Genomic DNA, 67,915 nt, shown 5'->3' on the forward strand with positions numbered 1-67,915 from the left:
TGCCTGACCGTCTGCCGTGGGTGAGTGGACACAGCCAGATCCGCACTGCGCCCTGCCTGCCCGTCTGCCATGGGTGATAGGACACAGCCAGATCCACAGTGCGCCCTGCCTGCCCGTCTGTCGTGGGTCAGTGGACATAGTCAGAGCCACACAGCACCCTCTCTGCCCGTCTCCTGTGGGTGAGAAGACACAGCCAGATCCACACTGCGATTTGCCTGCCCGTCTCCCGTGGGTGAGTGGACACAGCCAGATCCGCACTGCGCCCTGCCTGACCGTCTGCCGTGGGTGAGTGAACACAACCAGATCCACACTGCGCCCTGCCTGCCCGTCAGCCGTGGGTCAGTGGACATAGCCAGATCCACACAGCACCCTCTGTGCCCGTCTCCCGTTGTGAGTGGACACAGCCAGATCCGCACTGCGCCTTGACTGCCCGTCTCCCGTGGGTGAGTGGACACAGCCAGATCCGCACTGCGCCCTGACTGACCGTCTGCCGTGGGTGATTGGCACAGCCAGTTCCGCAATGCGCCCTGCCAGCCCGTCTGCCGTGGGTCAGTTGATATAGCCAGATCCACACAGCACCCTCTCTGCCCGTCTCCCATGGGTGAGTGGACACATCCAGATCCACACTGCGCCTTGCCTCCCCGTCTCCCGTGGGTGATTGGACACAGCCTGATCCGCACTGCGCCCTGCGTGCCCGTCTCCCGTGGGTGAGTGGACACAGCCAGATCCGCACTGCGCCCTGCCTGCCCGTCTGCCGTGGGTGATTGGCACAGCCAGTTCCGCAATGCGCCCTGCCGGCCCGTCTGCCGTGGGTCAGTTGATATAGCCAGATCCACACAGCACCCTCTCTGCCCGTCTCCCGTGGGTGAGTGGACACATCCAGATCCACACTGCGCCTTGCCTGCCCGTCTCCCGTGGGTGATTGGACACAGCCTGATCCGCACTGCGCCCTTCCTACCCGTATGCCGTGGGTCATTGGACATTGCCAAATCCACACAGCACCCTCTCTACCCGTCTCCCGTGGGTGGGTGGACACAGCCAGATCCACACTGCGCCCTGCCTGCCTGTCTGCCGTGGGTCAGTGTACATAGCCAGATCCACACAGCTCCCTCTCTGCCCGTCTCCCGTGGGTGGGTGGACACAGCCAGATCCACACAGTGCCTTGCCTACCCGTCTCCACTGGGTGAGTGGACACAGCCAGATCCACACTGCGCCTTGCCTGCCCATCTCCCATGGGTGAGTGGACACAGCCAGATCCGCACTGGGCCCTGCCTGCCCGTCTGCCTTGGGTCAGTGGACATAGCCATATCCACACATCACCCTCTTTGCCCGTCTTGCATGGGTGAGAGGACACAGCCAGATCCACACTGTGCCTTGCCTGCCCGTCTGCCGTGGGTGAGTGGACACAGCCAGATCCGCACTGCGCCCTGCCTGACCGTTTCCCGTGGGTGAGTGGACACAGCCAGATCCGCACTGCGCCCTGCCTGCCCGTCTCCCGTGGGTGAGTGGACACAGCCAGATCCACACTGCGCCTTGCCTGCCCGTCTCCCGTGGGTGAGTGGACACAGCCAGATCCGCACTGCGCCCAGCCTGCCCGTCTCCCGTGGGTGAATGGACACAGCCAGATCCACACTGCTCCTTGCCTGCCCGTCTCCCGTGGCTGAGTGGACACAGCCATATCCGCACTTCACCCTGCCTGCCCGTCTGCTGTGGGTCAGTGTACATAGCCAGATCCACACAGCACCCTCTCTCCCCTTCTCCCGTGGGTGAATGAACACAGCCAGATCCGCACTGCGCCCTGCCTGCCCGCTGCCGTGGGTGATTGGACACAACCAGATCCGTACTGCGCCCTGCCTGCCCGTCTGCCGTGGGTCAGTTGACATAGCCAGATCCACACTGCGCCTTGCCTACCCGTCTCCCGTGGGTGAGGGGACACAGCGAGATCCGCACTGCACCCTGCCTGTCCGTCTGCCGTGGGTGAGTGGACACAGCCAGATCCGCACTGCGCCCTGCCTGCCCGTATGCCGTGGGTGATTGGACACAACCAGATCCGCACTGCGCCCTGCCTGCCCATGTGCTGTTGGTCAGTGTACATAGCCAGATCCACACAGCACCCTCTCTGCCCTTTTCCCGTGGGGGAGTGGACACAACCAGATCCACAGCAACTTGCCTGCCCGTCTCCCGTGGCTGAGTGGACACAGCCATATCAGCACTGCACCCTGCCTGCCCATCTCCCGTGGGTGAGTGGACACAGACAGATCCGAACTGCGCCCTGCCTGCCCATCTCCAGTGGGTGAGTAGACACAGCCAGATCCGCACTGCGCCCTGCCTGACCGTTTCCCGTGGATGAGTGGACACAGCCTGATCCGCACTGCGCCCTGCCTGACCGTCTGCCGTGGGTGATTGGACACAGCCAGATCCATACTGCGCCCTGCCTGCCTGTCTGCCGTGGGTCAGTGGACATAGCCAGATCCACACAGCACCCTCTCTGCCCGTCTCCCATGGGTGATTGGACACAGCCACATCAACACTGCGCCTTGCCTACCCGTCTCCCGTGGGTGAGTGGACACAGCCAGATCCGCACTGCGCCCTGCCTAACCGTCTGCCGTGGGTGAGTGGACACAGCTAGATCCGCACTGCGCCCTGCCTGCCCGTCTGCCGTTGGTGATTGGACATAGCCAGATCCGCACTGCGCCCTGCCTGCCCGTCTGCCTTGGGTCAGTGGACATAGCCATATCCACACAGCACCCTCTTTGCCCGTCTTGCATGGGTGAGAGGACACAGCCAGATCCACACTGTGCCTTGCCTGCCCGTCTCCCGTGGGTGAGTGGACACAGCCAGATCCGCACTGCGCCCTGCCTGACCGTTTCCCGTAGGTGAGTGGACACAGCCAGATCCGCACTGCGCCCTGCCTGCCCGTCTCCCGTGGGTGAGTGGACACAGCCAGATCCGCACTGCACCCTGCCTGACCGTTTCCCGTGGGTGAGTGTACACAGCCAGATCCGCACTAAGCCCTGCCTGTCCGTCTGCCGTGGGTGAGTGGACACAGCCAGTTCCGCACTGCGCCCTGCCTGCCCGTCTCCCGTGGGTGAGTGGACACAGCCAGATCCACACTGCGACTTGCCTGCCCGTCTCCCGTGGGTGAGTGGACACAGCCAGATCCGCACTAAGCCCTGCCTGCCCGTCTGCCATCGGTGAGTGGACACAGCCTGATCCACACAGCACCCTCTCTGCCCGTCTCCCGTGGTTGAGTGGACACAGGCATATCCACACAGCGCCTTGCCTACCCGACTCCCGTGGTTGAGTGGAGACAGCCAGATCCGCACTGCGCCCTGCCTGCCCGTCTGCCGTGGGTGAGTGGACACAGCCAGATCCGCACTGCGCCCTGTCTGCACGTCTGCCGTGGGTCATTGGACACAGCCAGATCCACACTGCGCCCTTCCTGCCCGTCTGCCGTGGGTCAGTGGACATAGCCAGATCCACACAGCACCCTCTCTGCCCGTCTCCCTTGGGTGACTGGACAGAGCCAGATCCGCACTGCGCCTTGACTGCTCGTCTGCCATGTGTCAGTGGACATAGCCAGATCCACACAGCACACTCTCTGCCCGTCTGCAGTGGGTAAGTGGACACAGCCAGATCCACACTGTGCTTTGTCTGCCCGTCTCCCATGGGTGAGTGGACACAGCCAGATCCGCACTGCACCCTGCCTGCCCGTCTCCCGTGGGTGAGTGGACACAGCCAGATCCGCACTGCGCCCTGCCTGCCCGTCTCCCGTGGGTGAGTGGACATAGCCAGATCCGCACTGCACCTGCCTGCCCGTCTGTCGTGGGTGATTGGACACAGCCAGATCCGCACTGCGCCCTGCCTGAACGTCTGCCGTGGGTCAGTGGACACAGCCAAGTCCACACAGCACCCTCTCTGCCCCTCTCCCGTGGGTGAGTGGACACAGCCAGATCCACACTGCGCCTTGCCTGCCTGTCTCCCGTGGGTGAGTGGACACAGCCAGATCCGCACTGCGCCCTGCCTGCCCATCTGCCGTGGGTCAGTGGACATAGCCAGATCCACACACACCCTCTCTGCCTGTCTCCCGTGGGTGAGTGGACACAGCCAGATACACACGGGGCCTTGCCTACCCGTCTCTCGTGGGTGAGTGGACACAGCCAGATCCGCACTGCGCCCTGCCTGCTCATCTGACGTGGGTGAGTGGACACAGCCAGATCCGCACTGCGCCCTACCTGCCCGTCTCCCGTGGGTGAGTGGATACAGCCAGATCCGCAGTGCGCCCTGCCTGACCGTCTCCCGTGGGTGTGTGGACAGAGCCAGATCCCCACTGCGCCCTGACTGACCATCTGCCGTGGGTGAGTGGACACAGCCAGATTCGCACTGCGCCTTGACTGCCCGTCTGCCGTGGGTGATTGGACACAGCCAGAACCGCACTGTGCCCTGCCTGCCCGTCTACCGTGGGTCAGTGGACATAGCCAGATAAAAATAGCACGCTCTCTGCCCATCTCCCGTGGGTGAGTGGACACATCCAGATCCACACTTCGACTTGCCTGCTCGTCTCCCGTAGGTGCGTGGAAACAGCCAGATCCGCACTGCGTCCTGCCTGCCCGTCTCCCGTTTGTGAGTGGACACAGCCAGATCCGCACTGCGCCCTGCCTGCCCGTCTGCCGTGGGTCAGTGGACATAGCCAGATCCACAAAGCACCCTCTCTGCCCGTCTCCCGTGGGTGAGTGGATATAGCCAGATCCACACTACGCCTTGCCTATGCGTCTCCCGTGGGTGAGTGGACACAGCCAGATCCGCACTGCGCCCTGCCTGACCGTCTGCCGTGGGTGATGGGACACTGCCAGATCCGCACTGCGCCCTGACTGCCTGTCTGCCATTGGTCTGTGGACATAGCCAGATCCACACAGCACCCTCTCTGCCCGTCTCCCGTGGGTGAGTGGACACAGCCAGACCGCACTTCGCCCTGCCTGACCGTCTGCCGTGGGTGAGTAGACACAGCCAGATCTGCACTGCGCCCTGCCTGACCGTCTGCCGTGGGTGAGTGAACACAACCAGATCCACACTGCGCCCTGCCTGCCCGTCAGCCGTGGGTCAGTGGACATAGCCAGATCCACACAGCACCCTCTGTGCCCGTCTCCCGTGGTGAGTGGACACAGCCAGATCCGCACTGCGCCTTGACTGCCCGTCTCCCGTGGGTGAGTGGACACAGCCAGATCCGCACTGCGCCCTGGCTGACCGTCTGTCGTGGGTGAGTGGACACAGCCAGATCCGCACTGCGCCTTGACTGCCCGTCTGCCATGTCTCAGTGGACATAGCCAGATCCGCACTGCGCCCTGCCTGCCCGTCTGCCGTGGGTGAGTGGACACAGCCAGATCCGCACTGCGCCCTGCCTGCCCGTCTCCCATGGGTGAGTGGACATAGCCAGATCCGCACTGCGCCCTGCCTGCCCGTCTCCCGTGGGTGAGTGGACACAGCCAGATCCGCACTGCGCCCTGCATGACCGTCTGCCGTGGGTGAGTGGACACAGCCAGATCCGCACTGCGCCCTGCTTGCCCGTCTGCCGTGGGTGAGTGGACACAGCCAGATTCGCACTGCGCCTTGACTGCCCGTCTGCCATGTCTCAGTGGACATAGCCAGATCCGCACTGCGCCCTGCCTGCCCGTCTGCCGTGGGTGAGTGGACACAGCCAGATCCGCACTGCGCCCTGCCGGCCCGTCTACCGTGGGTGAGTGGACATAGCCAGATCCGCACTGCGCCTGCCTGCCCGTCTGCCGTGGGTGATTGGACACAGCCAGATCCGAACTGCGCCATGCCTGACCGTCTGCCGTGGGTGAGTGGACACAGCTAGATCCGCACTGCGCCCTGCCTGCCCGTCTGCCGTTGGTGATTGGACACAGCCAGATCCCCACTGCGCCCTGCCTGCCCGTCTGCCGTGGGTCAGTGGACATAGCCAGATCCAAACAGCACACTCTCTGCCCGTCTCCCATGGGTGAGTGGACACAGCCAGATCCGCACTACGCCCTGCCTGCCCAACTCCCGTGCATAAGTGGACACAGCCAGATCCGCACTGCGCCCTGCCTGCCCGTCTCCCGTGGGTGAGTGGACACAGCCAGATCCGCACTGCGCCCTGCCTGCCCGTCTGCCGTGGGTGATTGGCACAGCCAGTTCCGCAATGCGCCCTGCCGGCCCGTCTGCCGTGGGTCAGGTGATATAGCCAGATCCACACAGCACCCTCTCTGCCCGTCTCCCATGTGTGAGTGGACACATCCAGATCCACACTGCGCATTGCCTGCCCGTCTCCCGTGGGTGATTGGACACAGCCTGATCCGCACTGCGCCCTGCCTGCCCGTATGCCATGAGTCAGTGGACATTGCCAAATCCACACAGCACCCTCTCTGCCCGTCTCCCGTGGGTGAGTGGACACAGCCAGATTCACACTGTGCCTTGCCTGCCCGCCTCCCCTGGATGAGTGGACACAGCGAGATCCGCACTGCGCCCTGCCTGCCCATCGGCCGTGGGTGAGTGGACACAGCCAGATCCGCACTGCGCCCTGCCTGACCGTTTCCCGTGGGTGAGTGGACACAGCCAGATCCGCACTGCGCCCTGCCTGCACGTCTCCCGTGGTTGAGTGGACACAGCCAGATCCGCACTGCGCCCTGCCTGACCGTTTCCCGTGGGTGAGTGGACACAGCCAGATCCGCACTACGCCCTGCCTGTCCGTCTGCCGTGGGTGAGTGGACACAGCCAGTTCCGCACTGCGCCTTGCCTGCCCGTCTCCCGTGGGTGAGTGTCCACAACCAGATCCGTACTGCGCCCTGCCTGCTCATCTGCCGTGGGTGAGTGGACACAGCCAGATCCGCACTGCGCCCTGCCTGCCCGTCTCCCGTGGGTGAGTGGATACAGCCAGATCCGCAGTGCGCCCTGCCTGACCGTCTCCCGTGGGTGTGAGGACACAGCCAGATCCCCACTGCGCCCTGACTGACCGTCTGCCGTGGGTGAGTGGACACAGCCAGATTCGCACTGCGCCCTGCCTGCCAGTCTGCCGTCGGTGATTGGACACAGCCAGATCCGCACTGCGCCCTGACTGCCGGTCTGCCGAGGGTCAGTGGACATAGCCAGATCCAAACAGCACCCTCTCTGCCCGTCTCCCGTTGGTGAGTGGATACAGCCAGATCCACACTGCGCCTTGCCTGCCCATCTCCCGTGGGTGAGTGGACACAGCCAGATCCGCACTGCGCCCTGCCTGCCCGTATACCGTGGGTGAGTGGACACAGCCAGATCCGCACTGTACCTTGCCTGCCCGTCTCCCGTGGGTGAGTGGACACAGCCAGATCCGCACTGCGCCCTGCCTGCCCGTCTGCCGTGGGTCAGTAGACATAGCCAGATACACACAGCACCATCTCTGCCTGTCTCCCGTGGGTGAGTGGACACAGCCAGATCCACACTGTGCCTTTCCTGCCCGTCTCCCGTGGGTGAGTGGACACAGCCAGATCCGCACTGCGCCTTACCTGCCCGTCTGCCATGGGTGAGTGGACACAGCCAGAACAGCACTGCGCCCTGCCTGCCCGTCTGCCGTGGGTCAGTGGACATAGCCAGATCCACACACACCCTCTCTGCCTGTCTCCCGTGGGTGAGTGGACACAGCCAGATCCGCACTGCGCCCTGCCTGCTCATCTGACGTGGGTGAGTGGACACAGCCAGATCCGCACTGCGCCCTGCCTGCCCGTCTCCCGTGGGTGAGTGGATACAGCCAGATCCGCAGTGCGCCCTGCCTGACCGTCTCCCGTGGGTGTGTGGACACAGCCAGATCCCCACTGCGCCCTGACTGACCGTCTGCCGTGGGTGAGTGGACACAGCCAGATTCGCACTGCGCCCTGCCTGCCCGTCTGCCGTGGGTGATTGGACACAGCCAGAACCGCACTGTGCCCTGCCTGCCCGTCTGCCGTGGGTCAGTGGACATAGCCAGATAAAAATAGCACGCTCTCTGCCCATCTCCCGTGGGTGAGTGGACACATCCAGATCCACACTTCGACTTGCCTGCTCGTCTCCCGTAGGTGCGTGGACACAGCCAGATCCGCACTGCGCCCTGCCTGCCCGTCTCCCGTTTGTGAGTGGACACAGCCAGATCCGCACTGCGCCCTGCCTGCCCGTCTGCCGTGGGTCAGTGGACATAGCCAGATCCACAAAGCACCCTCTCTGCCCGTCTCCAGTGGGTGAGTGGACATAGCCAGATCCACACTACGCCTTGCCTATGCGTCTCCCGTGGGTGAGTGGACACAGCCAGATCCGCACTGCGCCCTGCCTGACCGTCTGCCGTGGGTGATGGGACACTGCCAGATCCGCACTGCGCCCTGACTGCCTGTCTGCCGTTGGTCTGTGGACATAGCCAGATCCACACAGCACCCTCTCTGCCCGTCTCCCGTGGGTGAGTGGACACAGCCAGACCGCACTTCGCCCTGCCTGACCGTCTGCCGTGGGTGAGTGGACACAGCCAGATCCGCACTGCGCCCTGCCTGCCCGTCTGCCGTGGGTGATTGGACACAGCCAGATCCACAGTGCGCCCTGCCTGCCCGTCTGTCGTGGGTCAGTGGACATAGCCAGAGCCACACAGCACCCTCTCTGCCCGTCTCCCGTGGGTGAGTTGACACAGCCAGATCCACACTGCGCCCTGCCTGCCCGTCTCCGGTGGGTGAGTGGACACAGCCAGATCCGCACTGCGCCCTGCCTGCCCGTCTGCCGTGGGTCAGTGGACATAGCCAGATCCACACAGCACCCTCTCTGCCCTTCCCCCGTGGGGGAGTGGACACAACCAGATCCACACTGCAACTTGCCTGCCCGTCTCCCGTGGCTGAGTGGACACAGCCATATCCGCACTGCACCCTGCCTGCCCATCTCCCGTGGGTGAGTGGACACAGCCAGATCCGCACTGCGCCCTGCCTGCCCGTCTCCCATGGGTGAGTGGACATAGCCAGATCCGCACTGCGCCCTGCCTGCCCGTCTCCCGTGGGTGAGTGGACACAGCCAGATCCGCACTGCGCCCTGCATGACCGTCTGCCGTGGGTGAGTGGACACAGCCAGATCCGCACTGCGCCCTGCTTGCCCGTCTGCCGTGGGTGAGTGGACACAGCCAGATTCGCACTGCGCCTTGACTGCCCGTCTGCCATGTCTCAGTGGACATAGCCAGATCCGCACTGCGCCCTGCCTGTCCATCTGCCGTGGGTGAGTGGACACAGCCAGATCCGCACTGCGCCCTGCCTGCCCGTCTACCGTCGGTGAGTGGACATAGCCAGATCCGCACTGCCCCTGCCTGCCCGTCTGCCGTGGGTGATTGGACACAGCCAGATCCGAACTGCGCCATGCCTGACCGTCTGCCGTGGGTGAGTGGACACACCTAGATCCGCACTGCGCCCTGCCTGCCCGTCTGCCGTTGGTGATTGGACACAGCCAGATCCCCACTGCGCCCTGCCTGCCCTTCTGCCGTGGGTCAGTGGACATAGCCAGATCCAAACAGCACACTCTCTGCCCGTCTCCCATGGGTGAGTGGACACAGCCAGATCCGCACTACGCCCTGCCTGCCCAACTCCCGTGGATGAGTGGACACAGCCAGATCCGCACTGCGCCCTGCCTGCCCGTCTCCCGTGGGTGAGTGGACACAGCCAGATCCGCACTGCGCCCTGCCTGCCCGTCTGCCGTGGGTGATTGGCACAGCCAGTTCCGCAATGCGCCCTGCCGGCCCGTCTGCCGTGGGTCAGTTGATATAGCCAGATCCACACAGCACCCTCTCTGCCCGTCTCCCATGGGTGAGTGGACACATCCAGATCCACACTGCGCCTTGCCAGCCCGTCTCCCGTGGGTGATTGGACACAGCCTGATCCGCACTGCGCCCTGCCTGCCCGTATGCCATGGGTCAGTGGACATTGCCAAATCCACACAGCACCCTCTCTGCCCGTCTCCCGTGGGTGAGTGGACAGAGCCAGATCCACACTGTGCCCTGCCTGCCTGTCTGCCGTGGGTCAGTGTACATAGCCAGATCCACAAAGCTCCCTCTCTGCCCGTCTCCCGTGGGTGAGTGGACACAGCCAGATCCACACAGTGCCTTGCCTACCCGTCTCCAGTGGGTGAGTGGACACAGCCAGATCCACACTGCGCCTTGCCTGCCCGTCTCCCATGGGTGAGTGGACACAGCCAGATCCGCACTGGGCCCTGCCTGCCCGTCTGCCTTGGGTCAGTGGACATAGCCATATCCACACAGCACCCTCTCTGCCCGTCTTGCATGGGTGAGAGGACACAGCCAGATCCACACTGTGCCTTGCCTGCCCGTCTCCCGTGGGTGAGTGGACACAGCCAGATCCGCACTGCGCCCTGCCTGACCCTTTCCCGTGGGTGAGTGGACACAGCCAGATCCGCACTGCGCCCTGCCTGCACGTCTCCCGTGGGTGAGTGGACACAGCCAGATCCGCACTGCGCCCTGCCTGACCGTTTCCCGTGGGTGAGTGGACACAGCCAGATCCGCACTATGCCCTGCCTGTCCGTCTGCCGTGGGTGAGTGGACACAGCCAGTTCCGCACTGCGCCTTGCCTGCCCGTCTCCCGTGGGTGAGTGGACACAACCAGATCCGTACTGCGCCCTGCCTGCTTATCTGCCGTGGGTGAGTGGACACAGCCAGATCCGCACTGCGCCCTGCCTGCCCGTCTCCCGTGGGTGAGTGGATACAGCCAGATCCGCAGTGCGCCCTGCCTGACCGTCTCCCGTGGGTGTGTGGACACAGCCAGATCCCCACTGCGCCCTGACTGACCGTCTGCCGTGGGTGAGTGGACACAGCCATATTCGCACTGCGCCCTGCCTGCCAGTCTGCCGTCGGTGATTGGACACAGCCAGATCCGCACTGCGCCCTGACTGCCGGTCTGCCGAGGGTCAGTGGACATAGCCAGATCCAAACAGCACCCTCTGCCCGTCTCCCGTTGGTGAGTGGATACAGCCAGATCCACACTGCGCCTTGCCTGCCCATCTCCCGTGGGTGAGTGGACACAGCCAGATCCGCACTGCGCCCTGCCTGCCCGTATACCGTGGGTGAGTGGACACAGCCACATCCGCACTGTACCTTGCCTGCCCGTCTCCCGTGGGTGAGTGGACACAGCCAGATCCGCACTGCGCCCTGCCTGACCGTCTGCCGTGGGTGAGTGGACACAGCCAGATCCGCACAGCGCCCTGCCTGCCCGTCTGCCGTGGGTCAGTGGACATAGCCAGATCCACACAGCACCCTCTCTGCCCGTCTCCCGTGGGAGAGTGGACACAGCCAGATCCACACTGCGCCTTGTCTGCCCGCCTCCCGTGGGTGAGTGGACACAGCCAGATCCGCACTGAGCCCTGCCTACCCGTCTCCCGTGGGTGAGTGGACACAGCCAGATCCACACTGCGCCCTGCCTGCCCGTCTCCGGTGGGTGAGTGGACACAGCCAGATCCGCACTGCGCCCTGCCTGCCCGTCTGCCGTGGGTCAGTGGACATAGCCAGATCCACACAGCACCCTCTCTGCCCTTCCCCCGTGGGGGAGTGGACACAACCAGATCCACACTGCAACTTGCCTGCCCGTCTCCCGTGGCTGAGTGGACACAGCCATATCCGCACTGCACCCTGCCTGCCCATCTCCCGTGGGTGAGTGGACACAGACAGATCCGCACTGCGCCCTGCCTGCCCGTCTCCCGTGGGTGAGTAGACACAGCCAGATCCGCACTGCGCCCTGCCTGACCGTTTCCCGTGGGTGAGTGGACACAGCCTGATCCGCACTGCGCCCTGCCTGACCGTCTGCCGTGGGTGATTGGACACAGCCAGATCCATACTGCGCCCTGCATGCCCGTCTGCCGTGGGTCAGTGGACATAGCCAGATCCACACAGCACCCTCTCTGCCCGTCTCCCATGGGTGATTGGACACAGCCACATCAACACTGCGCCTTGCCTACCCGTCTCCCGTGGGTGAGTGGACACAGCCAGATCCGCACTGCGCCCTGCCTGACCGTCTGCCATGGGTGAGTGGACACAGCTAGATCCGCACTGCGCCCTGCCTGCCCGTCTGCCGTTGGTGATTGGACACAGCCAGATCCCCACTGCGCCCTGCCTGCCCGTCTGCCGTGGGTCAGTGGATATAGCCAGATCCAAACAGCACACTCTCTGCCCGACTCCCATGGGTGAGTCGACACAGCCAGATCCGCACTACGCCCTGCCTGACCGTCTCCCGTGGGTGAGTGGACACAGCGAGATCCGCACTGCACCCTGACTGCCCGTCTCCCGTGGGTGAGTGGACACAGCCAGATCCGCACTGCGCCCTGCCTGCCCATCTGCCGTGGGTGATTGGCACAGCCAGTTCCGCAATGCGCCCTGCGGGCCCGTCTGCCGTGGGTCAGTTGATATAGCCAGATCCACACAGCACCCTCTCTGCCCGTCTCCCATGGGTGAGTGGACACATCCAGATCCACACTGCGCCTTGCCTGCCCGTCTCCCGTGGGTGAGTGGACACAGCCAGATCCGCACTGCGCCCTGCCTGCCCGTATGCCGTGGGTCAGTGGACATTGCCAAATCCACACAGCTCCCTCTCTGCCCGTCTCCCGTGGGTGAGTGGACACAGCCAGATCCACACTGTGCCTTGCCTGCCCGTCTCCCGTGGGTGAGTGGACACAGCCAATCCGCACTGCGCCCTGCCTGACCGTCTGCCGTGGGTGGGTGGACACAGCCTGATCTGCACTTCGCCCTGCCTGCCTGTCTGCCGTGGGTCAGTGGACATAGCCAGATCCACACAGCGCCCTCTCTGCCCGTCTTCCGTGGGTGATTGGATACAGCCTGATCCACATTGCGCCTTGCCTACCCGTCTCCCGTTGGTGAGTGGACACACCCAGATCCGCACTGCGCCCTGCCTGACCGTCTGCCGTGGGTGAGTGGACACAGCCAGATCCGCACTGCGCCCTGCCTGACCGTCTGCCGAGGGTGATTGGACACAGCCAGATCCGCACTGCGCCCTGCCTGCCCGTCTGCCGTGGGTCAGTGGACATAGCCAGATCCACACAGCACCCTCTCTGCCCGTCTCCCGTGGGTGAGTGGACAAAGCCAGATCCACACTGCGCCCTGCCTGCCCGTCTCCCGTGTGTGAGTGGACACAGCCAGATCCACACTGCGCCCTGCTTGCCTGTCTCCCGGGGGTGAGTGGACACAGCCAGATCCGCACTACGCCCTTCCTGCCCGTCTACCGTGGGTGAGTGGACACAGCCAGATCTGCACTGCGCCCTGCCTGACCGTCTGCCGTGGGTGAGTGTACACAGCCAGATCTGCACTGCGCCCTGACTGCCCGTCTGCCGTGGGTCAGTGGACATAGCCATATCCACACAGCACACTCTCTTCCCGTCTCCCGTGGGTGAGTGGAAACAGCCAGATCCGCACTGCGCCTTGCCTGCTTGTCTCCCGTGGGTGAGTGGAGACAGCCAGATCCGCACTGCTCCCTGCCTGCTCATCTGCCGTGAGTGAGTGGACACAGCCAGATCCGCACTGCGCCCTGCCTGCCCGTCTCTCATGGGTGAGTGGATACAGCCAGATCCGCAGTGCGCCCTGCCTGCTCGTCTCCCGTGGGTGAGTGGACAGAGCCAGATCCACACTGCGACTTGCCTGCCCATCTCCTGTGGGTGAGTGGACACACCCAGATCTGCACTGCGCCCTGCCTACCGGTCTGCGGTGTGTCAGTGGACATAGCCAGATCCACACAGCGCCCTCTATGCCCGTCTCCCGTGGGTGAGTGGACACAGCCAGATCTGCACTGAGCCTTGCCTGCCCGTCTCCCATGGGTAGTGGACACAGCCAGATCTGCACTGCACACTGCCTGCCCGTCTCCCGTGGATGAGTGGACACAGCCAGATCCGCACTGCGCCCAGCCTGCCTGTCTCCCGTGGGTGAATGGACACAGCCAGATCCACACTGCTCCTTGCCTGCCCGTCTCCCGTGGCTGAGTGGACACAGCCATATCCGCACTTCACCCTGCCTGCCCGTCTGCTGTGGGTCAGTGTACATAGCCAGATCCACACAGCACCCTCTCTGCCCTTCTCCCGTGGGTGAATGAACACAGCCAGATCCGCACTTCGCCCTGCCTGCCCGCTGCCGTGAGTGATTGGACACAACCAGATCCGTACTGCGCCCTGCCTGCCCGTCTGCCGTGGGTCAGTTGACATAGCCAGATGCACACAGCACCCTCTCTGCCCGTCTCCCGTGGTGAGTGGACACAGCCAGATCCACACTGCGCCTTGCCTACCCGTCTCCCGTGGGTGAGTGGACACAGCGAGATCCGCACTGCGCCCTGCCTGTCCGTCTGCCGTGGGTGAGTGGACACAGCCAGATCCGCACTGCGCCCTGCCTGCCCGTATGCCGTGGGTGATTGGACACAACCAGATCCGCACTGCGCCCTGCCTGCCCGTCTGCCGTGGGTCGGTGGACATAGCCAGATACACACAGCACCCTCTCTGCCCGTCTCCCGTGGGTGAGTAAACACAGCCAGATACACACTCCGCTTTTCCTACCCGTCCCCCGTGGGTGAGTGGACACAGTCAGATCCACACTGCGCCCTTCCTGACCGTCTGCCGTGGGTGAGTGGACACAGCCATATCCGCAATGCGCCCTGCCTGCCCGTCTGCCATGGGTCAGTGGACATAGCCAGTTCCACACAGCACCCTCTCTCCCTGTCTCCCGTGGGTGAGTGGACACAGCCCGATCCACACTGCGCCTTGCATACCCGTCTCCCGTGGGTGAGTGGACACAGCCAGATCCACAATGCGCCCTGCTTTCCCATTGGCCGTGGGTCATTGGATATAGCCAGATCCACACAGCACCCTCTCTGCCCGTCTCCAGTGGGTGAGTGGACACAGCCAGATCCACACTGCGCCTTGCCTGCCCGTCTCCCGTGGGTGAGTGGACACAGCCAGATCCACACTGCGCCTTGCCTGCCAGTCTCCCGTGGGTGAGTGGACACAGCCAGATCCGCACTGCGCCCTGCCTGCCCGTCTCTTGTGGGTGAGTGGACACAGCCAGATCCGCACTGCGCCCTGCCTGACTGTCTGCCGTGGGTCAGTGGACACAGGCAGATCCGCACTGCGCCTTGCCTGCCCGTCTCCCGTGGGTGAGTGGACACTGCCAGATCCGCACTGCGCCCTGACTGCCCGTCTGCCGTGGGTGATTGGACACAGCCATATCCGCACTGCACCCTGCCTGCCCGTCTACCGTGGGTCAGTGGACATAGCCAGATCCGCACTGCGCCCTGCCTGCCCGTCTCCCGTGGCTGAGTGGACACAGCCATATCCGCACTTCACCCTGCCTGCCCGTCTGCTGTGGGTCAGTGTACATAGCCAGATCCACACAGCACCCTCTCTGCCCTTCTCCCGTGGGTGAATGAACACAGCCAGATCCGCACTGCGCCCTGCCTGCCCGCTGCCGTGGGTGATTGGACACAACCAGATCCGTACTGCGCCCTGCCTGCCCGTCTGCCGTGGGTCAGTTGACATAGCCAGATGCACACAGCACCCTCTCTGCCCGTCTCCCGTGGTGAGTGGACACAGCCAGATCCACACTGCGCCTTGCCTACCCGTCTCCCGTGGGTGAGTGGACACAGCGAGATCCGCACTGCGCCCTGCCTGTCCGTCTGCCGTGGGTGAGTGGACACAGCCAGATCCGCACTGCGCCCTGCCTGCCCGTATGCCGTGGGTGATTGGACACAACCAGATCCGCACTGCGCCCTGCCTGCCCGTCTGCCGTGGGTCAGTGGACATAGCCAGATCCACACAGCACCCTCTCTGCCCGTCTCCCGTGGGTGAGTAAACACAGCCAGATACACACTCCGCTTTTCCTACCCGTCCCCCGTGGGTGAGTGGACACAGCCAGATCCACACTGCGCCCTTCCTGACCGTCTGCCGTGGGTGAGTGGACACAGCCATATCCGCAATGCGCCCTGCCTGCCCGTCTGCCATGGGTCAGTGGACATAGCCAGTTCCACACAGCACCCTCTCTGCCTGTCTCCCGTGGGTGAGTGGACACAGCCAGATCCACACTGCGCCTTGCATACCCGTCTCCCGTGGGTGAGTGGACACAGCCAGATCCACAATGCGCCCTGCTTTCCCATTTGCCGTGGGTCATTGGATATAGCCAGATCCACACAGCACCCTCTCTGCCCGTCTCCAGTGGGTGAGTGGACACAGCCAGATCCACACTGCGCCTTGCCTGCCCGTCTCCCGTGGGTGACTGGACACAGCCAGATCCACACTGCTCCTTGCCTGCCCGTCTCCCGTGGCTGAGTGGACACAGCCATATCCGCACTTCACCCTGCCTGCCCGTCTGCTGTGGGTCAGTGTACATAGCCAGATCCACACAGCACCCTCTCTGCCCTTCTCCCGTGGGTGAATGAACACAGCCAGATCCGCACTGCGCCCTGCCTGCCCGCTGCCGTGGGTGATTGGACACAACCAGATCCGTACTGCGCCCTGCCTGCCCGTCTGCCGTGGGTAAGTTGACATAGCCAGATGCACACAGCACCCTCTCTGCCCGTCTCCCGTGGTGAGTGGACACAGCCAGATCCACACTGCGCCTTGCCTACCCGTCTCCCGTGGGTGAGTGGACACAGCGAGATCCGCACTGCGCCCTGCATGTCCGTCTGCCGTGGGTGAGTGGACACAGCCAGATCCGCACTGCGCCCTGCCTGCCCGTATGCCGTGGGTGATTGGACACAACCAGATCCGCACTGCGCCCTGCCTGCCCGTCTGCCGTGGGTCAGTGGACATAGCCAGATCCACACAGCACCCTCTCTGCCCGTCTCCCGTGGGTGAGTAAACACAGCCAGATACACACTCCGCTTTTCCTACCCGTCCCCCGTGGGTGAGTGGACACAGCCAGATCCACACTGCGCCCTTCCTGACCGTCTGCCGTGGGTGAGTGGACACAGCCATATCCGCAATGCGCCCTGCCTGCCCGTCTGCCATGGGTCAGTGGACATAGCCAGTTCCACACAGCACCCTCTCTGCCTGTCTCCCGTGGGTGAGTGGACACAGCCAGATCCACACTGCGCCTTGCATACCCGTCTCCCGTGGGTGAGTGGACACAGCCAGATCCACAATGCGCCCTGCTTTCCCATTGGCCGTGGGTCATTGGATATAGCCAGATCCACACAGCACCCTCTCTGCCCGTCTCCATTGGGTGAGTGGACACAGCCAGATCCACACTGCGCCTTGCCTGCCCGTTTCCCGTGGGTGAGTGGACACAGCCAGATCCACACTGCGCCTTGCCTGCCCGACTCCCGTGGGTGAGTGGACACAGCCAGATCCGCACTGCGCCCTGCCTGCCCGTCTCTTGTGGGTGAGTGGACACAGCCAGATCCGCACTGCGCCCTGCCTGACTGTCTGCCGTGGGTCAGTGGACACAGGCAGATCCGCACTGCGCCTTGCCTGCCCGTCTCCCGTGGGTGAGTGGACACTGCCAGATCCGCACTGCGCCCTGCCTGCCCGTCTCTTGTGGGTGATTGGACACAGCCATATCCGCACTGCACCCTGCCTGCCCGTCTACCGTGGGTCAGTGGACATAGCCAGATCCGCACTGCGCCCTGCCTGCCCGTCTCCCGTGGCTGAGTGGACACAGCCATATCCGCACTTCACCCTGCCTGCCCGTCTGCTGTGGGTCAGTGTACATAGCCAGATCCACACAGCACCCTCTCTGCCCTTCTCCCGTGGGTGAATGAACACAGCCAGATCCGCACTGCGCCCTGCCTGCCCGCTGCCGTGGGTGATTGGACACAACCAGATCCGTACTGCGCCCTCCCTGCCCGTCTGCCGTGGGTCAGTTGACATAGCCAGATGCACACAGCACCCTCCTTGCCCGTGTCCCGTGGGTGAGTGGACACAGCCAGATCCGCTCTGCGCCCTCCCTGCCCGTCTCCCGTGGGTGAGTGGACACAGCCAGATCCGCAATGCGCCCTGCCTGCCCGTCTCCCGTGGGTGAGTGGACACAGCTAGATCCGCACTGCGTCCTGCCAGACCGTCTGCCGTGGGTGAGTGGACACAGCCAGATCCGCACTGCGCCCTGCCTGCCCGTCTGCCGTGGAGCAGTGGACATACCCAGATCCACACAGCACCCTCCTTGCCCGTGTCCCGTGGGTGAGTGGACACAGCCAGATCCTCACTGTGCCTTGCCTGCCCGCCTCCCGTGGATGATGGACCCAGCCAGATCCGCACTGCGCCCTGCCTGCCCATCTGCCGTGGGTGAGTGGACACAGCCAGATCCACACAGCACCCTCTCTGCCCGTCTCCCGTGGGTTAGTGGACACAGCCAGATCCACACTGCGCCTTGCCTACCCGTCTCCCGTGTGTGAGTGGACACAGCCAGATCCGAACTGCGCCCTGCCTGCCCGTCTGCCGTGGGTCAGTGGACATAGCCAGATCCACACAGCACCCTCTCAGCCCGTGTCCCTGGGTGAGTTGACACAGCCAGATCCACACTGCGCCTTGCCTGCCAGTCTCCCGTGGGTGAGTGGACACAGCCAGATCCGCACTGCGCCCTGCCTGCCCGTCTCTTGTGGGTGAGTTGACACAGCCAGATCCACACTGCGCCCTGCCTGACTGTCTGCCGTGGGTCAGTGGACACAGGCAGATCCGCACTGCGCCTTGCCTGCCCGTCTCCCGTGGGTGAGTGGACACTGCCAGATCCGCACTGCGCCCTGACTGCCCGTCTGCCGTGGGTGATTGGACACAGCCATATCCGCACTGCACCCTGCCTGCCCGTCTACCGTGGGTCAGTGGACATAGCCAGATCCACACAGCAGCCTCTCTGCCCGTCTCCCGTGGGTGAGTGGACACAGCCAGATCCGCACTGCGCCTTGCCTGCCCGTCTCCCGTGGGTGAGTGGACACTGCCAGATCCGCACTGCGCCCTGACTGCCCGTCTCCCGTGGGTGAGTGGACACAGCCAGATCCACAGTGCGCATTGCCTGCCCTTCTCCCGTGGGTGAGTGGACATAGCCAGATCCACACTGCGCCTTGCCTACCCGTCTCCCGTGGGTGAGTGGACACTGCCAGATCCGCACTGCGAACTGCCTGACCGTCTGCCGTGGGTGAGTGGACACAGCCAGATTGGCACTGCGCCCTGCCTGCCCGTCTGCTGTGGGTGATTGGACACAGCCAGATCCGCACTGCGCCCTGCCTGACCGTCTGCCGTGGGTGAGTGGACACAGCCAGATCCGCACTGTGCCCTGCATTCCCGTCTGCCGTGGGTCAGTGGACATAGCCGGATCCACACAGCACCCTCTCTGCCCGTCTCCCGTGGGTCAGTGGACATAGCCAGATCCACAGAGCACCCTCTCTGCCCGTCTCCCGTGGGTGAGTGGACACAGCCAGATCCACACTGCGCCTTGCCTACCCGTCTCCCGTGGGTGAGTGGACACAGCCAGATCTGCACGGCACCCTGCCTGACCGTCTGCCGTGGGTGAGTGGACACAGCCAGATCCGCACTGCGCCTTGCCTGCCCGTCTCTCGTGGGTGAGTGCACACAGCCTGATCCACACTGCGCTCTGCCTGCCCGTCTGCCGTGGGTGATTGTTCATAGCCAGATCTGCAGTGCGCGCTGCCTGCCCGTCTGCCGTGGGTGAGTGGACACAGCCAGAACCACACTGCGCCTTGTCTGCCCTTCTCCCATGGTTGAGTGGACACAGAGAGATCTGCACTGTGCCCTGCCTGTCCGTCTCCCGTGGGTGAGTGGACACAGCCAGATCCGCACTGCGCCCTGCCTTCCTGTCTCCCGTGGGTGAGTGGACACAGCCAGATCCGCACTGCGCCCTGCCTTCCCGTCTCCCGTGGGTGAGTGGACACATCCAGATCCGCACTGCGCCCTGCCTGACCATCTGCCGTGGGTGAGTGGACACAGCTAGATCCGCACTGCGTCCTGCCTGCACGTCTGCTGTGGGTGAGTGGACATAGCCAGATCCACACAGCACCCTCTCTGCCCGTCTGCCGTGGGTGAGTGGACACAGCTAGATCCACACTGCGCCTTGCCTGCCCGTCTCTCGTGGGTGAGTGGACACAGCCAGATCCGCACTGCGCCCTGCCTGCCCGTCTGCCGTGGGTGATTGGACACAGCCAGATCCGCACTGCGCCCTGTCTGCCCGTCTGCCGTGGGTCAGTGGACATAGCCAGATCCACACAGCACCCTCTCTGCCCGTCTCCCGTGGGTGAGTGGACACAGCCAGATCCAGACTGCGCCCTGCCTGCCCGTCTGCTCTGGGTGAGGGGACACAGCCAGATCCGCACTGCGCCCTGCCTTACCTTCTGCCGTGGGTGAGTGGACACAGCCAGATCCGCACTGCGCCCTGCCTGCCCGTCTGCCGTGGGTCACTGGACATAGCCAGATCCACACAGCACCCTCTCTGCCCGTCTGCCGTGGGTGAGTGTACACAGCCAGATCCACACTGCGCCTTGTCTGCCCGTCTCCCATGGGTGAGTGGACACAGCCAGATCCGCTCTGCGCCCTCCCTGCCCGTCTCCCGTGGGTGAGTGGACACAGCCAGATCCGCAATGCGCCCTGCCTGCCCGTCTCCCGTGGGTGAGTGGACACAGCTAGATCCGCACTGCGTCCTGCCAGACCGTCTGCCGTGGGTGAGTGGACACAGCCAGATCCGCACTGCGCCCTGCCTGCCCGTCTGCCGTGGAGCAGTGGACATACCCAGGTCCACACAGCACCCTCCTTGCCCGTGTCCCGTGGGTGAGTGGACACAGCCAGATCCTCACTGTGCCTTGCCTGCCCGCCTCCCGTGGATGATGGACCCAGCCAGATCCGCACTGCGCCCTGCCTGCCCATCTGCCGTGGGTGAGTGGACACAGCCAGATCCACACAGCACCCTCTCTGCCCGTCTCCCGTGGGTTAGTGGACACAGCCAGATCCACACTGCGCCTTGCCTACCCGTCTCCCATGTGTGAGTGGACACAGCCAGATCCGAACTGCGCCCTGCCTGCCCGTCTGCCGTGGGTCAGTGGACATAGCCAGATCCACACAGCACCCTCTCAGCCCGTGTCCCTGGGTGAGTTGACACAGCCAGATCCACACTGCGCCTTGCCTGCCCGTCTCCCGTGTGTGAGTGGACACAGCCAGATCCGCACTGCGCCCTGCCTGCCCGTCTCCCTTGGGTGAGTGGACACAGCCAGATCCACACTGCGACTTGCCTGCCCGTCTCCCGTGGGTGAGTGGACACAGCCAGATCCGCACTGAGCCCTGCCTGCCCATCTGCCATCGGTGAGTGGACACAGCATGATCCACACAGCACCCTCTCTGCCCGTCTTCCGTGGTTGAGTGGACACAGGCATATCCACACAGCGCCTTGCCTACCCGACTCCCGTGGGTGAGTGGAGACAGCCAGATCCGCACTGCGCCCTGTCTGCCCGTCTCCCGTGGGTGATTGGACACAGCCAGATCCACACTGCGCCCTTCCTGCCCATCTGCCGTGGGTCAGTGGACATAGCCAGATCCACACAGCACCCTCTCTGCCCGTCTCCCGTTGGTGAGTGGACAGAGCCAGATCCGCACTGCTCCCTGCCTGCACGTCTCCCGTGGGTGAGTGGACATACCCAGATCCACATAGCACCCTCTCTGCCCGTCACCAGTTGGTGAGTGGACACATCCATATCCACACTGCGCCTTGCCTGCCAGTCTCCCGTGGGTGAGTGGACACAGCCAGATCCACACTGGACCTTGCCTGCCCATCTCCCGTGGGTGAGTGGACACAGCCAGATCCACACAGCACACTCACTGCCTGTCACCCGTGGGTGAATGGACACACCCAGATATGCACTGCGCCCTGCCTACCGGTCTGCGGTGTGTCAGTGGATATAGCCAGATCCACACAGCACCCTCTCTGCCCGTCTCCCGTGGGTGAGTGGACACTGCCAGATCTGCACTGCACCTTGCCTGCCCGTCTCCCGTGGGTGAGTGGACACAGCCAGATCCGCACAGCGCCCTGCCTGCCCGTCTGCCGTATGTCAGTGGACATAGCCAGATCCACACAGCACCCTCTCTGCCCGTCTCCCGTGGGTGAGTGGACACAGCCAGATCCGCACTGCGCCATGCCTGCCCGTCTGCCGTGGGTGAGTGGACACAGCCAGATCCGCACTGCGCCCTGCCTGCCCGTCTGCCGTGGGTGAGTGGACACAGCCAGATCCGCACTGCGCCCTGCCTCCCTGTATGCTGTGGGTGAGTGGACACAGCCAGATCCGCACTGCGCCCTGCCTGCCCGTCTGCCGTGGGTCAGTGGACATAGCCAGATCCACACAGCACCCTATCTGCCCGTCTGCCGTGGGTGAGTGGACACAGCCAGATCCGCACTGCGCCCTGCCTGCCCATCTGCCGTGGGTCAGTGGACATAGCCAGATCCACAGAGCACCCTCTCTGCCTGTTTCCCGTAAGTGAGTGGACACAGCCAGATCCACACTGCGCCTTGCCTGCCCATCTCCCGTGGGTGAGTGGACACAGCCAGATCCGTACTGCGCCCTGCCTGCCCGTCAGCCGTTGGTCAGTGGACATTGCCAGATCTACACAGCACACTCTCTGCCCATCTTCCGTGGGTGAGTGGACACAGCTAGATCCGCACTGCGCCCTGCCTGCCCGTCTGCCGTGGGTGACTGGACACAGCCAGATCCGCACAGCGCCCTGCCTGCCAATCTGCCGTGGGTCAGTGGACATAGCCAGATCCACAGAGCACCCTCTCTGCCTGTTTCCCGTAAGTGAGTGGACACAGCCAGATCCACACTGCGCCTTGCCTGCCCATCTCCCGTGGGTGAGTGGACACAGCCAGATCCGCACTGCGCCCTGCCTGCCCGTCAGCCGTTGGTCAGTGGACATAGCCAGATCTACACAGCACACTCTCTGCCCATCTTCCGTGGGTGAGTGGACACAGCCAGATCCACACTGCGCCTTGCCTGCCCGTCTCCCGTGGGTGAGTGGACACAGCCAGATCCACACTGCGCCTTGCCTGCCCGTCTCCCGTGGGTGAGTGGACACAGCTAGATCCGCACTGCGCCCTGCCTGCCCGTCTGCCGTGGGTCAGTGGACATAGCCAGATCCACACAGCACCCTCTCTGCCCGTCTCCCGTGGGTGAGTGGACACAGCCAGATCCGCACTGCGCCCTGCCTGCCCGTCTGCCGTGGGTGAGTGGACACAGCCAGATCCACACTGTGTATTGCCTGCCCGTCTCCCGTGGGTGAGTGGACATACCCAGATCCACATAGCACCCTCTCTGCCCGTCACCAGTTGGTGAGTGGACACATCCATATCCACACTGCGCCTTGCCTGCCCGTCTCCCGTGGGTGAGTGGACACAGCCAGATCCACACTGGACCTTGCCTGCCCATCTCCTGTGGGTGAGTGGACACAGCCAGATCCACACAGCACACTCACTGCCCGTCACCCGTGGGTGAATGGACACACCCAGATCTGCACTGCGCCCTGCCTACCGGTCTGCGGTGTGTCAGTGGACATAGCCAGATCCACACAGCAACCTCTCTGCCCGTCTCCCGTGTGTGAGTGGACACAGCCTGATCCAAACTGCGCCTTGGAGGCCCGTCTCCCGTTGGTGAGTGGACACAGCCAGTTCCGCAATGCGCCCCGCCTTCCGTCTTCCGTGGCTGAGTTGACACAGGCAGATCCGCACTGTGACCTGCCTGCCCGTCTGCTGTGGGTCAGTGGACATAGCCAGATCCACACAGCACCCTCTCTGCCCATCTCCCGTGGGTGAGTGGACACAGGCAGATCCACACTGCGCCCTGCCTGCCCATCTCCCGTGGGTGAGTGGACACAGCCAGATCCGCACTGCGCCCTGCCTGCGCGTCTGCCGTGTGTGAGTGGACACAGCCAGATCCGCACTGCGCCCTGCCTGCCCGTCTGCCGTGGGACAGTGGACATAGCCAGATCCACACAGCACCCTCTCTGCCCATGTCCCGTGGGTGAGTGGACACCGCCAGATCCACACTGCGCCCTGCCTGCCCGTCTCCCGTGGGTAATCGACACAACCAGATCCACACAGGCCCTGCCTGCCCGTCTGCCGTGGGTAGTGGACACTGCCACTTCCACACCGTGCCCTGCCTGCCCGTGTCCTGTGCGTGAGTGGACACAGCCAGGTCTACACAGTGACCTGCCTGCCCGTATCCCGTAGGTGAGTGGACACTGCCAGTTCCAGACAGCACCCTGCCTGCCCGTCACCCGTGGGTCAGTGGACACAGCCAGTTCCACACAGCCCCCTACCTGCCAGTCACCCGTGGGCCAGTGGACAGAGCCAGTTCCACACAGTGCCCCACCTGCCCGTCAGCCGTGGGTGAGTGGACACTGCCAGTTCCACACCATGCCCTGCCTGCCCGTTTAACGTGGGTGAGTGGACACTGCCAGTAAAAAACAGCGCCCTGCCTGCCCGTTCCCCGTGGGTGTGTGGACAAAGCCACTTCCACACAGTGCCTTACCTACCCGTCACCCATGGGTCAGTGGACACAGCCCGTCCCACAGAGCGCCCTACCTGCCTCTGTTCCATGGGTGAGTGGACAGCGCCTGTTCCACATTGCACCCTGCCTGCCCGTCTCCCGTCGGTGAGTGGACACAGCCAGTTTCACACAGCGCCCTATCTGCCCGTCTCCTGTGGGTCAGTGGACACAGCCAGGTCAACACTGTGACCTGCCTACCCGTCTTCCGTGGGTGAGTGGACATTGCCAGTTCAACACAGCGCCCTGCCTGCCCGTCTCCAGTGTGTGAGTGGACACAGCCCGTCCCACAGAGCGCCCTACGTGCCTCTCTACCATGGGTGAGTGAACAGCGCCAGTTCCACACCACGCCCTGCCTGCCCGTCTCCCGTGGGTGAGTGGACACTGCCAGTTCCACACAGCGCCCTACCTGCCCCTCATCCATGGGAAAGTGGACACAACCAGTTCCACACAGCGCCCTACCTGCCTGTCAACTGTGGGTGAGTGGACACTGCCAGTTCCACACCGCGCCCTGCCTGCCCGTGTCCCGTGGGTGAGTGGACACAACCAGGTCAACACAGTGACCTGCATGCCCGTCTCCTGTGTGTGAGTGGACACTGCCAGTACAAAACAGCGCCCTGCCTGCCCGTCCTCCGTGTGTGTGTGGACAAAGCCAGATCCACACAGCGCATTATCTGCCCGTCTCCCGTGGGTCAGTGGACAAAGCCAGTTCCACACAGAGCCTTACCTACCCATCACCCGTGGGTCAGTGGACACAGCCCATCCCACAGAGCACCCTACCTTCCTCTCTACCATGGGGGAGTGGACAGCGCCAGATCCACACCACGCCCTGCCTGCCCGTCTCCCTTGGGTGAGTGGACAGTGCCAGTTCCACACAGCGCCCTACCTGCCCGTCACCCGTGGGTCAGTGGACACAGCCAGTTCCACACAGCCCCCTACCTGCCCGTCAGCCGTGGGTGGGTGGACACTGCCAGTTCCACACTGCGCCCTGCCTGCCTGTGTCCCGTGGGTGTGTGGACACTGCCAGTACAAAACAGCGCCCTGCCTGCCCATCTCCCGTGGGTGAGTGGACACAGCAAGTTCCACACAGTGCCTTACCTACCTCTCACCCGTGGGTCAGTGAACACAGCCCATCCCACAGAGCGCCCTACCTGCCTCTCTACTATGGGTGAGTGCACAGCGCCTGTTCCACATTGCGCCCTTCCTGCCCGTCTCCCGTCGGTGAGTGGACACAGCCAGTTCCACACAGCGCCCCATCTGCCCGTCTCCTGTGAGTCACTGGACACAGCAAGGTCAACACAGTTACCTGCCTGCCCGTCTCCCATGGGTGAGTGGACACTGCCAGTTCAACACAGCGCCCTCCTACCCGCCTCCCATGTGTGAGTGGACACAGACAGTTCAATACAGCGACCTGCCTGCCCATCTCCCGTGGGTGAGTGGAAACTGCCAGTTCCACACAGCGCCCTACCTGCCTGTCACCTGTGGGTCAGTGGCCATAGCCAGTTCCACACAGTGCCCTAGTTGCCCATCAGCCGTGGGTGAGTGGACACTGCCAGTTCCACACCGCGCCCTGCCTGCTCGTGTCCCGTGGGTGAGTGGACACAGCCAGGTCACCACAGTGACCTGCCTGCCCGTATCCCATGGGTGAATGGACACTGCCAGTTCAACACAGCGCTCTGCCTGCCCGTCTCCCGTGTGTGAGTGGACACAGCCAGTTCAACACAGCGATCTGCCTGCCCATCTCTCATGGGTGAGTGGACACTGCCAGTTCCACACAGCGCCCTACCTGCCTGTCACCCATAGGTCAGTGGACACAGCCAGTTCCACACAGCGCCATACCTTCCCGTCACCCGAGGGTCATTGGACACAGCCCGTACCACAGAGCGCCCTACCTGCCTCTCTACCATGGGTGAGAGGACAGCGCCTGTTCCATATTGCGCCCTGCCTGCCCGTCTCCCGTCGGTGAGTGGACACAGTCGGTTCCACAGAGCGCCCTATCTGTCCATCTTCGTGAGTCACTGGACACAGCAAGGTCAACACAGTGACCTGCCTGCCCGTCTCCCGTGGGTGAGTGGACACAGCCAGTTCCACACAGTGCCTTACCTAACTGTCACCCGTGGGTCATGGACACAGACCGTCCCACAGAGCACCCTACCTGCCTCTCTACCATGGGTGAGTGGACAGCGCCAGTTCCACACCTCGCGCTGCCTGCCCGTCTCCCGTGGGTGGATGAACACTGCCAGTTCCACACAGCGCCCTACCTGCCCGTCACCCGTGGGTCAGTGGACACAGCCAGTTCCACACAGCCCCCTACCTGCCCATCAGCCGTGGGTGGGTGGACACTGCCAGTTCCACACTGTGCCCTGCCTGCCTGTGTCCCGTGGGTGTGTGGACACTGCCAGTACAAAACAGCGCCCTGCCTGCCCATCTCCCGTGGGTGAGTGGACACAGCAAGTTCCACACAGTGCCTTACCTACCTCTCACCCGTGGGTCAGTGGACACAGCCCATCCCACAGAGCGCCCTACCTGCCTCTCTACTATGGGTGAGTGCACAGCGCCTATTCCACATTGCGCCCTGCCTGCCTGTCTCCCGTCGGTGAGTGGACACAGCCAGTTCCACACAGCGCCCCATCTGCCCGTCTCCTGTGAGTCACTGGACACAGCAAGGTCAACACAGTTACCTGCCTGCCCGTCTCCCGTGGGTGAGTGGACACTGCCAGTTCAACACAGCGCCCTCCTGCCCGTCTCCCTTGTGTGAGTGGACACAGACAGTTCAATACAGCGACCTGCCTGCCCATCTCCCGTGGGTGAGTGAAAACTGCCAGTTCCACACAGCGCCCTACCTGCCTGTCACCTGTGGGTCAGTGGACATTGCCAGTTCCACACAGTGCCCTAGTTGCCCGTTAGCCATGGGTGAGTGGACACTGCCAGTTCCACACCACACCCTGCCTGCCCGTGTCCCGTGGGTGAGTGGACACTGCCAGTACAAAACTGCGCCCTGCCTGCCCGTCTCCCGTGGGGTAGTGGACAAAGACAGGTCCTCACAGTGCCTTACCTACCCGTCACCCGTGGGTCAGTGGACACAGCCCATCCCACAGTGCGCCCTACTTGCCTCTCTACCATGGGTGAGTGGACATGGCCAGTTCCACACCGTGCCCTGCCTGCCCGTCTCCCGTGGGTGAGTGGACACTGCCAGTTCCACACAGCGCCCTACCTGCCCGTCACCCGTGTGTCTCTGGACACAGCCATTTCCACACAGCGCCCTCCCTGCCCGTCAACCGTCGGTGAGTGGACACTGCCAGTTCCACACCGCGCTCTGAATGAACATGTCCCGTGCGTGAGTGGACCCGGCCAGGTCTACAAAGTGACCTGCCTGCCCGTCTCCCGTGGGTGAGTGGACACTGCCAGTTCAACACAGCGCCCTGCCTGCCCTGGTCCCGTGGGTGAGTAGACACAGCCAGTTCCACACAGCGCCCTACCTGCCGTCTACCATAGGTGAGTGAACACTGCCAGTTCCACACCGTGCCCTGCCTGCCCGTGTCCCCTGGGTGAGTGGAGACTGCCAGTCCAACATAGCGCCCTGCGTGCCCGTCTTTCCTGGGTGAGTGGACACAGTCAGGTCCACTCAGCGCCCTACCTGCCCGTCACCCATGGGTCAGTGGACACAGCACATCCCACAGAGCGACCTACCTGCCTCTGTACCATGGGTGAGTGGACAGCGCCTGTTCCACATTGTGCCCTGCCTTCCCGTCTCCCGTCGGTGAGTGGACACAGCCAGTTCCACACCGCGCCCTGCCTGCCCGTCTCCCGTGGGTGAGTGGACACTTCCAGTTCCATACAGCACCCTACCTGCCCGTCACCCATGGGAAAGTGGACACAGCCCGTTCCACACAGCGCCCTACCTGTCCGTCAACCGTGGGTGAGTGGACACTGTCAGTTCCACACAGCGCCCTACCTGCCTGTCTCCCATGGGTCAGGGGACACAGCCAGTTCCACACAGCGCCCTGCCTGCCCGTGTCCCGTGGGTGAGTGGACACAGCCAGGTCAACACAGTGACCTGCCTGCCCGTGTCCCGTGGGTGAGTGGACACTGCCAATTCAACACAGCGCCCTGCCTGCCTGTCTCCCGGGTGTGAGTGGACACAGCCAGTTCAACACAGCGCCCTGTCTTCCCATCCCGCGTGGGTGAGTGGATAAAGCCAGTTCCACACAGTGACTTACCTACCCGTCACCCGTGGGTCAGTGGACACAGCCCGTCCCACAGAGCGCCCTACCTGCCTCTCTACCATGGGTGAGTGGACAGCGCCAGTTCCACATCATGCCCTGCCTGCCCGTCTCCCGTGGGTGAGTGGACACTGCCAGTTCCACATAGCGCTCTACCTGCCCATACCCCTGGGTCTGTGGACACAGCCAGTTACACACAGCGCCCTACCTGCCCGTCTACCGTCGGTGAGTGGACACTGCCAGTTCCACATCGCGCCCTGACTGCCCGTGTCTCGTGCGTGAGTGGACACAGCGAGGTCAACACAGATACCTGCCTGCCCGTCTCCCGTGGGTGAGTGGACAAAGCCAGTTCCACACAGTGCCTTACCTACCCGTCACTCATGGGTCAGTGGACACAGCCCGTCCCACAGAGCACACTACCTGCCTCTCTACCATGGTTGAGAGGACTGCGCCAATTCCACACCGCGCCTTGCCTGCCCGTCTCCCGTGGGTGAGTGGACACTGCCAGTTCCACACAGCGCCCTACCTGCCCGTCACCCGTGGGTCAGTGGACACAGGCAGGTCCACACAGCGCCCTACCTGCCCGACAACCGTGGGTGAGTGGACACTGCCAGTTCCACACAGCGCCCTACCTGTCTGTCACCCGTGGGTCAGTGGACACAGCCAGTTCCACACAGCGCCCTACATGCCCGTCAACGGTGGGTGAGTGGACACTGCCAGTTCCACACAGCGCCCTACCTGCCTGTCACCCGTTGGTCAGGGGACACCTCCAGTTCCACACAGCGCCCAACCTGCCTCTCTACCATGGGTGAGTGGACAGCGCCAGTTCCACACCACACCCTGCCTGCCCATCTCCCATGGGTGAGTGGACACTGCCAGTTACACAGCGCCCTACCTGCCTGTCACCCGTGGGTCAGTGGACACAGCCAGTTCCACACAGTGCAATAATTGCCCATCAACCGTGGGTGAGTGGACACTGCCAGTTCCACACAGCGCCCTACCTGCCAGTCACCCGTGGGTCAGTGGACACAGCCAGTTCCACACAGTGCCCTACCTGCCCGTCAGCCGTGTGTGAGTGTACACTGCCAGTTCCACACCACACCCTGCCTGCCCGTGTCCCGTGGGTGAGTGGACACTGACAGTACAAAACAGCACCCTGCCTGCCCGTCTCCCGTGGGTGAGTGGACACAGCAAGTTCCACACAGTGCCTTACCTACCTATCACCCTTGGGTCAGTGGACACAGCCCGTCCCACGGAGCGCCCTACCTGCCTCTCTACCATGTGTGAGTGGACAGCGCCTGTTCCACAAAGTGCCCTGCCTGTCCGTTTCTCATCGTTGAGTGGACACTGCCAGTTCATCACAGCGACCTGCTTGCACGTCGCTCGTGGGTGAGTGGACACTGCCAGTTCCACACAGCGCCCTACCTGCCCGTCACCCGTGCTTCAGTGGACACAGCCAGTTCCACACAGCGCCCTACCTGCCCGTCAACTGTGGGTGAGTGTACATTGCCAGTTCCACACTGCGCTCTGCCTGCCTGTTTCCTGTGGGTGAGTGGACACAGCCAGGTCTACACAGCGCCCTGCCTGCCCGTCTCCGGTGTGTGAGTGGACACAGCCAGTTCAGCACAGCGACCTGCGTGCCTGTCTCCCGTGGGTGAGTGGACACCGCCAGTTCCAGACCGCGCCCTGCCTGCCCATCTCCTGTGGGTGAGTGGACACTGCCATTTCCACACAGCGCCCTACCTGTCCGTCACCCCTGGGTCAGTGGACAAGGCCAGTTCCAAACAGCGCCCTACCTTCCCGTCAACCGTGGGTGAGTGGACACTGCCAGTTCCACACAGCGCCCTATCTGCCTGTCACCTGTGGGTCAGGGGACACAGGCAGTTCCACACAGCGCCCAACCTGCCTCTCTACCATGGGTGAGTGGACAGCGCCAGTTCCCCACCATGCCCTGCCTGTCCGTCTCCTGTGGGTGAGTGGACACTGCCAGTTCCACACAGCGCCCTACCTGTCCGTCACCCGTGGGTCTGTGGACACAGTCAGTTCCACACAGCGCCCTACCGGCCCGTCAATCGTCGGTGAGTGGACACTGCCAGTTCCACACAGCGCCCTACCTACCTGTCACCCGTGGGTCAGGGGACAGAGGTAGTTCCACACAGCGCCCAACCTGCTTCTCTACCATCGGTGAGTGGACAGCGCCAGTTCGACATCGCGCCCTGCCTGCCCGTCTCCCGTGGGTGAGTGGACACTGCCAGTTCCACACAGCGCCCTACCTGCCTGTCACCCGTGGGTCAGTGGACAAAGCCCGTCCCAGAGTGCCATACCTGCCTCTCTACCATGGGTGAGTGGACAGCGCCAGTTCCACACCGTGCCTGGCCTGCCCGTCTCCCATGTGTGAGTGGACACTGCTAGTTCCACAAAGCGCCCTACATGCCCGTCACACGTGGGTCAGTGGACACAGCCAGTTCCACACAGCGCCCCACCTGCCAGTCAACCGTGGGTGAGTGGACACTACCACTTCCACACAGCGCCCTACCTGCCTGTCACCCGTGGGTCAGTGGACACAGCCAGTTCTAGACAGCGCCCTACCTGCACGTCAGCCGTGGGTGAGTGGACACTGCCAGTTCCACACCACGTCCTGCCTGCTTGTGTCCCGTGGGTGAGTGGGCACTGCAAGTACAAAACAGCGCCCTGCCTGCCCGTCCCCCGTGGGTGAGTGGACAAAGTCAGTTCTACGCAGTGCCTTACCTACCCGTCACTCGTGGGTCAGTGGACACAGCCCGTCCCACAGAGCGCACTACCTGCCTCTCTACCATGGGTGAGTGGACAGCGCCAGTTCCACTACGGGTCCTTCCTGCCCGTCTCCCGTGGGTGAGTGGATACAGCCAGTTCCAAACAGCACCCTACCTGCCCGTCACCCGTGGGTCAGTGGACTCAGCCAGTTCCACACAGCGCCCTACCTGCCCGTCAACTGTGGGTGAGTGGACACTGCCAGTTCCACACAGCGCCCCACCTGCCCGTGAGCCGTTGGTGAGTGGACACTGCCATTTCCACACCACGCCCTGCCTTCCCGTGTCCCTTGAGTGAGTGGACACTGCCAGTACAAAACAGCGCACTGCCTCCCCGTCCCCCGTGTGTGAGTGGACACTGCCAGTACCACACTGCGCCCTTCCTGCCCATGTCCCGTGCGTGAGTGGACACAGCCAGGTCAACACAGTGACCTGCCTGCCCGTCTCCCGTGGGTGAGTGGACACTGCCAGTACAAAACAGCGCACTGCCTGCCCGTCTCCTGTGATTGAGTGGACACTGCCAGTTCCACACAGCGCCCTATCTGCCCATCCCCCGTGGGTCAGTGGACACAGACAGGTCAACACAGTGACCTGCCTGCCCGTCTTCCGTGTGCCAGTGGACACAGCCAGTTCAACACAGCGCCATGCCTGCCCATCCCGCGTGGGTGAGTGGACAAAGCCAGTTTCACACAATTCCTTACCTACCCGTCACCCGTGGGTCAGTGGACACAGCACATCCCACACAGCGCCCTACCTGCCTCTCTACCATGGGTGAGTGGACAGCACCAGTTCCATATTGTGCCCTGCCTGTCCGTCTCCCGTGGGTGAGTGGACACTGCCAGTTCCACATCGCGCCCTGACTGCCCGTGTCCCATGTGTAAGTGGACACAGCCAGGTCAACACAGATACCTGCCTGCCCGTCTCCCGTGGGTGAGTGGACTCTGCCAGTACAACACAGCGCCCTGCCTGCCCGTCTCCCATGTGTGAGTGGACACAGCCAGTTCAACACAGCGACCTGCCTGCCTGTCTCCTGTGTGCCAGTGGACACAGCCAGTTCAACACAACGCCATGCCTGCCCATCCCGCGTGGGCCAGTGGACAAAGCCAGTTCCACACAGTGCCTTACCTACCAGTCACCCGTGGGTCAGTGGACACAGCACGTCCCACACAGACCCTACCTGCCTCTCTACCATGGGTGAGTGGACAGCGCCAGTTCCACATTGTGCCCTGCCTGCCCGTCTCCCGTGGGTGAGTGGACAAAGCCAGTTCCACACAGTGCCTTACCTACCCGTCACCCGTGGGTCAGTGGACACAGCCCATCCCACAGAGCACACTACCTTCCTCTCTACCATGGGTGAGAGGACTGCGCCAGTTCCACACCGCGCCCTGCCTGCCCGTCTCCCGTGGGTCAGTGGACACAGGCAGTTCCACACAGCGCCCTACCTGCTCGACAACCGTGGGTGAGTGGACACTGCCAGTTCCACACAGCGCCCCACCTGCCCTTCCCCCGTGTGTGAGTGGACACTGCCAGTTCCACACAGCGCCCTACCTGCCCGTCACCCGTGGATCAGTGGACACAGCCAGTTCCACACAGTGCCATACCTGCCCGTCAACGGTGGGTGAGTGGACACTGCCAGTTCCACGCAGCGCCCTACCTGCCTGTCACCCGTGGGTCAGGGGACACTGCCAGTTCCACACAGCGCTCAACATGCCTCTCTACCATGGGTGAGTGGACAGCGCCAGTTCCACAACACGCCCTGCCTGCCCGTCTCCCGTGGGTGAGTGGACACTGCCAGTTAAACAGCGCCCTACCTGCCTGTCACCCATGGGTCAGTGGACACAGCCAGTTCCACACAGTGCCCTACCTGCCCGTCAGCCGTAGGTGAGTGGACACTGCCAGTTCCACACCACGCCCTGCCTGCTTGTGTCCCGTGGGTGAGTGGACACTGCCAGTACAAAACAGCGCCCTGCCTGCCCGTCCCCTGTCAGTGAGTGGACAAAGCCAGTTCCACACAGTGCCTTACCTACCCGTCACGCGTGGGTCAATGGACACAGCCCGTCCCACAGAGCGCCCTACCTGCCTCTCTACGATGGGTGAGTGGACAGCGCCAGTTCCACACTGCGCCCTGCCTGCCCGTCTCCCGTGGGTGAGTGGACACAGCCAGTTCCAGACAGCGCCCTACCTGCCCGTCACCCGTGGATGAGTTGACACTGCCAGTTCCACACAGCGCCCTACCTGCCAGTCACCCGTGGGTCAGTGGACACAGCCAGTTCCACACAGTGCCCTACCTGCCCGTCAGCCATGGGTGAGTGGACACTGCCAGTCCCACACCCCGCCCTGCCTGCCTGTGTGCCTTGGGTGAGTGGACACTGCCAGTAAAAAACAGCGCCCTGCCTGCCCGTCTCCCATGGGTGAGTGGACACTGCCAGTTAAACAGCGCCCTACCTGCCTGTCACCCGTGGGTCAGTGGACACAGCCAGTTCCACACAGTGCCCTACCTGCCCGTCAGCCGTAGGTGATTGGACACTGCCAGTTCCACACCACGCCCTGCCTGCTTGTGTCCCGTGGGTGAGTGGACACTGCCAGTACAAAACAGCGCCCTGCCTGCCCGTCCCCTGTCGGTGAGTGGACAAAGCCAGTCCATACAGTGCCTTACCTACCCGTCACCCGTGGGTCAATGGACACAGCCCGTCCCACAGTGCGCCCTACCTGCCTCTCTACGATGGGTGAGTGGACAGCGCCAGTTCCACACTGCGCCCTGCCTGCCCGTCTCCCGTGTGTGAGTGGACACAGCCAGGTCAACACAGCGATCTGCCTGCCCGTCTCCCATGGGTGAGTGGACACTGCCAGTTCCACACAGCGCCTGGACGGCCCGTGTCCCGTGCGGGAGTGGACACAGCCAGGTCAACACAGTGACCTGCCTGCCCATCTCCCGTGGGTGAGTGGACACTGCCAGTTCAACACAGCGCCCTGCCTGCCCGTCTCCCGTATGTGAGTGGACACAGCCAGTTCTACACAGCGACCTGCCTGCCCGTCTCTCGTGGGTGAGTGGACAAAGCCAGTTCCACACAGTGCCTTACTTACCCGTCACCCGTGGGTCAGTGGACACGGCCCGTCCCACAGAGCGCACTACCTGCCTCTCTACCATGGGTGAGTGGACAGCGCCAGTTCCACACTGCACCCTGCCTGCCCGTCTCCCGTGAGTGAGTGGACACTGCCAGTTCCACAAAGCGCCCTACCTTCCTGTTCCCCGTGGGTCAGGGGACACAGCCAGTTCCACACAGCACCCTACCTGCCTGTCACCCGTGGGTCAGTGGACACAGCCCGTCCCACAGAGCGCCCTACCTGCCTCTCTACCATCGGTGAGTGGACAGTGCCAGTTCCACACCGCGCCCTGCCTGCCCGTATCTCATGTGTGAGTGGACACTGCCAGTTCCACAAAGCGCCCTACCTGCCCGTCACCCGTGGGTCTGTGGACACAGCCAGTTCCACACATCGCCCTACCTGCCCGTCAACCGTCGGTGAGTGGACACTGCCAGTTCCACACCGTGCCCTGACAGCCCATGTCCCGTGCATGAGTGGACACAGCCAGATCAACACAGTGACCTGCCTGCCCGTCTCCCGTGGGTGAGTGGACTCTGCCAGTTCAACACAGCGCCCTGCCTGCCTGTCTCCCGTGTGTGAGTGGACACAGCCAGTTCAACACAGCGACCTGCCTGCCCGTCTCCCATTGGTGAGTGGACAAAGCCAGTTCCACACAGTGCCTTCCTTACCCGTCACCCGTGGGTCAGTGGACACAGCCCGTCCCACAGAGCACACTACCTGCCTCTCTACCATGGGTGAGTGGACAGCGCCAGTTCCACACTGTGCCCTGCCTGCCCGTCTCCCGTGGGTCAGTGGACACATCGAGTTCCACACAGCGCCCTACTTGCGCGTCAAACGTGGGTGAGTGGACACTGCCAGTTCCACACAGCGCCCTACCTGCTTGTCACCCATGGGTCAGTGGACAGAGCCAATTCCACACAGCACCCTACCTGCCATCAGCCGTGGGTGAGTGGACACTGCCAGTTCAACACAGCGCTCTGCCTGCCCGTCCCGCGTGGGTGAGTGGACAAAGCGAGTTCCACACAGTGCCTTACCTACCCGTCACCTGTGGGTCAGTGGACATAGCCCGTCCCACAGAGCGCCCTACCTGCCTCTCTACCATGGGTGAGTGGACAGCGCCAGTTCGACACCTCGCCCTGCCTGCCCATCTCCCGCGCGTGAGTGGACACTGCCAGTTCCACACAGCGCCCTACCTGCCTGTCACCCGTGGGTCAGTGGACACAGCTTGTTCCACACAGCGCCCAACCTGCCCGTCAACCGTGGGTGAGTGGACACTGCCTGTTCCACACAGCACCCGACCTCCCCATCAACCGTAAGTGAGTGGACACTCTTAGTTCCACAACGTGCCCTGCCTGCCCGTGTCCCGTGGGTGAGTGGACATAGCCAGGTCAACACAGTGACCTGCCTGCCCGTCTCCCATGTGTGAGTGGACACTGGCACTTCCACACAACGCCCTACCTGCCCGTCAACCGTGGGTGAGTGGACCCTGCCAGTTCCACACCACGCCCTGCCTGCCCGTGTCCCGTGGGTGAGTGGACACTGCCAGTACAAAACAGCGCCCTGCCTGCCCGTCCCTCGTGGGTGAGTGGACAAAGCCACTTTCACACAGTTCCTTACCTACCCGTCACGCGTGGGTCAGTGGTCACAGCCAGTCCCACAGAGCGCCATACCTCCCTCTCTACCATGGGTGAGTGGCCAGCGAAGTTCCACACCATGCCCTGCCTGCCCGTGTCCCCAGGGTGAGTGGACACTGCCAGTTCCACACAGCACCCGAACTGCCCGTCACGCGTGGGTCAGAGGACACAGCCAGTTCCACACAGCGCCCGACCTCCCCATCAACCGTAGGTGAGTGGACACTCTTAATTCCACAACGCGCCCTGCCTACCCGTGTCCCGTGGGTGAGTGGACATAGCCAGGTCAACACAGTGACCTGCCTGCCCGTCTCCCATGTCTGAGTTGACATAGCCAGTTCAACACAGCGACCTTCCTGGCGGTCTCTCATGGGTGAGTGGACACTGCCAGTTCCACACAGCGCCCTACCTGCCTATCACCCGTGGGTCAGTGGACACAGCCATTCCACACAGCGCCCTACCTGCCCGTCACCCGTTCGTCAGTGGACACAGCACTTCCCACAGAGCACCCTACCTGCCTCTCTACCATGGGTGAGTGGACAGCACCTGTTCCACATAGTGCCCTGCCTGTCCGTTTCTCGTCGGTGAGTGGACACTGCCAGTTCAACACAGTGACGTGTCGGCCTGTCTCCCGTGGGTTAGTGGACACTGCCAGTTCCACACAGCGCCCTACCTGCCCTTCACCCGTGGGTCACTGGACACAGCCAGGTCAACACAGCGACCTGCCTGCCCGTCTCTCGTGTGTGAGTGGACACTGCCAGTTCCACACAGCGCCCTACTTGCCTGTCACCCGTGGGTCAGTGGACAGAGCCAGTTCCACACAGCCTCCTACCTGCCTGTCAGCCATGGGTGAGTGGACACTGCAAGTTCCACACCACGCCCGGCCTGCCCATCTCCCGTGGGTGAGTGGGCACAGCCAGTTCCACACAGTGCCTTACCTACCTGTCACCCATGGGACAGTGGACACACCCAGTCCCACACAGAGCCCTACCTGCCTCTCTACCATGGGTGAGTGGACAGCGCCAGTTCCACACCACGCCCAGTCTGCTTGTGTCCCGTGGGTGAGTGGACACTGCCAGTACCAAACAGCGCCCTGCCTGCCCGTATCCCGTGTGTGAGTGGACACTGCCAGTTCCACACAGCGCCTTACATGCCCGTCACCCGTGGGTCAGTGGACACAGTCAGTTCCACACAGCGCCCCACCTGCCTGTCAACCATGGGTAAGTGGACACTGCCACTTCCACACAGTGCCCTACCTGCCTTTCACCCGTGAGTCAGTGGACACAGCCAGTTCCAACAGCGCCTTACCTGCCCGTCAGCCGTGGGTGAGTGGACACTGCCAGTTCCACACCACGCCCTGCCTGCTTGTGTCCCGTGGGTGAGTGGACACTGCCAGTACAAAACAGCGCCCTGCCTTCCCGTCCCCCGTTGGTGAGTGGACAAAGCCAGTTCCACACAGTGCCTTACCTACCCGTCACCCATCGGTCAGTGGACACAGCCCGTCCCACAGAGCGCACTACCTGCCTCTCTACGTTGGGTGAGTGGACAGCGCCGTTCCACACCTCGCCCTGCCTGCCCGTCTCCCGTGGGTGAGGGGACACTGCCAGTTCCACACAGCGCCCTACCTGCCCGTCACCCGGGGGTCAGTGGACACAGCACCCTACATGCCCATCAACCTTGGGAGAGTGGACACTGCCAGTTCCACACAGCGCCTTACCTGCCTTTCACCCGTGGGTCAGTGGACACAGCCAGTTCCACACAGGGCCCTACTTGCCCATCATCCGTAGGTGAGTGGACACTGCCAGTTCCACACCACGCCTTGCCTGCCCGTGTCCCGTGTGTGAGTGGACACTGCAAGTACAAAACAGCACCCTGCCTGCCCGTCCTCCGTGGGTGAGTGGACAAAGCCAATTCCACACAGTGCGTTACCTCCCCGTCACCCGTGGGTCAGTGAAAACAGCCCGTCCCACAGAGCACCCTACCTGCCTCGCTACCATGGGTGAGTGGACAGTGCCAGTTCCACACCGGGCCCTGCCTGACCGTCTCCCGTGGATGAGTGGACACTGCCAGTTCCACACAGCGCCCTACCTGCCCATCAATCATCGGTGAGTGGACACTGCCAGTTCCACACAGCGCAATACCTACCTGTCACCCGGGGGTCAGGGGACACAGCCAGTTGCACACAGCGCCCAACCTGCCCGTCAATCGTCTTTGAGTGGACATTGCCAGTTCCACAACACGCCCTGACTGCCCGTGTCCCGTGCGTGAGTGGACACAGCCAGGTAAACACAGTGACCTGCCTACCCATCTCCCGTGGGTGAGTGCACTCTGCCAGTTCAAAACAGCGACCTGCCTGCCCGTCTCCATGGACTGGGCCACAGGAGGACACAGACGAGGGTCCCGGCCCCCACGGTCGCGTTGCCGGCAGTTCTCCAAGGGCTTGGGCGTTTTCCACAGGTAGGAGATGGAGGGGACTGATTTCTTCAGCGCCCCACAAACCACGCCACCCCACCCATGGGACACATCCCTAGAGAGAGAGAGAGACGCCCCATACACTCGCTCCCCTCCCCCATGCGCTGTGCCCCAGCCCGGGCCGGGGGAATAGGCGGCCGCCCACCCACAGGGTGGGGGGGCGCAGCTGAAAGGGGTTGTCGGGGAGGGCGGCCCCTGCCTGGGGTCAAAGGGCGGGCGACCCGCGCGTGCGCAATCGGCGGCAGTGGCGGCGGCGGCGGCGGCAGGGGCGGCCACGAGCTGGGGGTGGGGGGCGGGTAGGTTAAGGAGGCCAGGCAAGGAGAGGAAGGGGGCTGGAAGGTCTCCACCTTGGCGAGTCCAGCCGTGGAGGCGCATCTTGTGTGAGTGTGAGTGAGTGTGAGTGTGAGTGTGTGTGTGTGTGTGTGTGTGTGTATAGAGAGACAGCCCCCCACCCCGGCCCACCACTCCCTGCCCGCCCCGCCCCGCCTGTCACCCCCGTCCCTCGGAGCCCGCTGGAGTCCGGCTGGTGAACTCAACAGGCCCGGCCCGGCGCGGGTCAGCGCCAGCGCGGGGCCTGGGGCGGGAGGAGGCGGCGGGGAAGCGCAGAGAGGCTCGGCTTCTTGAGCGGGGCAGGGGCGCCCTCCGCCGTCTAGGGCCACACCACCCTGAACGCCCGATCTCGTCTGATCTCGGAAGCTAAGCAGGGTCGGGCCTGGTTAGTACTTGGATGGGAGACCGCCTGGGAATACTGGGTGCCACAGGCTGCTGCTTTTTGTTTTGCCTTTTGTTCTGTGCCCTCTCTGGGAGCGAGGCGGCGGCCCGGGGTGGGGGTCACCCCCACCCTCAGCGCCCGCCGCGGTGCCTGGCGCCCCAGCCCGCACCGTGGGGCCTCGGGTCGCTTCCAGGTCTTTGCGATTGTGACTTGTGCCCTGACTCTAACCCTAACCCTTACCCAGCCCCGTCTCCTCCTCGGCCCCTGCCTGACTGACTCCTTCCCGCCCGGCCTGTCACCTGTCACCGTCCTCTGCCCCTGCCTGACACGCTCCTCCCCGCCCGGGCCGTCACCGTCCTCGGCCCCTGCCTGACGGGGCTCCTCCGTCGCCTGGGCCTTCCAAGGGCTTGGTGTGGACGCTGGTTCCAGGACGCCCTCCCAGGAACCCGGTAGCAGGGCGGCCGCAGCGTCTCGCGCCACCCAACCGTCCGCCGGCCGGCGGCCGTCGCTAAGTGGCCTGCGGGGGACGTGCCCCCACTGTGGGGCGGGCGCCCAGCCTGGTGTCTTCTCTGAGGCCCCGTGGCTGCTTTTCCCCCCCCCGCAAGGGGAGAGCCGCGGAGGTGGGGACCGCCTCCTCGTGGGGACGTACACCCAGCTCTCCACGTCGGATTCCGGGGCTCTCTGTCCTGCCAGAAGGCCCAGCTGGCCTGCGGGTCCTTAGAGTGGCAAAAACATCCGAAAACTGAGATTGAGGGTCCGGTGGTTGTCTGCACTTTTGTGCTGGGCACCCCAGGGAGGCCCGGGGGCTGGCTGGACAACGCGGTCTGCTGGGCAGGGGGGGGGGTTTGGAGGAGCAACTGATGCCCTTTGCACTTTGGGTAGCAAGTGTCTGAGGTGTCTCTGAGCCCTGCGCCATGTCGGGGGTGGGGGTGGGAGGTCGGGGGGGTGGAGGAGCAGGAGGAGGAGGAGGAGGAGGAGGTGGGAAGGGCCGTGGCCTGCAGTCGTGTTCCCGGGGTGGCTTCTTCCACAGGCTGCTTGGCCTGGGCTCCCTGCACCTGGGCCTTTGGAGGACTGGCCCTGTGCTTGCCAACGCTTCCCCTGCAGGGACCCAGAGCTGGGAGGTTGCATCTCTCAGCCCTGGGTCGGGCAGAGCCCCAGCGGGCCATGCCCACAACCTCTCTCAGCACGGGTCCCCCAGAAGGCTCCTTTGGGACCAGGATTCTCTTGCGGGTGACTCTTTAAGGTCTGGCCCCTGGATGGAGGGGCACCAGGAGTAGAGGAGCAGGAAGGGGAAGGGGGTGGCCGTGCGAGGGGACACTTTCAGGCCAAGTCCCAGCTTCAGCCTGATCCTCCTGGGAACCCCGGGGTGTACGTCACACCTCCTGGTTGTCCCGCTCTGAGACAAGGAGCCGGGCTTCGCATTCCCCCAGCAGCCAGTCGTGGGCTGAGGACACCTGGGGCGTTGGGAACTCCCTGGCTTCTCCTTGGCTTAACATCTGGAGCTGCTTGTGAATCGTGCCGCCACACACACCCGAGTGCAGGTGTCTTCTGCACAGACTGCGGGCCTCGCTCTTCTGAATGCCGCTAGCTCGCCACCCACCCACGGGTGAACCTGGTCAGGGTACTTTCTCTCGGGGGCAGACTCTGATCCTGGCGGGCTACCGGTGTCTCTGTTTGCTCGTTTCTTTCTTCCATTTCGGGAAAGGCTTCCTTACTGGGTGTGGAAATCTCCTATGCCTTTCCTCGCCTATTCTGTCAGCTTTAAAATTCTCTTTCAGTTGCCACCCTCACAGATGGATTAGGAAACTCTTTCCGGTGCACTCATTAGTGAAATGACCTCAATGAAGCTGGAATCCAATATCTAATCGCCGATTTTTAGCGAGTCCACACGCCAGGGTGGTCGGGGTCCAATGCAGCCCCGGCCAGGCCCAGGCCCCTTGGACTGGGCCACAGGAGGACACAGAGGAGGGTCCCGGCCCCCACGGTCGCGTTGCCGGCAGTTCTCCAAGGGCTTGGGCGTTTTCCAGAGGTAGGAGATGGAGGGGACTGATTTCTTCAGCGCCCCACTAACCACGCCACCCCACCCATGGGACACATCCCTAGAGAGAGAGAGAGACGCCCCATACACTCGCTCCCCTCCCCCATGCGCTGTGCCCCAGCCCGGGCCCGGGGGAATAGGCGGCAGCCCACCCACAGGGTGGGGGGCGCAGCTGAAAGGGGTTGTCGGGGAGGGCGGCCCCTGCCTGGGGTCAAAGGGCGGGCGACCCGCGCGTGCGCAATCGGCGGCCACGAGCTGGGGGTGGGCCAGGCGAGGAGAGGAAGGGGGCTGGAAGGTCTCCACCTTGGCGAGTCCAGCCGTGGAGGCGCATCTTGTGTGAGTGTGAGTGAGTGAGTGTGAGTGTGAGTGTGTGTGTGTGTGTATAGAGAGACAGCCCCCCACCCCGGCCCGCCGCTCCCTGCCCGCCCCGCCCCGCCCCGCCTGTCACCCCCGTCCCTCGGAGCCCGCCAGACCCGGCCGGTGAACTCAACAGGCCCGCCCGGTGCGGGTCAGCGCCGGCGCGGGGCCTGGGGCGGGAGGAGGCGGCGGGGAAGCGCAGAGAGGCTCGGCTTCTTGAGCGGGGCAGGGGCGCCCTCCGCCGCCGTCTAGGGCCACACCACCCTGAACGCGCCCGATCTCGTCTGGTCTCGGAAGCTAAGCAGGGTCGGGCCTGGTTAGTACTTGGATGGGAGACCGCCTGGGAATACCGGGTGCCGTAGGCTTCTTTTTTTTTTTTTTTTTTTTTTGTTTTGCCTCTTGTTCTGTCCCCTCTCTGGGAGCGAGGCGGCGGCCCGGGGCGGGGGTCACCCCCACCCTCAGCGCCCGCCGCGGTGCCTGGCGCCCCAGCCCGCACCGTGGGGCCTCCTCTTGTCCCAAGCCGCGACACCGCCGTCACGCGGCAGCATGCGTGGCTTCTGGACTGTCAGGTCTCAGACCAAAGGTCTGCTCTGTGGGAACCGACACGCTGGAGGAAACCTTGAGAGTCTGAGAGGGGAGGGAGTTCCAGAAGAAGGCCAGGATGTCATTTTGAGGGAGTATGTGACCAGAACTCGTCCCGTTGCTTTTGGGGTTCTATGGGCTACACGTAGGAATCTTTGGTGGTGGCACCTGATGTTGGGGGATCCGGAGTCACACCCAGACCTGCCCCACAGGCCTCCTTGTACTTTTCTCTTCGGATTCATTATGTTTAAAAAGTGTCTCTTATCTCTATGATTGCATTTTCTTTTCTCTCTCTTTTCAAGCAGATGATGGGAGTCCAAGTATTAAGGTGACATGTGTTGCCCGTGCCCCCCTCCCCCCTGTGTTCTTATTCATTAACCTCTGATGTTGTTCCAGCGTATTGTGGGGGTACCAATGTTAAGGTCGGGTACGTTGCCCTCTCCCAGCCTCCCCCCTCGGGTCAGAGCCTCAAGTGCGCCCATCCCCCAGTCGGTGCGCACCCACCCCATTCCTAATGGAGGTGTATGCCCATCCCCTCCCCCCACCCGCCCGACACCCACCCGATGAAGGTGATTCCTCTGTGTCCACTTGGGTGTCCGTCGGTTCGTACCCATTTGCTGGTGAGCGCGAGCACGTGGTGCTCGTGTGTCCATTCTTGGGCTACCTGGCTTACTGGAACGGGTTCCAGCTCTGGCCAGGAGAACCACGAGAGGTGCCCTCTCACCGCTGCTCCTCCTAGCTGAATAGCACTCCGTGGTGTCCACGCGCCACATTTCATTTACGCACTCGTGGGTCGATGGGCACTCGGGTCGCTTCCAGGTCTTTGCGATTGTGACTTGTGCCCTGACTCTAACCCTAACCCTTACCCAGCCCCGTCTCCTCCTCGGCCCCTGCCTGACTGACTCCTTCCCGCCCGGCCTGTCACCTGTCACCGTCCTCTGCCCCTGCCTGACACGCTCCTCCCCGCCCGGGCCGTCACCGTCCTCGGCCCCTGCCTGACGGGGCTCCTCCGTCGCCTGGGCCTTCCAAGGGCTTGGTGTGGACGCTGGTTCCAGGACGCCCTCCCAGGAACCCGGTAGCAGGGCGGCCGCAGCGTCTCGCGCCACCCAACCGTCCGCCGGCCGGCGGCCGTCGCTAAGTGGCCTGCGGGGGACGTGCCCCCACTGTGGGGCGGGCGCCCAGCCTGGTGTCTTCTCTGAGGCCCCGTGGCTGCTTTTCCCCCCCCGCAAGGGGAGAGCCGCGGAGGTGGGGACCGCCTCCTCGTGGGGACGTACACCCAGCTCTCCACGTCGGATTCCGGGGCTCTCTGTCCTGCCAGAAGGCCCAGCTGGCCTGCGGGTCCTTAGAGTGGCAAAAACATCCGAAAACTGAGATTGAGGGTCCGGTGGTTGTCTGCACTTTTGTGCTGGGCACCCCAGGGAGGCCCGGGGGCTGGCTGGACAACGCGGTCTGCTGGGCAGGGGGGGGGTTTGGAGGAGCAACTGATGCCCTTTGCACTTTGGGTAGCAAGTGTCTGAGGTGTCTCTGAGCCCTGCGCCATGTCGGGGGTGGGGGTGGGAGGTCGGGGGGGTGGAGGAGCAGGAGGAGGAGGAGGAGGAGGAGGTGGGAAGGGCCGTGGCCTGCAGTCGTGTTCCCGGGGTGGCTTCTTCCACAGGCTGCTTGGCCTGGGCTCCCTGCACCTGGGCCTTTGGAGGACTGGCCCTGTGCTTGCCAACGCTTCCCCTGCAGGGACCCAGAGCTGGGAGGTTGCATCTCTCAGCCCTGGGTCGGGCAGAGCCCCAGCGGGCCATGCCCACAACCTCTCTCAGCACGGGTCCCCCAGAAGGCTCCTTTGGGACCAGGATTCTCTTGCGGGTGACTCTTTAAGGTCTGGCCCCTGGATGGAGGGGCACCAGGAGTAGAGGAGCAGGAAGGGGAAGGGGGTGGCCGTGCGAGGGGACACTTTCAGGCCAAGTCCCAGCTTCAGCCTGATCCTCCTGGGAACCCCGGGGTGTACGTCACACCTCCTGGTTGTCCCGCTCTGAGACAAGGAGCCGGGCTTCGCATTCCCCCAGCAGCCAGTCGTGGGCTGAGGACACCTGGGGCGTTGGGAACTCCCTGGCTTCTCCTTGGCTTAACATCTGGAGCTGCTTGTGAATCGTGCCGCCACACACACCCGAGTGCAGGTGTCTTCTGCACAGACTGCGGGCCTCGCTCTTCTGAATGCCGCTAGCTCGCCACCCACCCACGGGTGAACCTGGTCAGGGTACTTTCTCTCGGGGGCAGACTCTGATCCTGGCGGGCTACCGGTGTCTCTGTTTGCTCGTTTCTTTCTTCCATTTCGGGAAAGGCTTCCTTACTGGGTGTGGAAATCTCCTATGCCTTTCCTCGCCTATTCTGTCAGCTTTAAAATTCTCTTTCAGTTGCCACCCTCACAGATGGATTAGGAAACTCTTTCCGGTGCACTCATTAGTGAAATGACCTCAATGAAGCTGGAATCCAATATCTAATCGCCGATTTTTAGCGAGTCCACACGCCAGGGTGGTCGGGGTCCAATGCAGCCCCGGCCAGGCCCAGGCCCCTTGGACTGGGCCACAGGAGGACACAGAGGAGGGTCCCGGCCCCCACGGTCGCGTTGCCGGCAGTTCTCCAAGGGCTTGGGCGTTTTCCAGAGGTAGGAGATGGAGGGGACTGATTTCTTCAGCGCCCCACTAACCACGCCACCCCACCCATGGGACACATCCCTAGAGAGAGAGAGAGACGCCCCATACACTCGCTCCCCTCCCCCATGCGCTGTGCCCCAGCCCGGGCCCGGGGGAATAGGCGGCAGCCCACCCACAGGGTGGGGGGCGCAGCTGAAAGGGGTTGTCGGGGAGGGCGGCCCCTGCCTGGGGTCAAAGGGCGGGCGACCCGCGCGTGCGCAATCGGCGGCGGCGGCGGCGGCGGCGGCGGCGGCGGTGGCGGCGGTGGCGGCGGCGGGGGGGGGGGCCACGAGCTGGGGGTGGGCCAGGCGAGTAGAGGAAGGGGGCTGGAAGGTCTCCACCTTGGCGAGTCCAGCCGTGGAGGCGCATCTTGTGTGAGTGTGAGTGAGTGAGTGTGAGTGTGAGTGTGTGTGTGTGTGTGTGTGTGTGTGTATAGAGAGACAGCCCCCCACCCCGGCCCGCCGCTCCCTGCCCGCCCCGCCCCGCCCCGCCTGTCACCCCTGTCCCTCGGAGCCCGCCGGACCCGGCCGGTGAACTCAACAGGCCCGCCCGGCGCGGGTCAGCGCCGGCGCGGGGCCTGGGGGGGGAGGAGGCGGCGGGGAAGCGCAGAGAGGCTCGGCTTCTTGAGCGGGGCAGGGGCGCCCTCCGCCGTCTAGGGCCACACCACCCTGAACGCGCCCGATCTCGTCTGGTCTCGGAAGCTAAGCAGGGTCGGGCCTGGTTAGTACTTGGATGGGAGACCGCCTGGGAATACCGGGTGCCGTAGGCTTCTTTTTTTTTTTTTTTTTTTTTTGTTTTGCCTCTTGTTCTGTCCCCTTTCTGGGAGCGAGGCGGCGGCCCGGGGCGGGGGTCACCCCCACCCTCAGCGCCCGCCGCGGTGCCTGGCGCCCCAGCCCGCACCGTGGGGCCTCCTCTTGTCCCAAGCCGCGACACCGCCGTCACGCGGCAGCATGCGTGGCTTCTGGACTGTCAGGTCTCAGACCAAAGGTCTGGCACCCTGTCTGACCGTCCCCCATGGGTGTGTGGACACACGCAGATCGACACAGCGCACGGCCTGCCCATCTCCCATGGGTGTGTGGAAACAGCTAGATCCACACAGAGCCCTGCCTTCCTGTCACCCATGGGTGAGTGGACACAGCCTGATCCACACTGCGCCCTGCCTGCCTGTGTCCCTTTGGTGTGTGGACACCGCCAGTTCCACACTGCGCCCTGACTGCCCGTCTCCCTTGGGTGAGTTTACACAGTCACATCCACACTGCGCCCTGTCCGCCTGTCTCTGCTGGGTGTGTGGACACAAGAAGTTCCACACAGCGCACTGCCACCCGTCTCCCGTGGGTGAGGGGACACAATAAATCCACACGGCGCCCAGCCAACATGTCTCCCATGGGTGAGTAGACACAGCCACGTCCACACAGCGTCCTGCCTACCCGTCTGTTTGATGTGTGGACACAGCAAGTTCCACACTGCTCCCTGTCTGCCCGTGTCCCGTGGATGTGTGGACAATGACAGTTCCACACATAGCCCAGCCTGCATGTCACCCATGGGTGAGTGGATACAGCCAGATCCACACTGTGCCCTGCCTGCCCTTCTCCCGTGTGTGAGTGGACACAGCCAGATCCACACGGCGAACAGCCTGCCCGTCTCCCATGGTTCAGTGGACACAGCCACATCCAAACTGCGCCTGACTGACCGTCTCCCTTGGGTTTTTGGACACAGCCACATCCACACGACGCCCTGCCTGCCCGTCTCCCGTGAGTAAGTGGACACAGCCAGTTCCACACAGAGCCCTGCCTGCCCATCTCCCTTTGGTGAGTGGACACCTCCACATCCGTACTGCGCCCTGCATGCCCGTCTCCCATGGGTGAGTGGACACAGCCAGTTCCACACTGCGCCTAGCCTGCCCGTCACCCATGGGTGAGTGGACACAGCTAGATCCACACTGCGCCCGGCCTGCACGTCTACTGTGCTTGTGTGGACACAGTCAGTTCCACACAGAGCACTGCCTGACCGTCTCCCGTAGGTGTGTGGACATAGCCAGTTCCACACTGCGCTCTGCCTTCTCGTCACCCATGCGTGAGTGGACACAGCCAGATGCACACTGCGCCCTGCATGCCCCTCTCCCGTTTGTGTGTGGACACAGCCAGATCCACACGGCTCCCAGCCTGCCCGTCTCCCGTGGGTGTGTTGACACAGCCACATCCACACAGCACCCTGCTTGACCGTCTCCCGTGGGTGAGTAGACACAGCCAGTTCCACACTGCGCCCTGCCTGCCCGTCTCCCGTGGGTGAGTGGAGACAGCCACATCTACACATGCCCTGCCTGCCCGTCTCTGGTGGGTGTGTGGACACAGCCATTTCCACACTGCGTCCTGCTTGCCCGTCACCCATGGGTGAGTGATCACAGCCAGATCCACACTGCACCCTGCCTGCCCATCTTCCGTGGGTGAGTGGACACAGCCAGTTCCACACTGCGCCCTGCCTGCCCGTCACCCATTGGAGATTGGACAAGCCAGATCCACACTGCACCCTGCCTGTCCTTCTCCCGTGGTTGAGTGGACACAGCCAGTTCCACACTGCACCCTGCCTGCCAGTCTCCTGTGGGTGAGTGGAGATAGCCACATCCACACAGCGCCCTGCCTGCCCGTCTCTTGTGGGTGTGTGTACACAGCCATTTCGACACTGCGCCCTGCTTGCCCGTCAACCATGTGTGAGTGGACACAGCCAGATCCACACAGCACCCTGCCTGCCCGTCTCCGGTGGTTGTGTGGACACAGCCATATCCACACAGCGCCCTGCCTGCCCGTCTCCCATGGGTGAATGGACACAGACAGATCCACACAGCGCCCTGCATGCCCGTCTCCGGTGGGTGTGTGGACACAGCCAGATCCACACAGCGCCCTGATGCCCGTCTCCCATGGGTGATTGGACACAGCCAGATCCACACAGCGCCCTGCCTGCCCGTCTCTGGTGGGTGTGTGGACACAGCCAGATCCACACAGCGCCCTGCCTGCCCATCTCCCATGAGTGTGTCGACACAACCATATCCACACGGCGCCCAGCCTGCCCGAATCCCGTGGGTGAGTGGACACAGCCACATCCACACAGCACCCTTTCTGACCATCTCCCATGGATGTGTGGACACAGCATGTTCCACACAGCGCCCTGCCTGCCCGTCTGCCGTGGGTGAGTGGACACAGCCAGATCCACATAGCGCCCTCCCTGCCCGTCTCCGTGAGTGTGTGTACACGGCAACATCCACACGGCGCCCAGCCTGCCCGTCTCCCGTGCGTGAGTGGACACAGCCACATCCACACAGCCCCCTGCCTGCCCGTCTACCGTGGGTGAGTAGACACAGCCAGATCCACACAGTGCTGCGACCTGCCTGCCCGTCTCCCGTATGTTAGTGGACATAGCCAGATCCACACAGTGCCCTGCCTGCCCGTCTCTCATGAGTGTGTCGACACAACCAGATCCACACGGCGCCCAGCCTGCACGTCTCCCATGGGTGTGTGGACACAGCCAGATACACACAGCGCCCTGCCTGCCCGTCTCCCGTGGGTGAGTGGACACAGCCAGATCCACACTGCACCCTGCCTGCCCGTCTCCCATGGGTATGTGGACACGGCCAGAACCACACTGCACTCTGCATGCCCGTCTCCCGTGGGTGTGTGGACACAGCGAGTTCCACACAGAACCCTGCCTGGCAGTCTCCCATGGGTGTATGCACACAGCCGGATCCACACGATGCCCAGCCTGCCCGTCTCCCATGGGTGTGTGGACACAGTCAGATGCACACGGCACCCAGCCTGCCCGTCTTCAGTGAGTGAGTGGACACAGCCAGATCTACACTGCGCCCTGCCTGCCCATCTACTGTGGGTGTGTGGTCACAGCCAGTTGCACACAGAGCCCTGCCTGCCCGTCTCCGGTGCGTGTGTGGACACAGCCAGTTCCACACTGCGCCCTGCCTGCCCATCTCCCGTAGGTGAGTAGACACTACCATTTCCACACTGCGCCCTGCCTGCCAATCTTCCGTGGCTGAGTGGAGACAGGCACATCCACACAGAGTCCTGCCTGCCCGTCTCTGGTGGTGGTTGTGGACACTGCCAGTTCCAAACTGCGCCCTGCCTGCCAGTCACAGATGTGTGATTGGACACAGCCACATCCACACTGCGCCCTGCCTGCCAGTCTCCCGTGGGTGTGTGGATACGGCAAGATCCACACTGCGCCCTTCCTGCCCGTCTCCCGTGTGTGAGTGGGCACAGCCACATCTATACTCCACCCTGCCTGCCCGTCACCCATGGGTGAGTGGACATAGCCAGTTCCACACTGCGCCCTGCCTGTCTGTCTCGTGGGTGAGTGGACACAGCCAGTTCCACACAGCGGCCTACCTGACGTCTCAGGTGGTTGTGTGGACACAGCAAGTTCCACACTGCACCCTGCCTGCCCGTCTCCCGTGGGTGAGTGGACACAGCCACATTCACACTGCGCCCTGCCTGCCAGTCTCCCGTGGGTGAGTGGACACAGCTAGTTCCACACAGAGCCCTTCCTGCCCGTCTCCCTTGGGTGAGTGGACACAGCCACTTCTACACTCTGCCCTGCCTGCCCGTCTCCTGTAGGTGAGTGGACACAGCCACATCCACATGCGACATTCCTGTACATCTCCCGTGGATGAGAGGACACAGACAGTTCCACACTGCGACCTACTTGCCCGTCTGACTTGGGTGTGTGAACACGGCAAGATCCACACTGTGCCCTGCCTGCCTGTCTCCCGTGGGTGAGTGGACACAGCCTGTTACACACTGTGCCCTACCTGCCCGTCTCCCGTGGGTGTGTGGACACGGCCAGATCCACACAGCGCCCTGCCTGCCCATCTCCCGTGGGTGAGTGGACACAGACACATTCACACTGCGCCGTGCCTGCCCGTCTCCCATGGGTGTGTGGACACAGCAAGATCCACTCTGCGCCCTGCCTGTCCATCTCCCGTGGGTGAGTGGACACAGCCAGATCCACACTGCGCCTTGCCTGCCCGTCTCCCGTGGGTGAGTGGACACAGCCAGATCCGCATTGCGCCCTGCCTGCCCATCTGCCGTGGGTGAGTGGACACAGCCAGATCCGCACTGCGCCCTGCCTGCCCGTCTGCCGTGGGTGAGTGGACACAGCCAGATCCGCACTGCGCCCTGCCTGCCCGTCTGCCGTGGGTCGGTGGACATAGCCAGATACACACAGCACCCTCTTTACCCGTCTCTCATGGGTGAGTGGACACAGCCAGATCCGCACTGCGCCCTGCCTGCCCGTCTGCCGTGGGTCAGTGGACATAGCCAGATACACACAGCACCCTCTCTGCCCGTCTCCCGTGGGTGAATGGACACAGCCAGATCCTCACTGCGCCTTGCCTGCCCGTCTGCCGTGGGTGAGTGGACACAGCCGGATCCGCACTGCGCCCTGCCTGCCCGTCTGCCATGGGTGAGTGGACACAGCCAGATCCGCACTGCGCCCTGCCTGCCCATCTGCCGTTGGTCAATGGACATAGCCAGATCCACACAGCACCCTCTCTGTCCGTCTCCCGTGGGTGAGTGGACACAGCCAGATCCGCACTGTGCCCTGCCATCCCGTCTGCCTTGGGTGAGTGGACACAGCCAGATCCGCACGGCGCCCTGACTGCCCGTCTGCCGTGGGTCAGTGGACATAGCCAGATCCACACAGCACTCTCTCTGCCCGTCTCCCGTGGGTGAGTGTACACAGCCAGATCCACACTGAGCCCTCAATGCCCGTTTCCCGTGGGTCAGTGGGCACAACCAGATCCACACTGCGCCCTCATGCCCGTCTCCCGTGGGTGAGTGGACACAGCCAGATCCACACTGCGCCCTGCCTGCCCGTCTCCCATGGGTTAGTGGACACAGCCAGATCCGCACTGCGCCCTGCCTGCCCGTCTGCCGTGGGTGAGTGGATACAGCCAGATCCGCACTGCGCCCTGCCTGCCCGTCTGCCGTGGGTCAGTGGACATAGCCAGATCCACACAGCACACTCTCTGCCTGTCTCCTGTGGATGAGTGGACACAGCCAGATCCACACTGCGCCCTGCCTGCCCGTCTCCCGTTGGTGAGTGGACACAGCCAGTTCCGCACTGTGCCCTGCCTGCACGTCTGCCGTGGGTGAGTGGATACAAACAGATCCACACTGCGCCCTGCCTGCCCGTCTGCCGTGGGTCAGTGGACATAGCAAGATCCACACAGCACCCTCTCTGCCCGTCTCCCGTGGGTGAATGGCCACAGCGAGATCCACACTGCGCCTTGCCTGCCCGTCTGCCGTGGGTCAGTGGACATAGCCAGATCCACACAGCACTCTCTCTGCCCGTCTCCCGTGGATGAGTGGACATAGCCAGATCCACACGGTGCACTCAGTGCCCGTCTCCCGTGAGTGAGTGGACACAACCAGATCCACACTGAGCCCTCACTGCCCATCTCCCGTGAGTGAGTGGACACAGCCAGATCCACACTGAGCTCTCACTGCTCGTCTCCCATGAGTGAGTGGACACAGCCAGATCCACACTGAGCCCTCACTGCCCGTCTCCCGTGGGTGAGTGGACACAGACAGATCCACACTGCGCCCTCATTGCCCGTCTCCCGTGGGTGTGTGGACACAGCCAGATCCACACTGTGCCCTGCCTGCACGTCTTCCGTAGGTCAGTGGACATAGCCAGATTCACAGCACCCTCTCTGACCGTCTCCTGTGGGTGAGTGGACACAGACAGATCCACACTGCGGCCTCCCTGCCCGTATCCTGTGGGTAGTGGACACAGCCAGATCTGCACTTCGCCCAGCCTGCCCGTCTGCCGAGAGTGAGTGGACACAGCCAGATCCGCATTGCGCCCTGCCTGCCCGTCTCCCGTGGGTGAGTGGACACAGCCAGATCCGCACTGCGCCCTGCCTGCCCGTGTGCCGTGGGTCAGTGGACATAGCCAGATCCACACAGCACCCTCTCTGCCCGTCTCCCGTGGGTGAGTGGACACAGACAGATCCACACTGCGCCCTCCCTGCCCGTATCCTGTGGGTAGTGGACACAGCCAGATCCGCACTTCGCCCAGCCTGCCCGTCTGCCGAGAGTGAGTGGACACAGCCAGATCCGCATTGCGCCCTGCCTGCCCGTCTCCCGTGGGTGAGTGGACACAGCCAGATCCGCACTGCGCCCTGCCTGCCCGTGTGCCGTGGGTCAGTGGACATAGCCAGATCCACACAGCACCCTCTCTGCCCGTCTCCCGTGGGTGAGTGGACACAGCCAGATCCACACTGCGCGCTCCCTGCCCGTATCCTGTGGGTAGTGGACACAGCCAGATCCGCACTGCGCCCAGCCTGCCTGTCTGCCGTGGGTGAGTGGACACAGCCAGATCCGCACTGCGCCCTGCCTGCCCGTCTCCCGTGGGTAGTGGACACAGCCAGATCTGCACTTCGCCCAGTCTGCCCGTCTGCCGTGGGTGAGTGGACACAGCCAGATCCGCACTGCGCCCAGCCTGCCCGAATGCCGGGTGTCAGTGGACATAGCCAGATCCACACAGCACCCTCTCTTCTCGTCTCCCGGGGGTGAGTGGACACAGCCAGATCCACACTGCACCTTGCCTGCCCGTCTCCCGTGGGTGAGTGGACACAGCCAAATCCGCACTGCGCTCTGCCTGCCCGTCTGCCTTAGGTGAGTGGACACAGCCAGATCCGCACTGCGTCCTGCCTGCTCGTCTGCGGTGGGTCAGTGGACATAGCCAGATCCACACAGCACCCTCTCTGCCCGTCTCCCGTGGGTGAGTGGACACAGCCAGATCCACAGTGCGCATTACCTGCCCGTCTCCCGTTGGTGAATGGAGACAGCCAGATCTGCACTCGCCCTGCCTGCCTGTCTGCCGTGGGTGAGTGGACACAGCCAGATCCGCACTGCGCCCTGCCTGCCCGTCTTCCGTGGGTCAATGCACATAGCCAGATATACACAGCACCCTCTCAGCCCGTCTCCCGTGTGTGAGTGGACACAGCCAGATCCCCACAGCGCCCTGACTGCCCGTCTGCCATGGGTGAGTGGACACAGCCAGATCCACACTGCGCCCTCACTGCCCGTCTCCCGTGGGTGAGTGGACAAAGCCAGATCTGCACTGCGCCCTGCCTGCCTGTCTGCCGGGGGTGAGTGGACACAGACAGTTCCGCACTGCACCCTGCCTGCCTGTCTCCCGTGGGTGAGTGGACACAGCCACATCCGCACTGCGCCCTCACTGCCCGTCTCCCGTTGGTGAGTGGACACAGCCAGATCCGCACTGCGCCCTCACTGCCCGTCTCCCGTGGGTGAGTGGACAAAGCCAGATCCGCACTGCGCCCTGCCTGTCCGTCTGCCGGGGGTGAGTGGACACAGCCAGTTCCGCACTGCGCCCTGCCTGCCCGTCTCCCGTGGGTGAGTGGACACAGCCACATCCGCACTGCGCCCTCACTGCCCGTCTCCCGTTGGTGAGTGGACACAGCCAGATCCACACTGCGCCCTGCCTGCCCGTCTCCCGTGGCTAGTGGACACAGCCAGATCTGCACAGGCCCTGCCTGCCCGTCTGCCGTGAGTGAGTGGACACAGCCAGATCCGCACAGCGCCCTGCCTGCCCGTCTGCCGTGGGTCAGTGGACATAGCCAGATCCACAGAGCACCCTCTCTGCCCGTCTCCCGTGGGTGAGTGGACACAGCCAGATCCAGACTGCGCCTTGCCTGCCCGTCTCCGGTGGTTGAGTGGACACAGCCAGATCCGCACTGCGCCCTGCCTGCCCGTCTGCCGTGGGTGAGTGGACACAGCCAGATCTGTACCTTGACCTGCCTGCCCGTCTTTCGTGGGTGAGTGGACATAGCCAGATCCACACTGCGCCTTGCCTGCCCGTCTCCCGTGGGTGAGTAGACACAGCCAGATCCGCAATGCTCCCTGCCTGCCCGTCTGCCGTGGGTGAGTGGACATAGCCAGATCCGCACTGCGCCGTGCCTGCCCGTGTCCTGTGAGTGAGTGGACACAGCCAGAACCACACTGCACCCTGCCTGCCCATCTGCCGTGGGTCAGTGGATATAGCCAGATCCACACAGCACCCTCTCTGCCCGTCTCCCGTGGTTGAGTGGACACAGACAGATCCACACTGCGCCTTGCCTGCCCGTCGCCCGTGTGTGAGTAGACACAGCCAGATGCGCACAGGCCCTGCCTGCCCGTCTGCCATGGGTGAGTGGACACAGCCAGATCCTCACAGCGTCCTGCCTGCCCGTCTGCCGTGGGTCAGTGGACATAGCCAGATCCACACAGCACCCTCTCTGCCCGTCTCCCGTGGGTGAGTGGACACAGCCAGATCCACACTGCGCCTTGCATCCCCGTCTCCCTTGGGTGAGTGGACACAGCCAGATCCGCACTGCGCCCTGCCTGCCCGTCTGCCATGGGTGAGTGGACACAGCCAGATCCGCACTGCGCCCTGTCTGCCCGTCTGCGGTGGGTCAGTGGACATAGCCAGATCCACACAGCACCCTCTCTGCCCGTCTCCCGTGGGTGAGTGGACACAGACAGATCCACAATGCGCCTTGCCTGCCCGTTTCCCGTGGGAGAGTGGAAACAGCCATATCCGCAGAGGCCCTGCCTGCCAGTCTGCCGTGGATGAGTGGACATAGCCAGATCTGCACTGCGCCCTACGTGCCCATCTGCCGTGGGTCAGTGGACATAGCCAGATCCACACAGCACCCTTTCTGCCCGTCTTCCGTGGGTGAGTGGACTCAGCCATATCCACACTGCGCCTTGCCTGCCCGTCTCCCGTGGGTGAGTGGACACAGCCAGATCCGCACTGCTCCCTGCCTGCCCGTCTGCCGTGGGTGAGTCGACACAGCCAGATCCGCACTGCGCCCTGCCTGCCCATCTGCCATGGGTCAGTGGACATAGCCAGATCCACACAGCACCCTCTCTGCCCGTCTGCCGTGGGTGAGTGGACACAGCCAGATCCACACGGCACCCTGCCTGCCCGACTCCCGTGGGTGAGTGGACACAGCTAGATCCACACTGTGACCTGCCTGCCCGTCTCCCGTGGGTGAGTGGACACAGCCAGATCCACACTGCGCCTTGCCTGCCCATCTCCCGTGGGTGAGTGGACACAGCCAGATCCCCACAGCACCCTGACTGCCCGTCTGCCCTGGGTGAGTGGACACAGCCAGATCCACAATGTGCTCTCACTGCCCGTCTCCCGTGGGAGTGTGGACACAGCCAGATCCACACTGTGCCCTGCCTGCCTGTCTCCCGTGGCGAGTGGACATAGCCAGATCGACACAACACCCTCTCTGCCCGTCTCCCATGGGTGAGTGGACACACCCAGATCCACACTGTGCCCTGCCTGCCCGTCTCCCGTGGGTGAATGGACACAGCCAGATCCACACTGTGCCCTGCCTGCCCGTCTCCCGTGGGTGAGTGGACACAGCCAGATCCACACTGCGCCTTGCCTGCCCGTCACCCGTGGGTGAGTGGACACAGCCAGATCCCCACAGCGCCCTGACTGCCCGTCTGCCGTGAGTGAGTGGACAAAGCCAGATCCACACTGTGCCCTCACTACTTGTCTCCCGTTGGTGTGTGGACACAGCCAGATCCACACTGTTCCCTGCCTGACTGTTTCCCGTGTGTGAGTGGACATAGCCAGATCCACACAGCACCCTCTCTGCCCGTCTCCCGTGGGTGAGTGGACACAGCCAGATCTGCACTGCGCCCTGCCTGCCAGTCTGCTGTGGGTCAGTGGACATAGCCAGATCCACACAGCACCCTCTCTGCCCGTCTCTTGTGGGTAAGTGGACACAGCCATATCCACATGTGCCTTGCCTGCCCGTCTTCCGTGGGTGAGTGGTCACAGCCAGATCCGCACTGCGCCCTGCCTGCCCGTCTCTTGTGGGTAGTGGACACAGCCAGATCCGCACAGGCCCTGCCTGCCAGTCTGCCGTGGGTGAGTGGACACAGCCAGATCCGCACTGCGCCCTGCCTGCCCATCTGCCGTGGGTCAGTGGACATAGCCAGATCCACTCAGCACCCTTTCTGCCCGTCTCCCGTGGGTGAGTGGACACAGCCATATCCACACAGCGCCTTGCCTGCCCGTCTCCCGTGGGTGAGTGGACACAGCCAGATCCGCACTGCGCCCTGCCTGCCCGTCTGCCGTGGGTGAGTGGACATAGCCAGATCCGCACTGGGCCCTGCCTGCTCGTCTGCCATGAGTCAGTGGACATAGCCAGATCCACACAGCACCCTATCTGCCCGTCAACCTTAAGGTAGTGGACACAGCCAGATCCACACAACGCCTTGCCTGCCCGGCTCCCGTGGGTGAGTGGACACAGCCAGAACAACACTGCGCACTCACTGCCCGTCTCCCGTGGGAGTGTGGACACAGCCCGATCCACACTGCGCAATGCCTGCCCCTCTGCCGTGGGTCAGTGGACATAGCCAGATCCACACGGCACCCTCTCTGCCCGTCTCCCGTGGGTGAGTGGACACAGCCAGATCCACACTGCGCCCTGCCTGCCCGTCTGCCGTGGGTGAGTGGACACAGTCAGATCCGCACTGCGCCCTGCCTGACCGTCTGCCGTGGGTGAGTTGACACAGCCAGATCCGCACTGCGCCCTGCCTGCCCGTCTGCCGTGGGTGATTGGACACAGCAATATCCGCACTGTGCCCTGCCTGCCCATCTGCCGTGGGTCAGTGGACATAGCCAGATGCAAACAGCACCCTCTCTGCCCGTCTCCCGTGGGTGAGTGGACACAGCCAGATCCACAATGTGCCCTGCTTTCCCATTGGCCGTGGGTCATTGGACATAGCCAGATCCACACAGGACCCTCTCTGCCCGTCTCCCGTGGGTGAGTGGACACAGCCAGATCCACACTGCGCCTTGCCTGCCCATCTACCGTGGGTGAGTGGACACAGCCAGATCCGCACTCCGCCCTGCATGCCCGTTTGCCGTGGGTGAGTGTACAAAGCCAGATCCGCACTGCGCCCTGCCTCCCCGTCTGCCGAGGGTCAGTGGACATATCCAGATCCACACAGCACCCTCTCTGCCCGTCTCCCGTGGGTGAGTGGACACAGCCAATCCAAACTGCGCCTTGCCTGTCGGTCTCTCGTTGGTGAGTGGAGACAGCTAGATCCGCAGTGCGCCCTGCCTGCCCGTCTGCCGTGGGTGAGTGGACACAGCCTGATCCGCACAGCGCCCTGCCTGCCCATCTGCCGTGGGTCAGTGGACATAGCCAGATCCACACAGCACCCTCTCTGTCCGTCTCCCGTGGGTGAGTGGACACAGCCAGATCCACACTACGCCTTGCCTGCCCGTCTCCCGTGGGTGAATGGACGCATCCAGATCAGCAATGCGCAATGTCTGCCCGTCTTCCGTAGGTGAGTGGACACAGCCAGATCCGCACTGCGCCCTGCCTGTCCGTCTGCCGTGGGTCAGTGGACATAGCCAGATCCACACAGCACCCTCTCTGCCCGTCTCCCGTGGGTGAGTGGAAACAGCCAGAACCGCACTGCGCCTTGCCTGCCCGTCTCCCGTGGGTGAGCGGACACAGCCAGATCCAAACTGCGCCCGGTCTGCCCGTCTGCCGTGGGTGAGTTTACACAGCCATATCCGCACTGCGCTCTGCCTGCCCATCTGCCGTGGGTCAGTGGACATAGCCAGATCCACACAGCACCCTCTCTGCCCGTCTCCCGTGGGTGAGTGGACACAGCCAGATCCGCACTGCGCCCTGCTTGCCCGTCTGCCGTGGGTGAGTGGACACAGCCAGATCCACACTGCACCCTCACTGCTCGTCTCCCGTTGGAGTGTGGACACAGCCAGATCCACACTGCGCCTTGCCTGCCCGTCTGCCGTGGGTGAGTAGACACAGCCAGATCCGCACTGCGCCCTGCCTGCCCGTCTGCCGTGGGTGAGTCGACACAGCCAGATCCGCACTGTGCCCTGCCTGCCCATCTGCCATGGGTGAGTGGACACAGCCAGATCCACACTGCGCCCTCACTTCCCGTCTCCGGTGGGTGAGTGGACACAGCCAGATCCACACTGCGCCCTCACTGCCCGTCTCCCGAGGGAGTGTGGACACAGCCAGATCCACAATGTGCCCTGCCTGCCTGTCTACCGTGGGTGAGTGGACATAGCCAGATCAACACAGCACCCTCTCTGCCCGTCTGCCGTGGTGAGTGGACACAGCCAGATCCGCACTGCAGCCTGCCTGCCCGTCAGCCATGGGTGAGTGGACACAGCCTGATCCACACTGCGCCCTACCTGCCCGTCTCTTGTGGGTAGTGGACACAGCCAGATCCGCACAGGCCCTGCCTTCCAGTCTGCCGTGGGTGAGTGGACACAGCCAGATCCGCACTGCGCCCTGCCTGCCCATCTGCCGTGGGTCAGTGGACATAGCCAGATCCACACAGCACCCTTTCTGCCCGTCTCCCGTGGGTGAGTGGACACAGCCATATCCACACTGCGCCTTGCCTGCCCGTCTCCCGTGGGTGAGTGGACACAGCCAGATCCGCACTGCTCCCTGCCTGCCCGTCTGCCGTGGGTGAGTGGACACAGGCAGATCCGTACTGCGCCCTGCCTGCCCGTCTGCCGTGGGTCAGTGGACATAGCCAGATCCACACAGTACCCTCTCTGCCCGTCTTTCGTGGGTGCATGGACACAGCCAGATCCACACTGCGGCTTGACTGCACGTCTCCCGTGGGTGAGTGAGCACAGCCAGATCCGCACTGCGCCCTGCTTGCCCGTCTGCCGTGGGTCAGTGGACATAGCCAGATCCGCACTGCGCCCTTCCTGCTCGTCTCCCGTGGGTGAGTGGGCACAGCCAGATCCGCACTGCGCCCTGCCTGCCCGTGTGCCGTGGGTGAGTGGACATAGCCAGATCCGCACTGGGCCCTGCCTGCTCGTCTGCCATAAGTCAGTGGACATAGCCAGATCCACACAGCACCCTCTCTGGCCGTCTCCCGTGGGTGAGTGGACACAGCCAGATCTGCACTGCGCCCTGCCTGCCTGTCTCCCGTGGGTGAGTGGACACAGCCAGATCCACACTGCGCCTTGCCTGCCCGACTCCCGTGGGAGAGTGGACACAGCCAGATCCACACTGTGCCCTGCCTGCCCCTCTCCCGTGGGGGAGTGGACACAGCCAGATCCACACTGTGCCCTGCCTGCCCGTCTGCCGTGGGTGAGTGGATACAGCCAGATCCGCACTGCGCCCTGCCTACCCGTCTGCCGTGGGTCACTGGACATAGGCAGATCCACAGAGCACCCTCTCTACCCGTCTCCCGTGGGTGAGTGGACACAGCCTGATCCACACTGTGCCCTACCTGCCCGTCTCTTGTGGTTAGTGGACACAGCCAGATCCGCACAGGCCCTGCCTTCCAGTCTGCCGTGGGTGAGTGGACACAGCCAGATCCGCACTGCGCCCTGCCTGCCCATCTGCCGTGGGTCAGTGGACATAGCCAGATCCACACAGCACCCTCTCTGCCCGTCTCCCTTGGGTGAGTGGACACAGCCATATCCAAACTGCGCCTTGCCTGCCCGTCTGCCGTTGGTGAGTGGACACAGCCAGATCCGCACTGCTCCCTGCCTGCCTGTCTGCCGTGGGTGAGTGGACACAGCCAGATCCGCACTGCGCCCTACCTGCTCGTCTGCCGTGGGTCAGTGGACATAGCCAGATCCACACAGTACACTCTCTGCCCATCTTTCGTGGGTGAGTGGACACAGCCAGATCAACACTGCGGCTTGACTGCACGTCTCGCGAGGGTGAGTGGGCACAGCCAGATCCGCAATGCGCCCTGCCTGCCCGTCTGCCTTGGGTGAGTGGACATAGCCAGATCCACACTGCGCCCTGCCTGCTCGTCTGCCATGAGTCAGTGGACATAGCCAGATCCACACAGCACCCTCTCTGCCCGTCTCCCGTGGGTGAGTGGACACAGCCAGATCCACAGTGCGCATTGCCTGCCCGTCTCCCGTGGGTGAGTGGACACAGCCAGATCTGCACTGTGCCCTGCCTGCCTGTCTGCCGTGGGTCAGTGGACACAGCCAGATCCGCACTGCGCCCTGCCTGCCCGTCTTCCAGGGGTCAGTGGACATAGCCAGATCCACAGAGCACCCTCTCTGCCCGTCTCCCGTGGGTGAGTGGACACAGCCAGATCCACACTGCGCCCTGTCTGCCGGACTCCTGTGGGTGAGTGGACACAGCCAGATCCACACTGTGCCCTGCCTGCCCGTCTCCCGTGGGTGAGTGGACCTAGCCAGATCCACACTGTGCCCTGCCTGCCCGTCTCCCATGGGTGAGTGGACACAGCCAGATCCACACTGCGCCTTGCCTGCCCGTCTCCCGTGGGTGAGTGGACACAGCCAGATCCCCACAGCGCCCTGACTGCCCATCTGCCGAAGGTGAGTGGACACAGCCAGATCCACACTGCGCTCTCACTGCCCGTCTCCCGTGGGAGTGTGGACACAGCCAGATCCACACTGTTCCCTGCCTGCCTGTCTCCCGTGGGTGAGTGGACATAGCCAGATCCACACAGCACCCTCTCTGCCCGTCTCCCATGGGTGAGTGGACACACCCAGATCCACACTGTGCCCTGCCTGCCCCTCTCCCGTGGGTGAATGGACACTGCCAGATCCACACTGTGCCCTGCCTGCCCGTCCTCCGTGGGTGAGTGGACACAGCCAGATCCACACTGCGCCTTGCCTGCCCGTCTCCCGTGGGTTAGTGGACACAGCCAGATCCCCACAGCGCCCTGACTGCCCGTCTGCCGTGAGTGAGTGGACACAGCCAGATCCACACTGTGCCCTCACTACCTGTCTCCCGTTGGAGTGTGGACACAGCCAGATCCACACTGTGCCCTGCTTGCCTGTCTCCCGTGGGTGAGTGGACATAGCAAGATCCACACAGCACCCTCTCTGCCCGTCTCCCGTGCGTGAGTGGACACAGCCAGATCCGCACTGCGCCTTGCCTGCCCGTCTGCCGTGGGTGAGTTGACACAGCCAGATCCGCACTGCGCCCTGCCTGCCCGTCTGCCGTGGGTGAGTGGACACAGCCAGATCCGCACAGCGCCCTGCCTGCCCGTGTACCCTGGGTCAGTGGACATAGCGAGATCCACACAGCACCCTCTCTGCCCGTCTCCCGTGGGTGACAGGACACAGCCAGATCCACTCTGCGCCTTGCCTGCCCGTCGCCCGTGGGTGAGTGGACACAGCCAATTCCGTACTGCTCCCTGTCTGCCCGTCTGCCGTGGGTGAGTGGACACAGCCAGATGCACACTGCGCCCTGCCTGCCCGTCTGCTGTGGGTCAGTGGACATAGCCAGATCCACACAGCACCCTCTCTGCCCGTCTCTTGTGGGTGAGTGGACACAGCCATATCCACATGTGCCTTGCCTGCCCGTCTCCCGTGGGTGAGTGGACACAGCCAGATCCTCACTGCGCCCTGCCTGCCCGTCTGCCGTGGGTCAGTGGACATAGCCACATCCACAGAGAACCCTCTCCGCCCGTCTCCCGTGGGTGAGTGGGCACAGCCAGATCCGCACTGCGCCCTGCCTGCCCGTCTGCCGTGGATCAGTGGACACAGCCAGATCCACACTGCGCCTTGCCTGCCCGTCTCCCGTGGATGTGTGGACACAGCCAGATCCGCACTGCGCGCTGCCTGTCCGTCTGCCATGGGTGAGTAGACACAGCCAGATCCGCACTGCGCCCTGCCTGCCCGTGTGCCGTGGGTCAGTGGACATATCCAGATCCACACAGCACCCTCTGTGCCTGTATCCCGTGGGTGAGTGGACACAGCCAGATACACACTGCGCATTGCCTGCCCGTCGCCCGTGGGTGAGTGGACACAGCCAATTCCGCACTGCTCCCTGTCTGCCCGTCTGCCGTGGGTGAGTGGACACAGCCAGATCCGCACTGCGCCCTGCCTGCCCGTCTGCTGTGGGTCAGTGGACATAGCCAGATCCACACAGCACCCTCTCTGCCCGTCTCTTGTGGGTGAGTGGACACAGCCATATCCAAATGTGCCTTGCCTGCCCGTCTCCCGTGGGTGAGTGGACACAGCCAGATCCGCACTGCGCCCTGCCTGCCCGTCTGCCGTGGGTCAGTGGACATAGCCACATCCACAGAGCACCCTCTCTGCCCGTCTCCCGTGGGTGAGTGGGCACAGCCAGATCCGCACTGCGCCCTGCCTGCCCGTCTGCCGTGGATCAGTGGACACAGCCAGATCCACACTGCGCCTTGCCTGCCCGTCTCCCGTGGATGTGTGGACACAGCCAGATCCGCACTGCGCGCTGCCTGTCCGTCTGCCATGGGTGAGTAGACACAGCCAGATCCGCACTGCGCCCTGCCTGCCCGTGTGCCGTGGGTCAGTGGACATATCCAGATCCACACAGCACCCTCTGTGCCCGTATCCCGTGGGTGAGTGGACACAGCCAGATACACACTGCGCATTGCCTGCCCGTCGCCCGTGGGTGAGTGGACACAGCCAATTCCGCACTGCTCCCTGTCTGCCCGTCTGCCGTGGGTGAGTGGACGCAGCCAGATCCGCACTGCGCCCTGCCTGCCCGTCTGCTGTGGGTCAGTGGACATAGCCAGATCCACACAGCACCCTCTCTGCCCGTCTCTTGTGGGTGAGTGGACACAGCCATATCCAAATGTGCCTTGCCTGCCCGTCTCCCGTGGGTGAGTGGACACAGCCAGATCCGCACTGCGCCCTGCCTGCCCGTCTGCCGTGGGTCTGTGGACATAGCCACATCCACAGAGCACCCTCTTTGCCCGTCTCCCGTCGGTGAGTGGACACAGCCAGATCCACACTGCGCATTGCCTGCCCGTCGCCCGTGGGTGAGTGGACACAGCCAATTCCGCACTGCTCCCTGTCTGCCCGTCTGCCGTGGGTGAGTTGACACAGCCAGATCCGCACTGCGCCCTGCCTGCCCGTCTGCCGTGGGTGAGTGGACACAGCCAGATCCGCACTGCGCCCTGCCTGCCCATCTGCCGTGGGTCAGTGGACATAGCCAGATTCACACAGCACCCTCTCTGCCCGTCTCCCTTGGGTGAGTGGACATAGCTAGATCCACACTGCGCCTTGCCTGCCCGTCTCCCGTGAGTGAGTGGACACTGCCAGATCCGCACTGCGTCCTGCTTGCCCGTCTCCCGTGTGTCAGTAGACATAGCCAGATCCACACAGCACCCTCTCTGCCCGTCTCCGTGGGTGAGTGGACACAGCCAGATCCACACTGCGCCTTGCCTGCCCGTCTCCCGTGGGTGAGTGGACACAGCCAGATCAGCAATGCGCACTGCCTGCCCGTCTTCCGTAGGTGAGTGAACACAGCCAGATCCGCACCACGCCCTTCCTGCCCGTCTACCGTGGGTCAGTGGACATAGCCAGATCCACACAGCACCCTCTCTGCCCGTCTCCCGTGAGTGAGTGGACACAGCCAGATCCAAACTGCGCCCGGTCTGCCCGTCTGCCGTGGGTGAGTTGAAACAGCCATATCAGCACTGCGCCCTGCCTGCCCGTCTGCCGTGGGTCAGTGGACATAGCCAGATCCACACAGCACCCTCTGCCCGTCTCCCGTGTGTGAGTCGACACAGCCAGATCCACACTGTGCCCTGCCTGCCCGTTTCCCGTGGGTGAATGGATACATCCAGATCCACACTGTGCCCTGCCTGCCCTTCTCCCGTGGGTGATTGGACACAGCAAGATCCACACTGCTCCCTGCCTACACGTCTCCCGTGTGTAGGCGGACATACCCAGATCCACACAACACCCTCTCTGCCCGTCTCCCGTTGGTGAGTGGACACTGCCATATCCACACTGCGCCTTGCCTGCCCGTCTCCCGTGGGTGAGTGGACACATCCAGGTCCACACTGTGCCCTGCCTGCTCGTCTCCCGTGGGTGATTGGATACAGCCGGATCCACACTGCGCCCTGCCTGCATGCCTCCCGTTGGTGAGTGGACACAGCCAGATCCACACTGGACCTTGCCGGCCCGTCTCCCGTGGGTGAGTGGACACAGCCAGATAAACACAGCACCCTCACTGCCCGTCACCCATGGGTGAGTGGACACAGCCAGATCCACACTGGGTTCTCACTGCCCATCTCCCGAGTTGAGTGGACACAGCCAGATCCACAGTGCTCCCTGCCTGCCCATCTCCCGTGGGTGTGTGGACACAGCCGGATCCACACAGCGCCCTCTCTGCCCATCTCCCGAGGGTGAGTGGACACAGCCAGATCCACACTGTGCTTTGCCTGCCCGTCTCCCGTGTGTGAGTGGACACAGCCAGATCTGCACTGCGCCCTGCCTGCCCCTCTGCCGTGGGTGAGAGGACACAGCCAGATCTGTACTGCGCCCTGCCTGCCCGTCTGCCGTGGGTGAGTGGACACAGCCCGATCCGCACAGCGCCCTGCCTGCCCGTGTGCCCTGGGTCAGTGGACATAGCCAGATACACACAGCACCCTCTCTGCCCGTCTCCCGTGGGTGACAGGACACAGCCAGATCCACACTGCGCCTTGCCTGCCCGTCGCCCGTGGGTGAGTGGACACAGCCAATTCCGCACTGCTCCCTGTCTGCCCGTCTGTCGTGGGTGAGTGGACACAGCCAGATCCACACTGCGCCCTGCCTGCCCGTCTGCTGTGGGTCAGTGGACATAGCCAGATCCACACAGCACCCTCTCTGCCCGTCTCCCGTGGGTGAGTGGACACAGCCAGATCCACACTGCGCCTTGCCTGCCCGACTCCCGTGGGTGAATGGACACAGCCAGATCCACACTGTGCCCTGCCTGCCCGTCTCCCGTGGGTCAGTGGACATAGCCAGATTCACACATTGACCTCACTGCCCGTCTCCCGTGGTAGTGTGGTCACACCAGATCCACACTGTGCCCTGCCTGCCCGTCTCCCGTGGGTGAGGGGACACAACCAGATCCACACTGCGCCCTGCCTGTCCGTCTCCCGTGGGTGAGTGGACACAGCCAGATCCACACAGGACACTCACTGCCCATCTCCCGTGGGTGAGTTGTCACAGCCAGATCCACACAACAACCTCAGTGCCCGTCTCCCGTGGGTGAGTGGACACTGCCAGATCCACACTGCGCCCTCAGTGCTCGTCTCCCGTGGGTGAGTGGACACAGTCAGATCCACACTGCTCCCTGCCTGCACGTCTCCCGTGGGTAGGTGGACATACCCAGATCCATACAGCACCCTCTCTGCCCGTCTCCCGTTGGTGAGTGGACACAGCCATATCCACACTGCGCCTTGCCTGCCCGTCTCCCGTGGGTGAGTGGACACATCCAGATCCACACTGTGCCCTGCCTGCTCGTCTCCCGTGGGTGAGTGTATACAGCCAGAACCACACTGCGCCCTGCCTGCATGCCTCCCGTTGGTGAGTGGACACAGCCAGATCCACACTGGACCTTGCCGGCCCGTCTCCCGTGGGTGAGTGGACACAGCCAGATAAACACAGTACCCTCACTGCCCGTCACCCGTGGGTGAGTGGACACAGCCAGATCCACACTGGGTTCTCACTGCCCATCTCCCGAGTTGAGTGGACACAGCCAGATCCACAGTGCTCCCTGCCTGCCCATCTCCCATGGGTGTGTGGACACAGCCGGATCCACACATCACCCTCACTGCCCGTCTCCCGTGCGTGAGTGGACACAGCCAGATCCACACAGCACCCTCTCTGCCCATCTCCCGAGGGTGAGTGGACACAGCCAGATCCACACTGCGCCTTGGTGCCCGTCTCCCGTGTGTGAGTGGACACAGCCAGATCTGCACTGCGCCCTGCCTGCCCCTCTGCCGTGGGTGAGTGGACACAGCCAGATCCGCACTGCGCCCTGCCTGCCCGTCTGCCGTGGGTTAGTGTACACAGCCAGATCCGCACAGCGCCCTGCCTGCCCGTGTGCCCTGGGTCAGTGGACATAGCCAGATCCACACAGCACCCTCTCTGCCCGTCTCCCGTGGGTGACAGGACACAGCCAGATCCACACTGCGCCTTGCCTGCACGTCGCCCGTGGGTGAGTGGACACAGCCAATTCCGCACTGCTCCCTGTCTGCCAGTCTGCCGTGGGTGAGTGGACACAGCCAGATCCACACTGCGCCCTGCCTGCCCGTCTGCTGTGGGTCAGTGGACATAGCCAGAACCACACAGCACCCTCTCTGCCCGTCTCCCCTGGGTGAGTGGACACAGCCAGATCCACACTGCGCCTTGCCTGCCCGACTCCCGTGGGTGAGTGGACACAGCCAGATCCACACTGTGCCCTGCCTGCCCATCTCCCGTGGGTGAATGGACACAGCCAGATCCACACTGTGCCTTGCCTGCCCGTCTCCCGTGGGTGAGTGGACACAGCCAGATCCCCACTGCGCCCTGACTGCCCGTCTGCCGTGTGTGAGTGGACACAGCCAGATCTACACTGCGCCCTCACTGCCCGTCTCCCGTGGGAGTGTGGACACAGCCAGATCCACCCTGTGCCCTGCCTGCCTGTCTCCCGTGGGTGAGTGGACATAGCCAGATCCTCACAGCACCCTCTCTGCCCGTCTCCCGTGGGTGAGTGGACACAGCCAGATCCAAACTGCGCCTTGCTTGCTGGTCTCCCGTTGGTGAGTGGACACAGCCAGATCCGCAATGCGCCCTGCCTGCCCATCTTCCCTGGCTGAGTGGACACAGCCAGATCCGACTGCGCCCTGCCTGCCCGTCTGCCGTGGGTCAGTGGACATAGCAAGATCCACACAGCACCCTCTCTGCCCGTCTCCCGTGGGTGACTGGACACAGCCAGATCCACACTGGGCCTTGCCTTGCCCGTCTCCCGTGGGTGAGTGGACACAGCCAGATCCGCACTGCGCCCTGCCTGCCCGTCTGCCATGAGTCAGTGGACATAGCCAGATCCACACAGCACCCTCTCTGCCCGTCTCCCGTGGGTGAGTGTACAAGCCTGATCCACACTGCGCCTTGCCTGCCCGTCTCCCGTTGGTGAGTGGACACAGCCAGATCCGCACTGCGCTCTGCCTGCCCGTGTGCCGTGGGTGAGTGGACACAGCCAGGCCGCACTGCGCCCTGCCTCCCCGTCTGTCGTGGGTCAGTGGACATAGCCAGATACACACAGCATCCTCTCTGCCCGTCTCCCGTGGGTGAGTGGACACAGCCAGATCCAAACTGCGCCTTGCCTGCCGGTCTCCCGTTGGAGAGTGGACACAGCCAGATCCGCAATACGCCCTGCCTGCCCGTCTTCCGTGGCTGAGTGGACACAGCCAGATCCGCACTGCGCCCTGCCTGCCCGTCTGCCGTGGGTCAGTGGACAGAACCAGATCCACACAGCACCCTCTCTGCCCGTCTCCCGTGGGTGACTGTACACAGCCAGATCCACACTGCGCCTTGCCTGCCCGTCTCCCGTGGGTGAGTGCACACAGCCAGATCCGCACTGCGCCCTGCCTGCTCGTCTGCCATGAGTCAGTGGACATAGCCAGATCCACACAGCACCCTCTCTGCCCGTCTCCCGTGGGTGAGTGGACACAGCCAGATCCACAGTGCGCATTGCCTGCCCTTCTCCCGTGGGTGAATGGACACAGCCAGATCTGCACTGCGCCTTGCCTACCCGTCTCCCCTGGGTGAGTGGACACAGCCAGATCCGCACTGTGCCCTGCCTGACCGTCTGCCGTGGGTGAGTGGACACAGCCAGATCCGCACTGCGCCCTGCCTGCCCGTCTGCCATGAGTCAGTGGACATAGCCAGATCCACACAGCACCCTCTCTGCCCGTCTCCCGTGGGTGAGTGGACACAGCCTGATCCACACTGCGCATTGCCTACTCGT

At 63.6% G+C, this 67,915-nt stretch overlaps 2 non-coding genes and 1 pseudogene across 2 annotated transcripts; all 3 read left to right on the forward strand.

Moving 5' to 3' along the window:
* Positions 1 to 39,388: 39,388 nt before the first annotated feature.
* On the forward strand, positions 39,389 to 39,505 carry LOC142875882 (uncharacterized; annotated as a pseudogene).
* A 2,589-nt stretch (positions 39,506 to 42,094) lies between these two features.
* LOC142876257 (5S ribosomal RNA) lies at positions 42,095 to 42,213 on the forward strand. The gene has a single exon (XR_012923190.1). It is a non-coding gene; the product is annotated as a 5S ribosomal RNA (ribosomal RNA).
* A 3,548-nt stretch (positions 42,214 to 45,761) lies between these two features.
* Positions 45,762 to 45,880, forward strand: LOC142875707 (5S ribosomal RNA). The gene has a single exon (XR_012923006.1). It is a non-coding gene; the product is annotated as a 5S ribosomal RNA (ribosomal RNA).
* Positions 45,881 to 67,915: the final 22,035 nt, after the last annotated feature.

This window comes from Microcebus murinus, chromosome 14 (genome assembly GCF_040939455.1).
Source record: "Microcebus murinus isolate Inina chromosome 14, M.murinus_Inina_mat1.0, whole genome shotgun sequence".
Taxonomy (NCBI): Eukaryota; Metazoa; Chordata; class Mammalia; order Primates; family Cheirogaleidae; genus Microcebus; species Microcebus murinus.